Source organism: Homo sapiens, chromosome 4 (genome assembly GCF_000001405.40).
Source record: "Homo sapiens chromosome 4, GRCh38.p14 Primary Assembly".
In the NCBI taxonomy this organism is placed as follows: Eukaryota; Metazoa; Chordata; class Mammalia; order Primates; family Hominidae; genus Homo; species Homo sapiens.
In genome coordinates, this window is record NC_000004.12 from 110,353,460 (window position 1) to 110,415,028 (window position 61,569).

General features: G+C 40.3%; 1 long non-coding RNA gene and 1 pseudogene across 3 annotated transcripts, besides 2 other annotated features; one reads left to right on the top strand and one right to left on the bottom strand.

Annotated features, from left to right (window-relative positions):
- Positions 1-12,119: 12,119 nt before the first annotated feature.
- On the top strand, positions 12,120-19,994 carry LOC105377362 (uncharacterized). 3 transcript variants are annotated; one of them, XR_939069.3, is made up of 4 exons: positions 12,120-12,345; positions 13,521-13,654; positions 15,049-15,181; positions 16,485-17,523. It is a non-coding gene; the product is annotated as an uncharacterized LOC105377362 (long non-coding RNA). The 3 variants fall into 3 exon arrangements; XR_939070.3 differs by lacking the exons at positions 15,049-15,181; positions 16,485-17,523 and adding an exon at positions 19,898-19,994; XR_939068.3 differs by lacking the exon at positions 15,049-15,181.
- Positions 19,995-46,104: 26,110 nt separating this feature from the next.
- Positions 46,105-47,065, bottom strand: RPL7L1P13 (RPL7L1 pseudogene 13; annotated as a pseudogene).
- Positions 57,134-58,048: an enhancer, noted in NCBI's record as "OCT4-NANOG-H3K27ac-H3K4me1 hESC enhancer chr4:111331749-111332663 (GRCh37/hg19 assembly coordinates)". NCBI's record gives its function as "activates a minimal SCP1, AML or CMV promoter by ChIP-STARR-seq in primed H9 embryonic stem cells {active_cell/tissue: H9 hESC(primed)}" and the evidence as "EXISTENCE:reporter gene assay evidence [ECO:0000049][PMID:30033119]".
- Positions 58,049-58,962: an enhancer, noted in NCBI's record as "OCT4-NANOG-H3K27ac-H3K4me1 hESC enhancer chr4:111332664-111333577 (GRCh37/hg19 assembly coordinates)". NCBI's record gives its function as "activates a minimal SCP1, AML or CMV promoter by ChIP-STARR-seq in naive and primed H9 embryonic stem cells {active_cell/tissue: H9 hESC(naive and primed)}" and the evidence as "EXISTENCE:reporter gene assay evidence [ECO:0000049][PMID:30033119]".

Consider the following 61,569-nt stretch of genomic DNA (forward strand, 5'->3'; position numbering starts at 1 on the left):
TGTTCATATTCATTTTCTATGTGGTGCTGCTCTTTTTAAAATTTATCTGATTCCTGTGATTGTGATTTTGGGGATTTTAGACTTTAGGGATTTTGATCTTTTGGGATTTCAACATTTGGGATTGTGGTGTTCAGGATTGTGTCTTTTGAGATTATGATCCAAATCCCATGAAAGGGATGCCCCTCCAGGTGTCAGCCTCCTTTGTGGGTACTTCTCCAGCTCCAGTGCTAGTTTATCTTCTTCTGGCCCCAACATCTGCCCATTTGGTCCCAGTCCACGACTAGTTCTTAAGGATCTCACAGACTCTTCTAAAAAGAAAGAAGACCATTATGTTTCTCTCAAGTCCTAACTGGGTTTATCCATGGCTAAATTTTGATCTAGCAGGGACCAGAGAGAAGACACTAATGATTACAATCCTAGAACAGCCCTCCACACAGGTCAGTGGTGTGGCATGAGGGGCACTGAAATATGCCCCCTCTGAGGGTCCCTCCTCAATTTGCTCATCTCTGAGCTGTAGTTCACTCCTGGCTGACCTCTAATTCCCTTTCCAAATTTGACATCGGGGTTAAATGATAAAGATGTAGATATTGTTTATAAATAGTCCTTATAAAAATGTATGTTGCCTGAGAAGGGACAGAGACTTCAGGAGTACTTACAAGCCAAAAATCGTGGTTCAATAATGTTCCTTTTGAGTCCCTGACACTGTATGAAATAATGACTTAGGGCAGGATTAGCCCAAGGTAATTTTGTCGCAATAAGGGAACATCGTTGGAACTTGCTGTTTTCTTATTGATGTTTTCAGGACTCATTACAAAATATCTTCTAATGCCAGTAAGAATCCTTTTAAAAGCAGGAAGCTGGATGGCTGCAGGCAAGGCAAATCAACTTTCAAGATCAACAGTCAATTCAAGACAGGTCCTAGTGCACAAAAATAACTACCTTAGAACATAGTGATGTTTGGTACTTGAGATTATTGAGTCACGAACTACTTTTCTTGATTCCCTTGTGGGTTCCATTTTTTTCCCTCTCAGCTCTGCTTCCCAGGGACTAATGTCTTCCATCACTATTAAAAGCAGTAGCTCTTCTGCCAGGGGCTACCAAGGCCACGACCTCTAATGCCACTCACTACTTTTGCTCATGGCTGCCATGTCTGAAGCCAAGAACATTGATGTTGGTGTAAGGGTACAACCTTCTGAAGGTGCCAGCGCTCTCTCTGGCCACTGTTCAAACTTCTATCAGCAGTCCAGCAGCTGTGTTGTGCCTTCAGAGTTCGCAAAACAGGACTAATGCTTTCGTTTTTGTACCTCCCTCATGTGACCATTCAGAGAAATCTGTGCAATTCATTCAGTTATTCAACACATACTTACTGAGCACCTGCAATGTACACACTTTGTTCTAGGTTAGGGACATATCAGTGAGCAAAATAGATGAAGTCCTTGCTCTCATAAAACCTACATTCTTCTGTGTGGTGGGGGAGATTATAGTAAACATATGACAAATATTGTACTCAATTTCAATTCCCCTCTCCCTTCAAAAACTTCCTCATTGTTCTTGAATGAAACTTGTGAGTCTTGATGCTTTTTCCTCTAAAGAAAAAAAATGAGTTTTTCTCAGGATGTTCCTGGACCCCTGATATGAATAGACTACTCATGATTGTTCACCCACTCTGAATCCTGGGGTAAACATGATATAAATTAAATTGTGACCCTTGCTATATAATGGACAAAGTGAGGGTTTGAAAGAAAAGAAACTCATGGATTATCTTCTAATTTGTAGAACACACAAACATCACCCAAGATAAAAATACAGATAAACTTGACAATTTAAAGGTGAAACAATTTTAATTTCTCAAATATAATCTATAACCTAGAGAAGACATTGCTGGTTGTTGCTCCAGCGACCTCAACTGTATGGTTTTAGAGCCTTCTTGGGGACATGTGGCAGAATTGCCTTATATGTATAGTTTGAAATGGAGTCTTTCAAAGATATTTCCTGATAGAATATAACTGCTGTATTTAAAAGCCCTAGTTAATGAGACAGCCTCACTTCATGTCACAGACATGTAAGAGAACATCTTCTAAAATAGAACTGTCTGAAGTAGAGCACACTTGTTGACAAGGTCAGCAGAACACAGGAAATAGTCTCTGTGAGATATCTTCAAGCCATCATACTAACCTTTACCAATACTTGCTTAGCTGCCACATACTTGCTCTGCTTGCCCTTGTGAGGGTTCAGAGTGAGATGTCTGCAACAGAGAAGAGTGTCTTGAAGGAACAGGCCTTTTGGTACCTGTTGACAGGGACAGGAGGCAGGGGAATTCTGGGCAGAAGAGGGCAGGTCCCTGGCGAGGACCTCACCCTCAAGCTAGAACCACAGCCCAAAGTGAGAACTTCACATCCCCGCTTTCCCACTTGAATGCTGCCTTTTCCAAAATCACCCATGGCCTACCCTGCCCCCCATTCTGTGCCCATAAAATTCCCAGGCTTTGCTGGCAGAGGGAGAAGAAGAGAAGCAGCTGGATGCCAGAGACTACAGTTGGACCTCAAAGAGAAGCAGCTTGACTTCAAAGGAGCAGTTTGACGGCATTGCTTTGGAGAGGAGTCTGGCTAAGGACGGCTGGACTTTGGGGGAAGATTACCTTCCCACTCTGTCTCCTTTTTAGCTCCCTTTTCCACTGAGAGCCACTTTCATTGGCAATAAAATCCCCTGCATTTACCATCTCCAATTTGTTCGTGTGACCTCTTTCCTCCAGGACGCTGGTCACGAACTCGGGTGCAGGTGCAAAAGGCTGTCACACTGACCCTCCACTGAGCTCTTAACACCTAAACCATCCAAGGATTGCGAAGCTAAAAGAGTACTGACTATAACACTCCTTCTGGGGCTTCAGGGGTCGTGGGCACCCTCCTAGATGCTGCTGCAGATCCAGCATGGAGTTAATTCCTGCTGGTGCCCAAAGCACTCGCCCCGGCTCCTGCACCCGCTCACCTGCATGCTCCCTCCCGCAGAGAGATTGAGTGCAGTGAGTTCGAGTGAATGCAGTTTGCCCCTGATGATGCCTGTGCACTCCAGTTCTTGCCTGCAAATGGGTCAGGGAAAATTTCCTGCTTCACTGTTACCAAAGTCCAGGGACCACCACTCTCTCTCACATCACCTGGTTCAAATTGATCTTTCTGCATTGGCCTCCCAAAGTGTTCTTAGGAGTGAGCCACCATGCCCAGCCTCCTTTGCCAAACACTTTTAATTCCCATTTCTTGATTTGTTTCTTTCTCTAATACACTATACAGACAGTCCCCAAATCTAACAATAGTTACTTACACATGATTTTCTGAATTCATAATGATGCAAAAGCCATGTGCATTCAGTATGCTTCTCAATTTATGATGGGTTTACATCCAAATAAACCCACCTTTAAATTGAAAATGTCATAATTCAACTTATATTATTTTCCACTTACAATGGGTTTATTGGGATGTAGCCCCATCATAAGTCGAGGAGCATGTGTATATTTTACTTTTAAATCTTGTTTATTGTCTGTCTCTCCCAGGGCTTCATGTGATTTTCATGGGCCTTAGGCATATTGCTTCTATGGGACCCTTCCTCTATGTAGAAATGCTAGAATTTTTATTTGAAGACTGTATTCGTATAAAAACAATTCTAGTCCAGGCTGGATTCATTATTTTATATTCTTTTTTTCTTCTGATTTTAAATGAAGTTAAAATTAAAACAATTTTGTGGGACCCTGAAAGTATTATGGGCCCTATGCACTGTGACTAATGAGTAAATCAGCTCCTGAGAGTTCACAACCAGCCTGGGCAACACAGCAAGACCTTGTCTCCACAAAAAATGTTTTAAAAAAATTATCCAGGTGTGGTGGTGCATGCCTATAGTCCCAGCTACTCAGGAAGCTGAGACGGGAGGGTTGCTTGAGCCTGGAGTGTCAAGCCTGCAGTGAGCTGTGATTGTGCCACTACACTGCAATCTAAGTGACAGAGTGAGAACCTGTCTCAAAAAAAGAAAAAGTGTTAGGGGAAGGACAGTTGAAGTTTCAGATAGGATATCTCAGGAGCAAGGTTTCCTGAGCAGGTGACTCCTGAGTAAAGAGCTAGAAGAGGGAGGGATATGCGGTGTTCGAAATGTAGACAGAGATTGTTCTTGTAAGAAGGATCAGCAGGTGCTTAGGCCCTGAGGCAAGAAGGCACTTACTATGTGAATGACAGTGAGGAGGCCAGTGTGACTAGAATGTATGGACAAGGAGACAAACAAAGGGAAGAGTAGTAAGAGATGAGGTCAGAGAGTTGACTGAAGGCCAGACCACTGGGATTGTGTAAGGTTACAGGAAGAACTTTGACTTATATTTTGACCTGATTTATATTTTAAAGAGATCTCTCTAGGTATTGCATTTATTTTGAAGAGAATAAATTGAAGGAGGCACAAGCACAAGGTGAAAGACCAGTTAATAGACCACAGTAACAATCCAAGTGAGTAATAATGGTGACTTGAACCAGTGGAGTTGCAGTGGGAGTGGTGAGAAGTGGATGGATTCTGTAACTATTTTCAATGTAGTGGTAACAGTCTTTGCTGATGGGTTGAATGAGTGTTGTGAGAGAAAAGGAAGGGTCAAAGATGAATACAAGTGTTTTGGCCTGAGCAAAAGAATGGGTGGAGTTACCATTGATTGAGATGGGGGAAGACTGAGGGAGGGAGAGAGGGAGGAGGTAGGTTGGATGAGAAGAGCAAGTTCTCAATTAAAAATGCAGATGCCCATGCTGTAAAAGCAACTGAAGATGTTCTCACTAGAAATATACTTCTGGGAGTCATCAGTTTGATCTCATTCAGTCATCAATTGAATATCATCAGGTGATGGTATTCAGTGCCTTGGGATGGGAAGAGATCACTGAGAGAGTAAGTCCAGAGAGTTGCAATGTCTTTTAAATTTTTGTATGTTCAACAACTAACTCAGTACTTGACTTCCAATACCTATTACTAATTGAATGAAGATGTTTGTACTTGTCCCCCTAGGAGGAAGCTATGCACATAATTTCCAAACTAGTTACTGAGGAAGTGTTAAGCCCCCTTGTTATATACACGTAGCTCCCTGATATTTTTCTTGGGACATTTATTTCAGTTTGCACTTCTATGTTTATCTGGATGATTATTTAAGTTATAGCTCTCCACCTAAGCCTTATGAGGGTAAAGACCATATCCTCTATTCTTCTTCCCACTGACATCCAGCACAGCGTCTAAAATATAATGGTTAACTTGTTGAGCAAAAAAAAAAAAAAAACGGAAAATACTTTTTTATATTAAAGTCATTTTATTTGGACTTATCTATTGAATAAACTTGCTTGGACTCTTAAAGTCTACTTTTTTAAAAAAAACAAAATCTAATGGGGAAAACCACAATAACCTAAATCTTCATTTTCAACTAGTAGCATTAAGTTAATACTCCTTCCTTATCTGCTCATCTGCCCAGACCAATCATCAATAGATAGAGAGTTCACCACATACTCTCCTTACAAAGTCTGTGTATAACCTCACACCCTTCCCAGACACTGTCTCAGTTGCCCACTACCACATCATCTGATTGGTACTCATGACAAAACTCATCTGCTATCCTTTACCTAAATCACATCAGGTGACCTCAAATCAGCTTTATGCCCCCATTGGGCTAAATCTATAAAAATAATATCATATTTATGGATATTATAACTGCAAAGTCAACATGGCTAATTAGCACCCACATCCAGCAACTCCTTGTTGTTCCTGCCGAAAGGAAAGCCTTTGCTATCATTGGGCCAGCTGTCACTTAGTAATAGTTGGTCTATGATGCTACTGCAGCAGATGCTTCCCAGCCCTCCCTCCCCACAAATAAAACCCACTACTTAGTGAAGGGTTCTTTGGTGTCTAGCTTTTATAGTTCAGAATTTCTCTTCAGTCTTAGAATGTTATTACATTTCAAAAAAACCATTCTTTCTGAGATGTCTGTATATTTCTCTGATATCATGATTTCCTATAGCATTAGCTCTCATAAGTTTTTCACCCAAACTAGCAAGGGTATTGCTGGTCCTTTGCAACCCCCAAACTACAGGATCCTTTCTAGCCTCCATTCATTTCAAATGATTCCAGCCCTGAGAAATCAAATAAGAAGACTAGAATTTGGATGAGAGAGTTTGAGTGCTCTACAGTGCAAGGCTTCAAGGGGTTGGGAGAATCTGATTTGAAAAGCATGTCTGGGTGGAGGATGCTAGTGGTGCTTTTGAGGTCTGCTCAAGCAAAAGATGGTATGAGGCCCCAAGTTCTGGAGCAATGTGTGCTTGCTCTTTTTGTTATTTTAATTACTACTGATTGTGCATTTTCTTTGTGCTTAATAATTGTATAGATTTTATTATTCAATTCCTTCACAAATCCTATAATGCAGGTATTATCATTTTTCCCCATTTTACAGATGAGGAAACTGGGCACTAAGTTATATACTTCAAAAAGTCTCATAGCTAGCAGATGGTATAACCAATATTTGAATCTGTATCTCAGAATTTGTCCACTTAACTGTTTCCTTATTTTTGCCTCTTGGTGTTCAGTACCAAAGAGGCTTGCTACTGAAGCCATACCTTAGGGCATAAGGATTGGAAAAGACTTGAAAGATACGCAATTCCTATTTTCCTATTTTTATCTGAGGCTAGGCTTACATCCCCAGATAAAATGGGAAAGAACTGAACTGTCTTGATTACTGCTGTTTCCAATGCCTAGGCAATGTTTGGTGTACAGGTGCTAGACAAATATTAGTGGAAGGAATACATGATTTGGAATGAGAAGTTCAAAGCCATCATCACATAGTCTTTTTTCCTAGCACCAATATTTCCATAAATATTTAAAAACCTCATGAAAGTCCGTAAAGACTTTCATGACGTTTTTAAAAAGAAATGGCATTCAGTGGCTATCTGTGGTTCTCTAATGTCGTGGTGCTCAGGGTGGATCTTTGCAGAGCACACTGTCAGAGGACCCCTGTTTATCAACTTTTTTTTTTTTTTTAGAGACAGGGTCTTGCTCCTGTCACCCAGGCTGGAGTGCAGTTGCATGATCATAACTCACTACACACTCGAACTCCTGGGCTCAAGTGATCCTTCCGCCTAAGCTTCCCAAGTAGCTAGGACTAAAGGAGTGTGCCACCACATGTGGCTTGTTTATTAACTTCTTGAGTGATCCCTGTGATTTTAATTGGAAAAGTTCCCTTTGCTTTCTACTCTAAACTTCAGCACACTACACTGATGATGCTTAAACAGCTGCTAGTTTCCACTCTAGAGGAGTCTACTTTTCAGCGATGAGCAGGAGAATGCCAATAAATAGGGCTGAAGCAGGGTTCCTGGAATAAGGTGTGAGACTCAGCTTATCCTTATGGGATGTGTCAGGTGAATCATAGGGCCGTCATGGAACTCCTTGCTCACCTACGCTCCTGAGAGTTTAGAAGATGTCCTCCATATCATTAGTTACAGGACCTATCTGTATATAATTACTTCCTGGTTTTGACGTAGATGACCCAAATGACCAAAATCTTCTGTCATGATCAGGCCGTCTTCCAGTGTTTTAGTCAGTTTTGCTGATAGGCGATATTTAGATAAGCCTTTTAAAACCAGTCATCTTATCTAAACTTTTAAGCTCTGTGCTACCTAAATATATGTCCAGCCCATCCCTTGTGTTAGTTTACTACTGGGCAAATATTCATAAAACAATGAAAAAGAGTTCTATATTGTACTATTGAAAACCATACTTGAAGCTAACCCCATATCCTTGATTACCCATTCCGCTGTCCTGATGGATCTCTTCCCTATCTTCCCTTTAGTTACCAGAAAAGTCCCCTAGAGTAATGGTTTTCAACTGGAGGGAATTTTGCCATCAGGGGACATTTGGCAATGTCTGGAGACATTTTTGGTTGCCACAACTTGGAGGATGCTATGGGAATCAGAGACCAGAGATGCTGCTAAACATCCTTCAATACACAGGGCAGCCCCACAACAAAAATGATCCTTCTCAAAATGTCGACAGTGCTGCTGTTGAGAAACTTCACTCTAGATTATGGGGGATGTTAATATCATGGGGGATCACAATAAGGACATCTCTTGTTTACACTTATCAAATTTAATTTTATTGACATTAAAATAATAAACCTGGTATTTATAAATAGGTAGAGGAAAACACACTGTCTTAACAGAAATGATAAAGATAAATTATAAAGCACAACTTCGTGCTAGCCACTCTATTCGGTCCTTTATGTGTATCTTCATCTCATCCTTACAATTCTATGAAAGAAGTATTGCTCTTTTCCCCGTTTTACAGGAAGGTAACTGCAGTTCATAGGTGAATAAATGTGCTTAAGTCCACATGGATACAAAGGAGTAGAGCCAGGATTTGGATCCCAGTATGACTACAAAGTCCACGTTCTTTCCCCTATAGCTTCAGAACGATCTTTTTCCATTTGGAAGGAGAGCACAGAAATAAAATGCTCAAAAATTTCAATCTCATCTTCGATGACTTTTCTTATTTCCTTTCAATTAATTCACTTGACCAGAAATTCCTGTTCCACAGCAAGTCAGGCAGAGCAGCCCATCCCCTGACTCATTTCCACAGTTTGCAGCCTGCTGTCTCCAGCTTGCCTCTCAAGCACAATCCTCCCATGCATGGGAAAGCTGTGGTGCACTGGAGACATCACACTGTTCTTGTGGTTTGTGGCCAAACTCCCTCACTGAGCCTCCCTTTTAACTGTTTCCTGGCTCGTTTGTGAATGATTTTGTGGCCTTTTCCCCCAGAAAATATCAAAGACTACCATTTTGATGTTCCCTGGTGAAGGCAGTGGCCTTTTTTTCAATTTTCTCATTTATCTAATATTGCTGGGATAATGTTTAGCCAAGCCCTACCCACCCCATTTCAGAATATCTGCTTAGCTAGGTCTAAATATGTATATAAAACTTTTGAGTCACTTTAATACTGTACCATAAGGATGTATACTCTTTTACACTATTATAAATATTTCTTCTGGTTTTCTCAGTATGAGCAGCCAGGGCTAATACTTCAGGGAGATCCTTCTCTTCTCCTTAAACTGAAATCATGATTCCTGTGCTGTGGGGCCTTGAAGATGATGAAATGAAGTTCATTAAATTATCTAGCTGTGACCTCCTAAGAACAAAAGATTGACTACTTGGCAAAACAATTTAATTGAAATCCTCATCCACATCTCAAAATAAATTTTACTAAGCTCAGTGATGTATAGAAATAAAACATTCTTTTTTTTTTTTTTTTTTGAGATGGAATTTCATTCTTGTTGCCCAGGCTGGAGTGCAATGGTGCAATATTGGCTCACTGAAACCTCCGCCTCCCGGGTTCAAGTCATTCTCTTGTCTCAGTCTCTCTAGTAGCTGGATTACAGGCAGATGCCATGATGCCCAGCTAATTTTTGTATTTTTAATAGAGACAGGGTTTCACCATGTTGGTCAAGGCTGGTTTCCAACTCCTGACCTCAGGTGATCCACCTGCCGAGACCCCCCCAAAGTGCTGGGATTATAGGCGTGAGCCACCACGTCTGGCCAACATTCTTAATACTAGATGAAAATATGGGTGAGTATTCATTTTATCTCTAGATGAAGAAAGACTTTTATGTACAAAAGCAATGAAAATATTCTCAAAGGAATAGAGCAATCAGTTGAAGAACCAAAGCATAGTAGACCTTTCTTTATAAAAATTAGAAATAAAATTAGAAGTCAGCCATGGAGGTAGAGATTGAAAGGGGGAAGGGGAGGTGTCTGGGTCTAGGATGCTGATAGTGCTGTGTTTGTTGATCTGGGTTTGATTGCATGATAGCTACACTTCTCACTGAGCAGTACACTTATTTTATATTCATACATACCTATATAGTCAATAAAAAGTCAAAGGCAAACAGGTAAAAATATATTTCATGGGTGTGACAGATAAATGTAAAATAATAATGAAATTTTAATAATAAAAAAATTGACCATGGACAATATAAATGACTAATAAACACCAAAAGAGTTTAAAATGTAATTATTTCTAAAAATAAAAGCAATGTATGCATATGATTAAAAACTCAACAATACAGAACAACAGAAGGAAAATTAAGTTTACCTCATTCTTCCTTGACTCAGTCTTGCTCTTCTGGAAGAAATCATTATGAACAGGTTCTTCTTCATTCTTCCAGAAAATTTCTATGTATATTAATAATGGAATTATACTATGGTAATGTTCATATTATTATCCTTCCTGAAAATGTCTATGCATATACATATATATTTAAACCAAATGAAATCATACTGTACTGCATATTCAATTACTTTTTTTTTTAGCTGAACAATGTCTTCTGAAGGTTGTTGCTTATTAGCACATGAAATTCTACCTCAATTTTTTTATGGCTTCAGATTATTTCAGTATATCATGATCTAGTTAAATATTTCTCTATTAATGCACATTTTTTAGGCTGGTTTTTGTTTTTGTTTTGTGATTACAAGCAATGTTGCAATTAAAATTTCTACATTTATCTTTGGATATTCATTTTAAAAATTGTCAGAAAAATTCTTAGAAATGGAATTGCTGAGTCAAAGGGAGTTATATGTATATAAACATACACACCTTTTGCATTTTGCAAAATATTTTTCAAATTGCTCTCCATTACAATTATTTGTCCATTAAAAAATTTTAAAAAGACAGGAAAAAATTGTTCTCTAAGGAGTTTGCTCCAAAATTTTGTTCTGCGAAAGTGCTGTCTTACCATACCTTTCCAAACATTAGTTATCTGCAATTTTATTATTTATTTACATATTTTCATTTTTTAGAGACGAGGATCTCACTCTGTCACCCAGGCTAGAGTGCAGGCTAAACTTTTTTTAAAAATTTTTTTGTAGAGACACGGTTTTGCTATATTGATCAGGTTGGTCTGAAACTCCAGGCCAAGGGCAATTCTTCTGACTTAGTCTTTTGAGTTGTTGGGATTACGGGCGTGAGCCACTGTGCCCAGCTCAATTTTATTAATCTTTGACAGTCTAATAGGTTAAAAATGGCTTTTTATTTTAATTTGCATTTTGTAATCACATGCAAAGTTGAGCATTTATGAAGAAATATTTAACCTCAGAACTTGAGCAGAGTGAGGAGGTTGTCCATGATGGAGTGGGCTGGGGAGAGAAGAGGGAGCAGCATTGAATGGAGCCCAGCTGGGTACATCACTGACATATGGGGAGTATTTAAAGCCACAGCAGTGGATGAGAGGACCATGGTGAGAGAAAGAAGAGAGAAAAGGCTGAGGATGGAATCTGCCTTTGGTTTTAACCTGACCACAGCTTCTCTAAAACCAAGATATCCATTTCTTTCTTATCCTCACTAGGACCTCCCATCTCACCTAATTTTCTGACAAATGACCCGCCAATAATGTTTGGGGCTATTTCACAGGTGATGGGGGTCAGTTCATAGGTTTGACTTTTGCTCTAGGAGCAAGGAATTGCTAACATTCTCCTTTCAGGTCCCTAGTGGTTTTGATTCCATTTGATTTCTGGCTCAACAGCTATGGCTTTGTAGAGAGGCCCTCACCTCTCCCCTCATACTTATCTGCATCCCTTTGAATTTTCCCAGCCTCTCAGAGCAGCTCTGCGGCTGAGAAACAAAGCTGGTGGATATTCTCACCAGTTCCACAGCCTGTTGCCAGAGGACTGCTCTAATTTGGTATCTGGCTCCAGCTCACCATCCTCTGACCTTCTTGGATTCAGCTGGGACTCTGATTTCCTTGGTTCTACATTGGCTATTGCTACCACTCTGGCTCTGAGTGGAGCTTCCTCAGTCTGCCTCTCACCCTCCTACTGCTGCCGAAGGATACATTTCTGAAAATGTGCTGCAGATGTGAATATTTTCTGCAAGTGCCTGTGGCTGACCCAGGCTACTGACGCAGTCAGCCTGCTCAGCACTGCTTCTCTGGAACAAACCCTTGACCCCTCTTCCTTTCTCTCAACTTGGACTTTCAGCCCTTTCTATCCCACTTTATCCTGAAGCTCTGCTTGGCTGGCTTAGCTGTTAATTTTTTTTTTTTTTTAATTCCATAGCTTTAACTCTTCTAAGAATTCTGTCATTGTCTCTTTTGATAATTAAGTACTCTCCACCAATGTAGTCCCCTAGGAGGGGAGGGGTTCAGGAGAGAGGAGAAAAAAACAGAAGAGAATTAACATGAATTAAGCAAAGATTCTGGGCCAGGCACCAAAGCTAAGGAGCTTCATACGTTATCTCTTTAATCTCCTCAAAACTTTGAGAATGGATCATTGTTAGCTCATTTTACAAACAGGAAAATGAAAGATTTGAAAGGTAAGATTATTGGACTCTAATCATTCAATAGAAAGAATTGAAATTCAGCTAATATAAATGTAAAGGCTGTTCTATATTTAGTGTGTGAGGAAGCTTCATTTTCCTTAAGTTGGACGATATATTTCTATTATGGCAGACCAAAACCCCAGTGGATGCTTTGGTTTTGTTTGTTTTTGCTTCTGTAACCATGTCAGATTATAAAACTGTTTGGATTTTGTGAAGTCCCTTAAAACATTTTTACATGAGTGGAATCATCCTGAGAGTATTGTTTTTCAGCATTAAGCCTATTGCATTTATTGCTGGCCAATGCCATACATGTTCTTCCACATGGGCATTTGCACAGCTGCCTGTATCCACTCTGTACTCACTGCATTTGGACTTTACGGTTATCTGCATCACAACCATTTTATTAGTTTATGCTCTGATAATTTCTTGTCTTTGGGAATTTTTTTTTAAATTTCAAAAGTTTTAAAATGGCAATATAATTTGCTAAGCAAAAATAGCATTTTAGTATAGTTTCATTTTGGATAGGCTCTAATTATGAATGAGATTAAGCATCTTTTGACTACTACGTAAAAGCCATTTGTAGGTCCCTCTTGTGAATGACACTCATTTTCTTTGTTCATTTTTCTAGTGGATCATTGGTCTATTCTTACTGATTCACAGAAATTCTTCATATATATATTGAGGAAATTAGCGCTTGTGATAAGGGTTGCAAACATTTCTCCCAGTTTGTTGTTTGTGTTTTGAACTTTATATTTTAGGATACACAGAACTTTCAATTTTTATGTTGTCCAATTTATCATTTTTTGAGAGTTTTATAACAGACTTAAAAAGCATTTTCCCTACTTAAAATTGTAAGGAGATCTTTTCATGTTTTCCTCTAGTATTTTTACACATTTCTTTTAAAACTATCATCATTTTGTCATGACTTTGTGATAGACTCTTAATGAATCTCCCTGCCTACAACTTCAGGACCGCCTGAATCCATCTTTCCCCTGGCGGCCACCATGATCTTTAGAATGCAAGTTGGATCCTTCTTACTTTCCTTTTCAAAGTAGTTCATGGTTTTCATTATCCACAGATTAAGACCAGCTCCTTAACATGGTGCACCCAATGATATGATTGTTATTATTTCTTCCCTGTTCTCTCTTACTTCTATGACTATTCACAAGATGCTCCTTTTGTCTGGAAGCTTCAGCTATATGCCATCTCAAGTTCCATCTTCCTGGAAAACCCTTGTAAATCCACCACTGTTAGGCTTAGCCATCATCTCCTTGATGAAGCCTATCCCTGACCTCTGCCCAAGGTAAGTCTTTCCTTGTCTGAGCTCCAGAACTCCGTATGTACTTCTATTGTATGTTCCTCATGTGGTGGCGTTAGCTGGTTTACTTTTCTTCTCTATCATCAGGGCAGGGCTGTGTTTTATTAATATTTGCACTCCCAGTACAGGCACAGATTTTGGAACATAGCAACAGCTCAACGGTGGTTTGCTGGAATGAATGAGGTTCCTTGTTTTGTTTCAGTATTATTCAAAGTAGGATTAGGAAACACTTACATCAGAATAACCTAGGGTACTTATTTTGAAAAATGGAAATTATTGGACCCACCCTAGATACACCACATCAGACTCTCTAGGGAATGAAGCTCAGGAATCCTCATTTTTTTTACTAAACTCCATACATGATTTTTACACATACTGAAGTTCGAAAACTACTCTTACTCCTATGCCTACAAAGGGCTTTTAAACATGACACCTTAGAATGGAGGACCATTTGGAGAGAAGTACTAGGTATTAGGGTGCAAGGGAAGTGAAATAAATTTATGGTATGTCCATAAAATGGAATATTACACATGTGTTAGAATTTATAAGCTAGGTATATTTTCTCTTATGGACGTTCTCCAAGAGCTGTTGTTAATTGAAAAAAAAAAAAGAAGGAAAAAACAGGACCATATGGTTATACATATGCTCAGAAAACCTTCTGGAAGATTACATAGAGAACTGTTAAAAATGCTTATCCCTAGGGAGTGAGATTGGGGTGGCTGGAAAGTTGTAAGCTTGTATTGTTATCTGTGCTATTGTATACTCTTTAAACTTTTTCACGTACCTGCTTCACTTTATTTTTTTTTTTGAGACGGAGTCTCACTCTGTCGCCCAGGCTGGAGTGCAGTGGCACGATCTCGGCTCACTGCAAGCTCCGCCTCCCGGGTTCATGCCATTATCCTGCCTCAGCCTTCTGAGTAGCTGGGACTACAGGCCCACCACCACGCCCGGCTAATTCTTTTTGGATTTTTAGAGAGACGGGGTTTCACCATGTTAGCCAGGATGGTCTCAATCTCTTGACCTCGTGATCCACCTGCCTCGGCCTCCCGAAGTGCTGGGATTACAGGCGTGAGCCACCACACCCGGCCTTCACTTTTATATTATTTAAACTTAAAGTCTTTCTTGTTGTATCACATATTAAAGCAAAAAAGTAAAAAAGTAATAAGGTAATAAGTTGCTTTTCTATATCTACTTTTACAGTGTAATAGAAGATAATAAAATTTTTATGTATCTTCAGAGTTGGCAAACAAGTAATTCAGTGAAAGAAGTTCAGGCTGTGGAAATCCAAAGACCTAGGTTTTTTAAAAAAGATTGACATGAAATTCACGTGACATAAGTGTAACCATTTTATTTTATTTTTATTTTTTTATTTTTTTTAGAGATGGGGGTCTTGCTATGTTGCCTAGGCTGGTGTATAGTGGCTATTTACAGGCACAGTCATAGCCTCAGCCTTCCAAGTAGCTGGTACTACAGGTGCGGCCAACATGCCTCGCTAAGCTGAACCATTTTAAAGTAAGCAATTCAGTTTGTGTTGTGCAACCAACACCTTTATCTAGTTCCAAAATATTTTCATCACCAGTTTCATTATCAGCATTTTTATGGGCAGCTAATAATCTGTGTTCTGTCTCTATCCTGAGTATTCATGTGAATGAAATCATTTAATGTGACCCCTTGTGTCTGGCGTCTTTCACTTAGCATAATGTTTTCGAGGTTCATCCACATTGTAGCATGTCCCAGCACTTTATTCCTTCTTTGATGAGTTATATCTTATTGTACAGTTATAAGACTTGGTTTTGAGACCAGACTCCACTTAGTTCTTGCCTTGAGGTGGGCAAGACACTAACCTTTCTGAGCCTCAATTTCCTGAACTGTAAAATAGGGGTGGTAACAAGAATTTGGATACCTGTATCACAAAATTGTGTGTATGAAATGGAGGACTGCACATGAAAATGCCTGCTACATGATCAGGCCAAACAGAATGTGCTGGACCCAGATCCAGACCCAGACCCACTCCCAGACCCAACCACTGGAGTGGAGCTGGAGGCAAGGGCTGCAGGCAGCAGGCCCGGCTGCAGGCTACAGAAAGAACTCTAGCTAGGAGAAAGTGAAGCGCTGAGGATGGTCATCTATGCAAATTGTCAGCAAGAGGGAAGCTTGCCAAGAGAGAAAGGCAGTGTCTCCTTGATGGCTGGAACTCAGTCTCAGGGCATCTAGGCATCCCCGAAATCTGAGATTTCTGTGAGGAAACAGTTCCTTTTGGGGCTTAGGGACTGGTCTGTTATCTCAGTGAGGACAGGCAGGAGTGGTCATCCAAGTCGGATTTCTGAATCTAAGGAAGCCGACTAGCAACAGGCATCCAGACATGAGGGAATTAAGTGGACCTCAGCAATTAGAATAGGGGTCCCAAGTCAGTCTGGCCCTAAGATTCACTTGTGCTGCATTGTTGAACTAGGGTTTACTTTCTGTCCAGCGATAAGATTGATCCCAAAGACTCCCTCCTTAGGAGGGAAAGGGGAGCCATCAGTGGTGAGGCAAGGGCATACATGAGTGACATTTTGCAGAGATTCAAGTGATATGTGGTCATGGCTTTATTTCTGTTCCTCATAATTCTATATGTGATAGAATTGGTTCATATAACAACCTATATAAGTTGGTACAAAAGTAATTGTGGTTTTTGCATTATTGAAATTTGCCATTTGACACTGGAATACATTCTTAAGTAAATGTGGCTATGTTATACATCATTCTAATGCATATTTCTCATTTTTTTTTGCTAATGACTTATTACTTGCTGTTTATTTTATATTTATTTTAGACTATGGAAATAATGTTAGACAAAAAGCAAATTCAAACGATTTTCTTATTCAAATTCAAAATGGGTCATAAAATAGCAGAGACAACTCGCAACATCAAAAATGCATTTGGCCCAGGAACTGCTAATGAAGAAATGTACAGTGCAGTGGTGGTTCAAGAAGTTTTGCAAAGCAGAAGAGAGCCTTGAAGATGAGGAGCATAGTGGCCAGCCATCAGAAGTTGACAACAACCAACTGAGAGCACTCATGGAAGCTGATCCTCTTACAAACACATGAGAAGTTGCCCAAGAACTCAACGTCAACCATTCTATGGTTGTTCATCATTGAAGCAGATGGAAAGGCAAAGAAGCTCGATAAATGGGTGCCTCACGAGCTCAGCAAACATAAAATAAAACCATCATTTTGAAGTATCATCTCTTAGTCTACACAACAATAACGAACCATTTCTCCATCGGATTGTGCAATGAAAAGTGAATTTTGTATGACAACTGGTGATGACCAGCTCAGTGATTGGATCAAGAAAGAAGCTCCAAAGTCCCAAAGCCAAACTTGTACCAAAAAAGGTCATGGTCACTGGGATCTGCTGCCGGTTATGATCCTCTACAGCTTTCTGAATCCCAGTGAAACCATTACATCTGAGAAGCATGCTCAGCAAATCGATGAGATGCACTGAAAACCGCAATGCCTGCAGCCGGCATTGGTCAACAGAAAGGGCCCAATTCACCACGACAATGCTTGACGGCACATCACACAACCAATGCTTCAAAAGTTGAATGAATTGGGCTACAAAGTTTTGCCTCATCCACCATATTCACTTGATCTCTCGCCAACCAGCTACCACTTCTTCAAGCATCTCAACAACTTTTTGCAGGGATAATGCTTCCACAACCAGCAGGATGCAAAAAATGCTTTCCAAGAGTTTGTCGAATCCCAAAGCTCGAATTTTTATACTGCAGGAATAAACAAACTTATTTCTTGTTGGCAAAAATCTGTTGATTGTAATGGTTCCTATTTTGAGTAATAAAGATGTGTTTGAGCCCAGTTATAACGATTTAAAATTCACGGTCCAAAACTGCAATTACTTTTGCACCAACCTTAGATAGTGACTCCATAACATAACAATAGACAGTTCAGTCATCAAGAGTAGGTCAAACTGGTTATTCAAAAAACAAACTCACTTAAGTATTTTTCCATTTTTCAGCTGGCACTTTTATAAGTACAATCATAGAATAATAATAAAATAATAATTACATAATAATTATAATTAATTAAATAATAATTAAATTAAATTAAAATTATAATTAATTAAATAGTAATAAATAAAAGCCTGTAATTCTTTTAGATCATCTAACAGCTTATGTGATTTGAGAATAGCAATGATTTGTACTGATTCCCCAAAATTCACAAACTCATCATCAGAAGGGGGAGAAGTTGGGTGAAAGGGAGGTACTGACTTGTTTCGAGAATCATGTGATGAATAGCTCCTTTGCTTCCAGGATTACTCTTCTGTCACTGGATGAGATGTCTGCAATGGAATTTGCTGACAAAGGACAACTTTGCTTTTATGTGCCTTTGCTTATGGGATGGTTAATAATCTGTGCCTGCCTCCTCATTCAGCCGTTACAAGACTGCTCAGGGGACTCTGAAACAGAAGGCCTCTGTGCTCCCCTCTGTTTAATTATAGTCTGCATTCCCAGAGAAATGAAGTGAGCCTTCTGACTTAGAACAACCTTGTGACCACAGCCTTGACCCTTTGTCCTACGTGGTGCCACTTCTCCGTTAATCATATTGTGCTTACTCAGCTGTCTGGGGTACAGGTGTTCTTAGCTTAGCTGCATACATAGAGTTGAATTAGAGATGGTCAGCTTAGCTACAGACTCCCCTTCAGTTCACAAGCTTGCTTTTTCAGTTCTAATGTCCAAGATAACTGCATCCTCCACCTCTTAAACCTACTCATTCTCTGACGCCCCCAGCCTCTTGAGATTGAGTTTAATAACGATGACAACTATTGTCAAAACACCTACTGTGGGCTAGATATGTCCATCACAACTGTTATACCTTTTTGACAGCTTCCTATGTGCCAGCCATTATTCTAGACACTTTACATATATTATCTCCTTTGATTTTCCCAACAACTCTATGTGTAGATACTATGATTAGTTCCATATTAAAGATGATAAAACCAGAGACCAGGGAGGTTTAGTAACTTTCCCAAGGTAACATGCCTATTAAGCATTAAATGGGAACTTACATAGTCTGGTTTCAAAAGCTGTACTCTGGACTGCTACCCTATACTTTTTCTGCTTTAGAAGCACTATCTCTAATTATTCTTCATTCATTCAACAAATATGTCTTGAGCATCTACTATGAGCCAGAACAAATCCTTGGTGCTAGAATACAAATGATCAGAATAGAAAGAAATCCTTGTCTACATGGAGCTTCTGTTCTAGTTGTAGAAATAGAAAATAGCAAGCATAAGTAAGTAAAATATATTGTATGTTAGAGTCTTAGTCTGTTCAGGCTGCTATAACAAAATATCATAGACCAAATGGCTTGTAAACAACAGAAATGTATTCCTCATGGTTAAAGAGGCTGGGAGTTTCAAGATCAAGGTGCCAGCAGATTTGTTGTGTGGTGAGAGCCAGCTTTCTGGTTCGCAAATGGTGTTTTCTTGCTGTGTTGTCACATGATGGAAGGGCCGAGGCTTCTCTCTGGGGTTTCTTGTGTAAGGACACTAATCCCATCCATGAGGGCTCATTACATAATCACCTCCCAGAGGCCCCACCTCCTAATGCCATTACATTAGGGGTTAGGGTTTCAACATATGAATTGTGGGGAGGACACACTAGGTTCATTGCAGTTAACTAGTGATAACTGCTAAGAGGAAAAACCAATGCAGAGAAGGTATCTGGGAGAAGGAAAGGTTGAACTTTTTGGCAGAATACGAAAGACAGATCCTAACTAAGAGGGTGATATTTGAGTACAGAAAACCAAACAGAGACCTGGAGAAGAGCACTCCCGGCAGACAGTAGAGTCAGTGCCAAGGTCCTGAAGTAGAAGCGTGCTTGGTGTTTTTGAAACATAGCAAGGAAACCTGTGGAGCTGGTCTGTGGTGAGTGAGGGGAGAGAAGCAGAATAAGAGGTCAGAGACCTAACAAGAGATCAGATCTGGTAGGACTATGGTAGTAAGGACTTGGGCTTTTACTCTAAGTGAGATGGAAGAGCCCCTCTGAATCTCACAGATTGATGCGATCTGACAGGCTGATGGGCAGGAAATAGACTGGAGGGAGAGCAGCAGTGAAGGCAGGGAGAGCATTCAGGAGCTTTGCATTAATCCAGTGAGGGCTGACGGTGGCTTGGGCCACAGTATATAAGATAGTCATCGTTATTATTTTCAGAGGTGTTCTTATTTCAGTTTTACAGGTTAAGAAACTGAGACTCGTCCGGGCACGGTGGCTCACGCCTGCAATCCCAGCACTTTCGGAGGCCGAGGCAGGCGGATCACGAAGTCAGGAGATTGAGACCATCCTGGCTAACACGGTGAAAACCCGTCTCTACTAAAAATACAAAAAATTAGCCAGGTGTGGTGGTGGGCACCTGTAGTCCCAGCTACTCGGGAGGCTGAGGCAGGAGAATGGCGTGAACCCGGGAGGGGGAGCTTGCAGTGAGCCGAGATGGCACCACTGCACGCTCCAGACTGGGCCACAGAGTGAGACTCCATCTCAAAAAAAAAAAAAAAAAGGAACTGAGACTCAAAGAGGTTATGTAACCAGACCAAAGTAAACTAGCCAGTGAGAGCAGCATGGGGAGTCCAATTCTGATTTTCCTGAGTCCATGTTTTTTTCTCTGCTGCACCAAGAATCTTTGAAGTACAGTCCTCAGTTCGAAGTCAAAACTAAATTCTCTCTGGGATGCTGAGGATAAAGATCCCTTGAATTTTGATGAATGATGTCTCCCAATTCATTGACCTATTTATTAATTCATCCATCAACTCACACCTCTAGGGAGAGTTGCTATTGAATGTTTCCTGCATCAACTCAGGACTGGGATGGGAATTGGGAAAGGGCAGTGGATATATGGTGGTGGGATATGAGTAAGCCATGACAGAGGGAATTGGGAAGGCAGGAACTAGAACGTCAGAGAAGACATGACAATATCTTTATGCACATTTCCTAGATTTGGGGGCCTAAGTGTCCAACTTGCCCCCTCACCTCATGTCATCTCATCAAGCAACTTTGAATTAATACTTTCAAAATAAAAACATGTCAATTTTTTTTCTCCTAATGATCAAAGGATTACCTGGGACTGGGCTCAGTATGGTGGATTGAGCCCATCTTCGTGCCTCCCACTCACCCCAGTGACAGATGATGTCTCTAACTAGAAAATGAGAAGGGGTGCTGGTGTGTTCTGTAGACCGGAAGTGGTGAGAAAGTCCTAAAAGATGGGAAACAAATAAGGGAGAACTACAGTCCCAAACTTGCTGCCAAAGATGGGAGTGGCTTTAGCGGGGTCTTAGAAGGAGGGAATACATGGAGCAGGACGGAGCTCTGTTGACATGGTCAGAGGAAGAACTGGGTACCAGAGTGGGAGCAGCTAGGTGCTGTGCCAAGCAGGGGCCAGGACAGGCACCTCCCCAGGAGGAGCTGTATGTGGAAGCCCCAGAGGCAGAGCAGATATCCTGGTGGCTGCCATGCCAGGAGAAACCGGGAGCCCAGAGGCCGACTCCTGAGAGAGTCTGGAAGCGCATTCTGCTTGTCTCTCACCATCTCAGAAGACAGGTTGTGATAAAACCTGAGTTTTTTAAATAGGCTTTTTGGCACCATCTAATTTTTCTAATGTATGTGAAAGTATTACTTGGATAAAAATCAAACTTAAATGTCTATAAATTTTATAAGTAGGGTTAACCACTAGAAAAGACATATGAAATAAAAGAAAGAAGGTTTTATTTACTGAGTAAAAGGATGTGAAGAGAAAATATGAGAAAGCATAGTAGAAAGAAGACAAAATATAATGGTCATAAAGTCCAAAAATATCAATAATCAATAATATTAAAAGACAAACACTTCTAGATTGGAACAATAAAATTTCACCATGAAATAACTCAGAAAAGTATAAAATAAAGAATTGGCAATAGATATATCAGGTGAATGTAACAAAAAAGCAGGTATAAAAATATTTGTATCATACAAAATGAAATCCAAGTTAAGAACGTTAAAAGGGGCTGGGCGCGGTGGCTCACGCCTGTAATCTCAGCACTTTGGGAAGCCGAGGTAGGTGGATCACTTGCAATCAGGAGTTTGAGACCAGCCTGGCCAACATGGTGAAACCTCATCTCTACTAAAAATACAAAAATTAGCCGGAGGTGGCGGTGCCAGTGTGTGGTCCCAGCTACTTGGGAGGCTGAGGTGGGAGGATCACTTGAGCCTGGGAGGTCAAGGCTGCAGTGAGCCATGTTCACACCACTGTACTCCAGCCTGGGTGACAAAGTGAGACCCTGTCTCAAAAAAAAAATAAAAAAATAAAAAAATAAAAATGGGGGTAAAGATCTCAAACCTACTTATTTTGCAGTCTTCCCCCTTAGCAAATAGCAGATCTGACCTTCTCAATGAAGCCGTCTCTGACCACCATATCAAAATCACATACCTTTGCCCAGCCAGGTTGAGTGAATGAGTAGATGGGCAAGGACAATTCCAAGGTTTTTATTTTCACCTACTGGAAAGATAGAATCACCATTTACTGAGTGGGGCAGACTGTGGGAGAAGCAGATTTAGAGCAAGGAGAAGAATAGAGTCCAGCTTTGGACATACTAAGTTTGAGGTTCCTACTAAAAATCCAAATGGAGATGTGTAGGCAGCAGAGTATAGCACGTGAGGTTTGAGGACAGGTTTATGCTGAATATCGTTTTGTTTGTTTGTTTTTATTTTTGTCATTGTTGTTGTTTTTGAGACTGAGTCTCACTCTGTCACCCAGACTGGATGCAGTGGCACAATCGTGGCTCACTGCAAACCTCTGCTTCCCAGGTTCAAGTGATTCTCCTGCCTCAGCTTCCTGTTTTGTTGGAACTACAGGCACGCACCACCACACCTGGCTAATTTTTGCATTTTGTTCTTTAGTAGAGATGGGGGTCTTGCTATATTGGCCAGGCTGGTCTTGAACTCCTGACCTCAAGTGATCTGCCCGCTTCGGCCTCTCAAAGTGCTGGGAGTACAGGCATGAGCCACCGTGCTCGGCCACGCTGAATACATTTTAAAATCATCAGTCTACATGTGGAATTCAAAGCCATGAGAGAGTTGGGATCACCCAGCAAGAGAATGAGAGTAGAGAAAAGAACATTTCCTAGGATTGAACCTTGGAAAGAATAAATGTGGGAAAGAATAAACGTGAGCTAGAATAAAGGAATCGAGTAATCGAAAAATGATAAATCTATCCTGTCCGGAAAGTAAAGAAAGTGTTCCAAGCAGGAAAGAGTGATGTATCATGCCAAATACTACCGATACATCGCCTACTCTGAGCAATGAGAGTTGGCCATTAGATTAGCCACACAGAGATCACTCAAATCCAACAGAGAATCAAAAGAAAATCTTCACACCATAATCAAGTAAAATGTATTGCAGAAAATCAAGAGTGCTTCAACATCAGAAAATCTATTAATGTAATTCCCTACATTCAGACTAAAGGAAAGAAGTCATATAATCATTTCAATATATTATTTCAAATTTTATCAAAATACATTTGATAAAATTTAACACTCATTCCTGATTTTAAAAACACTTAGGAAACTAGGTATTATTTAATTTCTTAAACTTGATGAGGGATATTGGTATGTTAGAGCATAATCTATAGAAGGGGTTGTCAAACCTTTTCTAATAGGGACAAATAGTAAATATTGTAGGCTTTGCAGGCTACTTGCTGTCTCTGTTGCATGTTCTCCTTCCTCCTGTTCCTCCACCTTCTCCTCCTTCTTTCTCCTTCTTTTTCACCGCTGCAATTTCTCTATGACCCTTTAAAAACATAACAGCTGTTCTAGCTCTCAGGTCATACAAAAACAGGTCACTGGCCAAGTGGCCTTTAATTTGTCAATCCTTAATCCACAGTAAGTAATATTCAAATGGTGTAGAATTATTTGTTACATACTATTCAAATGGCTTAGATGTATCTCAATTAAATTTAAGGCAAGGATTCCTACTATTGCTGCCATTACTGTTATGAAAGAAATTGTAGGTAATGTGTTAAGGCAGAAAGTAAAAAAGGAAACAATAATTATACGTATTGAAAAGAGTTACAGATCCAGCATTTATTCACCTCTATTCCTTGCTAATAAGAACCCAAATTTTGTCCATTTTTAGTTGTCATGTTGGATGTGCTATCTGGAGTTGCTGCAGTCATTTTGTAATTGTGAGAAGAAGTAGCCTAAGAAAAACTTATACATTGGAATTGGAAAGATGTAAAAACCTGGATCAGCAATGACATCCTCGAGATGCTGTACTAACCAAGTCTGGAGCATTTGCCTCAGGGATGTACATTATGTACATTGTACATCTCTTTATTGTCTGAGTCTGTGACTATTATTTATAGTCAAAAGCATTCTGATTGGATATTTTTATTTGTAGGCTTTATCATTGCCTATCTAAAAAAAATCCAGAGAATAAACTGACTCAATAGAACTGCTAAAGTTGATGTATTCCAGAAAGTACTCTACCATGGTCAAGTTAGAAAAAATCAATAGCTCTCCTGTGCACACCAGTAACCAGTTAGAATCTATTATAGGAAATAGTTTTGTCTTTAACACAAGTGCCTCAACTTGATTTAACATTTTAATAAGAAGCTTAGACAAATTCAAGTCCTTTTGCTTTTTAAATTTAAATGTAACATAAATTTAAATGATACAAAACTTTTAAAATCTTAATAAAAATAAATTTAAAATGAAAATATCATAAGAAAATGTCTGATTGAATAAGAGAAAAACCATAAACTACATTTCTTTCTTTCTTTATTTTTTTTGAGACAGAGTCTCGCTCTGTTGCCCAGGCTAGAGTGCAGTGGCGTGATCTCGGCTCACTGCAACCTCCTCCTCACTGCAACCTCCTCCTCCTGGGTTCAAGCGATTCTCGTGCCTCAGTCACCCAAGTAGCTGGGATTATAGGTGTACGCCACCATGCCCAGCTAATTTTTGTATTTTTGGTAGAGTTGGGGTTTTGTCATGTTGGCCATGGTCTGGTCTCAAACTCTTGACCTCAAGTAATCTGCCCACCTCAGCCTCCCAAAGTTCAGGTAAGAGCCACCATCCCTGGCCCTGAACTACATTTTAAAAACTAACAATTAATGAATAAGAAACATTCATGTAAAAGTTTACTGAAAGATATAAAAGGAGATCTGAAGAAATAAAAAAGCCTACTAAATTCTGGGAAAAGGAATACTGTTGAAAATTGTCAACCCCCAATTAATAAACCATTCCAATATAATTTTTCATGGAAGTTAACTATCTCATTCTAAAATGAATCTGGAAAGGAAAAATGGATAAAAATAGACAAAGTTATTTTAAATGGAAAGGGAAGGCTTGCCCAGTGAGATATCAAAACTTAGTGTAATAATATCCAAAATAGTATGGTATTTTTGCAGGAATATGTAAACAGATGAAATAAAAACATGGTCACATACAAAAATCGACCCAGGTAGATATAGAAATTTATTTTAACAGTGGCATTTAAACTCAATAGAAACATGATGTCAATTCAATTTTTATTGAATTTATTTTTATAGGGATAATTAACTATCAATGTTTTTTACTTAACTTACAACCACTTACAAAAAATAAATTCCTGAAGGAATAACGACATAAATTTAAAGTCAAAATTATAAAAGTGATAAAATATATCTGTTTTTCTGACATTAGGAGAGACAAGCCCTCTTAAAATATGACCAAATCAAAAGATTGAGGGGCAAGATGGCCAGCTAGATGCTGCCAGGAGGAACAGCTGCCACCAATGGACTGGGGCACCAGAAGGACTGGCAGGACCCCTAGCAGATCTTCAGAGGGAAGGCATTGAGAGCAGATGGAAGAAAGATACAGAAGCGGGGCTGAAGAGGAAGGAAGCTGAGAACCATGTATGGGGCTACCGTGCATACCATGACTTGTTCCTGGTCCCAGTGACTCTGAGGGAATGGGTTAATTGAATAGGCAAGGAACAGCCCGCTCTTGCCACAGGCCTCTGGAATCCCAGCAGAAGGAAAGCCCATGACCACCACAGACACTTGAGCTGGCAACGAGAGCTGCTTAGAGAAATGGTAGGGGCAGAACTCCAGCCAGTGCAGAGCCCAGAGGATTTGGTGCGGGAACATCTGTAGTGGAGCATGAGCAGGAATGCCTGTTCCCCTAGGCTCAACTTGCTCCCAAAGGAGAATTTATGAAGAACTGTCAGACATGAACTCTGCAGGGTGGACCTGCCCGAGAGGGAGCTGGTCTGATCTGAGCATCCTTCAGTCTGCTGGCCTCTCCTGAGGCCCCAGCCTGGATGCACCTGCTTTCAGCGCAGCCCAGAGGGGAGGTACCTCCTGGGGCCTGCATGACAGTGCCTGTGCTGGCAGACAGTGTCTGACCAGCAGAGAGCTCCAGCACAGCGGCCCACATGGACATGTGCCAGGCTGCCCATGCCCTCCCCCCACAAACTTTCAGCATCCCCTGTTTCAGCTGCTTTGCCTATATGCACTTGTCCTCAGCCACCCCCCACATCACTTTGCCAGCATGTGTGTGCATGGGTGGTCCTTGCTTCCCTTTTTCTGCCAACCTGTGGGTCTGCATGCCCCCTTACTCCCTGTCATGCAAGTGCTGCCAGCATGAGTGCACTCTCCCCCTGCCAGTGCCCCATCCATGTGCTGACATTGCCACAGTGCAAAACTAGGCACAGAGAACAGCTGACCCATCCACCAGCACCCCACTCCTGTGCTAACACCACCACTGATGAGAATGTATGCACAGACACTGGGTGAGCGCAACACCCCCATGCTGTGCTGCCACCACTGCAAATGCTGCGAATGCTGCAAATGCTGCAAACACTGCCACCACTGTGAATGCTGTGAATGCTGCCACCACTGCTGCAAATGCTCACATGGAGGCTCTCACCCTGGCACCTGCTAGCACTCTGCCACAGGTGACTAGCACGCACCCTGCCATGCTGCCACTGCCACTGCCACTGGTATGGGCGAATGAGGATGGATTCTGCTGCCACCACCCTATAAAGAGCTTTGGCTGGCAGCACTCATGGGAGTGTTGTGACTAGCAGTGTGGGAGCACCTCAACCTCTCTGGTGCAGCCCATTCTCAAACATAAGGGGTCAGAGAACAATGAGAGGCTGATTCTACTCCCCCAGAGTTAGACCATGCAGTCCAGGGATATTGAGCTGAGCCTTGGCTCCCTAAAATCTTCAAGAAAGGAAACCTGTCAACTGAACCCACCTTATATCATAGTCAAACACCCAAATACAATAAAAGGAAAAAAAACCCAACCCATCTAAAGGACAGCAACTTTAAAGATTGAAGGAATATCAGCCCACAAAGATGAGAAAGAATGAGCACAAAAACTCGGACAATTCGGGAAGGCAGAAAACCTTCTTTCCTCCAAACAACTGCACTAGTTCTCCAGCAAGTGTTCTAAACTGAGCTGAGATGGCTGAAATGACAGAAATAGATTTCAGAATATGGATAGGAATGAAGATCATTGAGATTCAGGAAAACATTGAAACCCAATCCAAGGAAGCTAAGAATCACAGTAAAATGATACAGGAGCTGACAGACAAAATAGCTGGTCTAGAAAACAGTGTAACTGACCTGATAGAGAAGAAAAAAGCACTACAAGAATTTTATAATGCCATCACAGGAGAATAGACCAAGCAGAGGAATCTCAGAGCTTGAAGACTGGATTTCTAAAATAAAACAGTCAGACAAGAATAAAGAAAAAAGAATAAAAAGGAAATAATGAAACCTCTGAGAAATATGAGATTATGTAAAGAGACCAAATCTGTGACTCATTGGCACCCTGAAAGATAGGGACAATAGAAACAACTTGGAAAACATATTTCAAGATACCATGCATGACAACTTCCCCAATCTAGCTAGAGAGGTCAAGATCCAAATTTAGGAAATGCAGAGACCCCCCTGATCTCAACTACACAAAATACTTCACAAGAAGATCATCCCCAAGACACATAATCATCAGATTTTCCAAGGTCAAAATGAAAGACAATGAAAGGCAGCTAGAAAGAAAAGACAGGTTACCTACAAAAGGAAGCCTGTAAAACTAACAGCAGACCTCTCAGCAAAAACCCTGCAAGCCAGAAGAGACTGGGGGCTTATAGTCAACATTCTTCTTTTTTTTTTTTTTTTTTTTTTTTTTTTTTGAGACAGGGTCTCACTCTGTCACCCAGGCTGGAGTGCAGTGAGTGGTACAATCTCAGCTCTCTGCAACCTCTGCCTCCTGGGTTCAAGCAATTCTTCTGCCTCAGCCTCCAGAGTAAGTGAGACTACAGGTGCCCACCACCACGCCCAGCTAATTTTTGTATTTTTAGTAGAGACAAGGTTTCACCATATTGGCCAGGCTGGTCTCAAACTCCTGACCTTATGATCTGCCTGCCTTGGCCTCTGAAAGTGCTGGGATTACAGGCGTGAGCCACTGTGCCTGGCCATAGTCAACATTCTGAAAGAAAAGAATTTTCAACCAAGAGTTTCATATCTGGCCATACTAAGCTTCATAAGCAAAGGAGAAATAAGATCCTTTTCAGACAAGCAAATGTGGAGGGAATTTGTTACCACCCAACCTGCTTTACAAGAGCTCCTGAAGGAAGTGCTAAATATGGAAAGGAAAGACTGTTAGCAGCCACTACAATAACACACTTAAGTACACCAACCAGTGACACTATAAAGCAACAACACAAACAAGTGTGCAAAACAGCCAGCTAACAGCATGATGACAGGATCAATCCACACATATCAATACTAATCCTGAATGTAAATGGGCTAAATGCCCAATTGAAAGGCACAGAGTTGCAAGCTGGGTAAAGAAGAAAGACTCAATGGTATGCTGTTTTCAAGAGACTCATCTCCCATGCAATGACACCCAGAGGCTCAAAATAAAGGGATGAAGAAAAATCTACCAAGAAAATGGAAATCAGAAGAAAAGCAGGGGTTACAATCCTAATTTCAGACAAAACAGACTTTAAACCAACACAGATCACAAGAAAACACAAAGAAGGCCATTACATAGTGGTAAAGGATTCAATTCAACAAGAAGACCTAACTATCCTAAATATATATGCACCCAACACAGAAGCACCCAGTTTCATAAAGCAAGTTCTTAGAGACCTTCAAATAGACTTAGACTCCCAAGCAATAATAGTGAGAGACTTCAACACCCTACTGACAGTATGAGACAGATCATCAAGGCAGAAAATTAGCAAAGATATTCAGGACCTGAACGCAACATTGGACCAATTAGACCTGATTGACATCCACAGAACTCTACAACCATAAGCACCAAAATATACATTCTTCTCACCACCACATGGCACATACTCTAAAGATGACCACACAATTGGACATAAAACAATCCTCAGCAAATGCAAAAGAACTGAAATCACACCAGCCACTCTCTTGGACCACAGTGCAATAAAAATAGAAATGAAGACTAAGAAAATTGCTCAAAACCATACGATTACATGGAAATTAAACAAACTGCTCCTGAATGACTTTTGGGTAAATAATGAAATTAAGGCACAAATCAAGAAGTTCTTTGAAACTAGTGAGAACAATGATACAACATACCAGGATATCTGGGGCACAGCCAAGGCAATATTAAGAGGGAAATTTATAGCACTAAACACTCATATGAAAAAGTTAGAAAGTTCTCAATTTAAAAACCTAACATCACAACAGAAAGAACTAGAGAAGTAAGAGTAAACCAATCCCAAAGCTAGCAGAAGATAAGAAATAACCAAAATGAGAGCTGAACTGAAGGAGATTGAGACATGAAAACTATGCAAAAGATCAATGGACCCAGGAGTTTGTTTTTTTGAAAAAGTTAATAAAACAGATAGACTGCTAGCTAGACTAATGAAGAGAAAAACAAGCAATGGGGAAAGGATTTCTTATTCAGTAAATGGTTCTGGGATTCAATAAATAGTATGCTTGTGCATACACAGAAGAAGATTGAAACTGGATGCCTTCCTTATACCATATACAAAAACCAACTCAAGGTGGATTAAGGACTTAAATGTAAAACCCAAAACTAAAAACCCTGGAAGACAACCTAAGCAGTACCATTTTGGACGTAGAAACTGGTAAATATTTCATGATGAAGACATCAAAAGCAACTTGCAACAAAAGCAAAAATTGACAAATGGAATCTAATTAAACTAAAGAGCTGCTGTGCAGTAAAAGAAACTATTGAATAGGCAAACATTTCATGATGAAGACAGCAAAAGCAATTGCAACAAAAGCAAAAATTGACAAATGGGGTCTAATTGAACTAAAGAGCTGCAGTAAAAGAAACTATCAACAGAGTAAACAGCCAACCTACAGAATGGGAGAGAGTATTTGCAAATTTTACATCTAACAAAGGTATTATACCTAGCATATATAAGGAACTTAAACAAATTTACAAGAAAGAAACAAACAACCCCATTAAAAAAGGTCAAAGGTCATGAACAGTTTTCAGAAGAAATCATACACGCAGCCAACAGCATATGAAAAAATCTTTATATCATTGATCATTAGAGAAATGCAAATCAAAACCACAATGAGATACCATCTCACACCAGTCAGAATGACTGCTACTAAAAAGTGAAAAAAAAAGAACAAACAGATGCTGGTGAGGTTGCAGAGAAAAGGGAACACTTATGCACTGCTGGTGGGAATGTAAATTAGTTCCACCATTGTGGAAAACAATGTGGGGATTCTCAAAGAGCTAAAGACAGAACTACCAGTTGACCCAACAATCCCATTACTGGGTATATACTCAAGTGAGTATAAATCATTCCATTGTAAAGATACATGCAGCCACATGCTCACTGCAACACTTTTCACAATGGTGAAGACATGGAATCAACCTAAATGCCCATCAGACTAGAAGAAGAAAATCTAGTACATATACACCATGGAATACTATGCAACCATAAAAAAGAATGAGATCATGTCCTTTGCAGAAACATGGATGGAGCTGGTGGCCACTATCCTTAGCAAACTAATACAGGAACAAAACAAAATACCATGTTTTTACTTATAAGCGGGAGCTAAAAAATGAGAATACATGGACACATAGAGGGGGAAAATGCACACTGGGTCCTACTTGAGGGGAGAGGGTGGGGAAGGGAGGGAATCAGAAAAAATAATCTATTGTGTATCAGAGCAGTGTATAGAAAATATATACTGTTGGTGTATATATTTGGTGTATATATTGTTGGTGTACACTGTTGGTATAAGCATAAAGTTGTTTTGGTATGCATTGGGCAGTGCCTATGAAAAATTATTAAGAATTTTAATGGCTTTTATACTGACTAAGCAATTCAATTCCCAGATACATGTTTAAAGAACAGCTAGGAAATGTGTGCAAGAAGTCTTATTCAAAAATTTTAATTGTACCAATGTTTTAATTAGGCCAAGTTTGAAAAACAAAACAATGCCAAATACCTGAATTTCTATCAATAAAATAATGGTTACATAATTATAGGGTACAACTATAGTTTTGCATATTATAATTCAGTTAAAAAGAGTAGGTTACGTCTATCTTACACATAAAGACTCCCAGGACACATTGTTAAATAAAACCAGAAAGTAGCTGAGTAATACACACAATATGTTATAATTTAAGGGGAAAAATAGCACCCAGTAAAACTAAACCAGTGTGGTTAAACACGTATAAAAAGATCTAGAAGAATATGCTGTCAATAGTCTTACTTCTGGAAAGGGGACTGGAATTGGAGGTTGGTCAAGAGAGCACAATTACATTATATAGCTTAATATTTAAAATATGAGACTGTATTCACATATTAATTATACAATTAATAAACTCATAAATAAGAGCAATACATACTATAAAAAGACGCAAACAGAAAGTACAGAAGTGTATTAAATAGAAAGTGAACGTTTCCCTGTGAAACCTCTAGAACATAACCACCACAAAACCTTACATATCTTCTCCTAAAAATGTTTGTGCATGTATACAAACAAGTGATTTTTGTTTTTGAGAAATAAGATCATGTTCTAACTCTTAAAATTTTAATATATTATAATATCTGACACCTTTTAACAATAATTCACTCATTTAACAACTGTTTATTGAGCACATGCTCAGCACCAAACACTTTTCTAGGGTTGCCACTATTGTAGGCATGTAGATCTAACTCTTCCCTTTCACAAAATTGTGCAACGTTCTACTAATTGGATTCACTGTGATATTATGTTTTGCCAATACCTGATTTATGGAAATTTAGGTTGTTCCTACTTTTATACATGACACACACTGCCGTGATACACTTCAATGTTCAGAACTTGTACAGACATCTTTGCACACTTGTTTTGATATTTCCCTAGGATAAATTCCCCATAGTGGGATTGCTGGGCTAAAGGGAGTACACAATAAAATATTACTACGCCTTTTCACATTGTCTGTAGAAATCTTGTAAGATCAAGGTATGAGAATTCTTGATCCCAAATGCCTTCAACAATATTAGAAATTGTGTATCTTTTAAGTCTTTGGTGATGTGGAAGTCAAAATTACATCTCTGTTGGTTTTTTTTTCTTTTTTTATTATACTTTAAGTTTTAGGGTACATGTGCACAATGTGCAAGTTTGTTACATATGTATACATGTGCCATGTTGGTGTGCTGCACCCATTAACTCGTCATTTACATTAGGTTTATCTCCTAATGCTATCCCTCCCCCATTCCCCCACCCCACAACAGGCCCCGGTGTGTGATGTTCCCCTTCCTGAGTCCAACTGTTCTCATTGTTCAGTTCCCACCTATGAGTGAGAACATGTGGTGTTTGGTATTTTCTCCTTGCGATAGTTTGCTGAGAATGATGGTTTCCAGCTTCATCCATGTCCCTACAAAGGACATGAGCTCATCCTTTTTATGGCTGCATAGTATTCCATGGTGTATATGTGCCACATTTTCTTAATCCAGTCTATCATTGATGGGCATTTGGGTTGGTTCCAAGTATTTGCTATTGTGAATAGTGCCGCAATAAACATACGTGTGCATGTGTCTTTATAGCAGCATGATTTATAATCCTTTGGGTATATTCCCAGTAATGGGATGGGTGGGTCAAATGGTATTTCTAGTTCTAGATCCCTGAGGAATCGCCACACTGACTTCCACGATGGTTGAACTAGTTTACAGACCCACCAACAGTGTAAAAGTGTTCCTATTTCTCCACATCCTCTCCAGCACCTGTTGTTTCCTGACTTTTTAATGATTGCCATTCTAACTGGTGTGAGATGGTATCTCACTGTGGTTTTGATTTGCATTTCTCTGATGGCCAGTGATGATGAGCATTTTTTCATGTGTCTTTTGGCTGCATAAATGGCTTCTTTTGAGAAGTGTCTGTTCATATCCTTCACCCACTTTTTGATGGGGCTGTTTGTTTTTTTCTTGTAAATTTGTTTGAGTTCTTTGTAGATTCTGAATATTAGTCCTTTATCAGATGAGTAGATTGCAAAAATTTTCTCCCATTCTGTAGGTTGCCTGTTCACTCTGATGGTAGTTTCTTTTGCTGTGCAGAAGCTCTTGAGTTGAATTAGATCCCATTTGTCAATTTTGGCTTTTGTTGCCATTGCTTTTGATGTTTTAGACATGAAGTCCTTGCCCATGCCTATGTCCTGAATGGTATCGCCTAGGTTTTCTTCTAGGGTTTTTATGGTTTTAGGTCTAACATGTAAGTCTTTAATCGATCTTGAATTAATTTTTGTATAAGGTGTAAGGAAGGGATCCAGTTTCAGCTTTCTCCATATGTCTAGCCAGTTTTCCCAGCACCATTTATTAAATAGGGAATCCTTTCCCCATTGCTTGTTTTTGTCAGGTTTGTCAAATATCAGATAGTTGTAGATGTGTGGCATTATTTCTGAGGGCTCTGTTCTGTTCCATTGGTCTATATCTCTGTTTTGATACCAGTACCATGCTGTTTTGGTTACTGTAGCCTTGTAGTATAGTTTGAAGTCAGGTAGTGTGATGCCTCCAGCTTTGTTCTTTTGGCTTAGGATTGACTTGGCGATGCGGGCTCTTTTTTGGTTCCATATGAACTTTGAAGTAGTTTTTTCCAATTCTGTGAAGAAAGTCATTGGTAGCTTGATGGGGATGGCACTGAATGTATAAATTACCTTGGGCAGTATGGCCATTTTCACGATATTGATTCTTCCTACCCATGAGCATGGAATGTTCTTCCATTTGTTTGTATCCTCTTTTATTTTATTGAGCAGTGGTTTATAGTTCTCCTTGAAGAGGTCCTTCACATCCCTTGTAAGTTGGATTCCTAGGTATTTTATTCTCTTTGAAGCAATTGTGAATGGAAGTTCACTCATGATTTGGCTCTCTGTTTGTCTGTTATTGGTGTATAAGAATGCTTGTGATTTTTGCACATTGATTTTGTATCCTGAGACTTTGCTGTAGTTGCTTATCAGCTTAAGGAGATTTTGGGCTGAGGTGATGGGGTTTTCTAGATATACAATCATGTCATCTGCAAACAGGGACAATTTGACTTCCTCTTTTCCTAATTGAATACCCTTTATTTCCTTCTCCTGCCTGATTGCCCTGGCCAGAACTTCCAATACTATGTTGAATAGGAGTGGTGAGAGAGGGCATCCCTGTCTTGTGCCAGTTTTCAAAGGGAATGCTTCCAGTTTTTGCCCATTCAGTATGATATTGGCTGCGGGTTTGTCATACATAGCTCTTATTATTTTGAGATACATCCCATCAATACCTAATTTATTGAGAGTTTTTAGCATGAAGGGTTGTTGAATTTTGTCAAAGGCCTTTTCTGCATCTATTGAGAAAATCATGTGGTTTTGTCATTTGTTCTGTTTATATGCTGGATTACATTTATTGGTTTGCGTATGTTGAACCAGCCTTGCATCCCAGGGATGAAGCCCACTTGATCATGATGGATAAGCTTTTTGATGTGCTGCTGGATTTGGTTTGCCAGTATTTTATTGAGGATTTTTACATCGATGTTAATCAGGAATATTGGTCTAAAATTCTCTTTTTTTTCTTGTGTCTCTGCCAGGCTTTGGTATCAGGATGATGCTGGCCTCATAAAATGAGTTAGGGAGGATTCCCTCTTTTTCTATTGATTGGAATAGTTTCAGAAGGAATGGTACCAGCTCCTCCTTGTACCTCTGGTAGAATTAGGCTGTGAATCCATCTGGTCCTGGAGTTTTTTTGGTTGGTAAGCTATTAATTATTGCCTCAATTTCAGCTCCTGTTATTGGTCTATTCAGAGATTCAACTTCCTCCTGGTTTAGTCTTGGGAGGGTGTATGTGTCGAGGAATTTATCCATTTCTTCTAGATTTTCTAGTTTATTTGCATAGAGGTGTTTATAGTATTCTCTGATGGTAGTTTGTATTTCTGTGGGATCGGTGGTGATATCCCCTTTATCATTTTTTATTGCATCCATTTTATTCTTCTGTCTTTTCTTCTTTATTAGTCTTCCTAGTGGTCTATCTATTTTGTTAATCTTTTCAAAAAACCAGCTCCTGGATTCACTGATTTTTTGAAGGGTTTTTTGTGTCTCTATTTCCTTCAGTTCTGCTCTGATCTTAGTTATTTCTTGCCTTCTGCTAGCTTTTGAATGTGTTTGCTCTTGCTTCTCTAATTCTTTTAATTGTGATGTTAGGGTGTGAATTTTAGATCTTTCCTGCTTTCTCTTGTGGGCATTTAGTGCTATAAACTTCCCTCTACACACTGCTTTAAATGTGTCCCAGAGGTTCTGGTATGTTGTGTCTTTGTTCTCGTTGGTTTCAAAGAACATCTTTATTTCTGCCTTCATTTCGTTATGTACTCAGTAGTCATTCAGGAGCAGGTTGTTCAGTTTCCATGTAGTTGAGCAGTTTTGAGTGAGTTTCTTAATCCTGAATTCTAGTTTGATTGCACTGTGGTCTTAGAGACAGTTTGTTATAATTTCTGTTCTTTTACATTTGTTGAGTAGTGCTTTACTTCCAACTATGTGGTTAATTTTGGAATAAGTGCAGTGTGGTGCTGAGAAGAATGTGTATTCTGTTGATTTGGGGTGGAGAGTTCTGTAGATGTCTATTAGGTCCACTTGGTGCAGAGCTGAGTTCAATTCCTGGATATCCTTGTTAATTTCTGTCTCGTTGATCTGTCTAATGTTGACAGTAGGGTGTTAAAGTCTCCCATTATTATTGTGTGGGAGTCTAAGTCTCTTTGTAGGTCTCTAAGGACTTGCTTTATGAATCTGGGTGCCCCTGTATTGGGTGCATATATATTTAGGATAGTTAGCTCTTCTTGTTGAATTGATCCCTTTACCATTACGTAATGGCCTTCTTTGTCTCTTTTGATCTTTGTTGGTTTAAAGTCTGTTTTTAATTAGAGACTAAGATTGCAATCCCAGCCTTTTTTTGTTTTCCATTTGCTTGGTAGATCTTCCTCCATCCCTTTATTTTGAGTCTATATGTGTCTCTGCATGTGAGATGGGTTTCCTGAATACAGCACACTGATGGGTCTTGACTCTTTAACCAATTTGCCAGTCTGTGTCTTTTAATTGGAGCATTTAGCCCATTTAGATTTAAGATTAATATTGTTATGTGTGAATTTGGTCCTGTCATTATGATGTTAGCTGGTTATTTTGCTCATTAGTTGGTGCAGTTTCTTCCTAGCCTTGAAGGTCTTTACAATTTGGCATGTTTTTGCAGTGACTGGTACCGGTTGTTCCTTTCCATGTTTAGTGCTTCCTTCAGGAGCTCTTGTAAGGGAGGTCTGGTGGTGACAAAATCTCTCAGCATTTGCTTGTCTGTAAAGGATTTTATTTCTCCTTCACTTATGAAGCTTAGTTTGGCTGGATATGAAATTCTGAGTTGAAAATTCTTTTCTTTAAGAATGTTGAATATTGGCCCCACTCTCTTCTAGCTTGTAGAGTTTCTGCCAAGAGATCAGCTGTTAGTCTGATGGGCTTCCCCTTTGTGGGTAACCCAACCTTTCTCTCTGGCTGCCCTTAACATTTTTTCCTTCATTTCAACTTTGGTAAATCTGACAATTATGTGTCTTGGAGTTGCTCTTCTCAAGGAGTAACTTTGTGGCATTCTCTGTATTTCCTGAATTTGAATGTTGGCTTGCCTTGCTAGATTGGGGAAGGTCTCCTGGATAATATCTTGCAGAGTGTTTTCCAACTTGGTTCCATTCTCCCTGTCACTTTCAGGTACACCAATCAGAAGTAGATTTGTTCTTTTCACATAGTCCCATATTTCTTGGAGGTTTTGTTCATTTCTTTTTATTCTTTTTTCTCTAAACTTCTCTTCTCACTTCATTTCATTTATTTGATCCTCCATCATTGATACCCTTTCTTTCAGTTGATTGAATCGGCTACTGAAGCTTGTGCATTCGTCATGTAGTTCTCATGCCATGGTTTTCAGCTCCATCAGGTCCTGTAAGGACTTCTCTGCATTGGTTATCCTAGTTAGCCATTTGTCTAATCTTTTTTCAAGGTTTTTAACTACTTTGCCAAAGGTTCGAACTTCTTCCTTTAGCTCAGAGAAGTTTGATCGTCTGAAGTCTTCTTCTCTCAACTCATCAAAGTCATTCTCCTTCCAGCTTTGTTCCATTGCTGATGAAGAGCTGCATTCCTTTGGAGGAGGAGAGGCACTCAATTTTTAGAATTTTCAGTTTTTCTGCTCTGTTTTTTCCCCCATCTTTGTGGTTTTATCTACCTTTGGTCTTTGACGATGGTGACGTACAGATGGGGTTTTGGTGTGGATGTCCCTTCTCTTTGTTAGTTTTCCCTCTCACAGGCAGGACCCTCAGCTGTAGGTCTGTGGGAGTTTGCTGGAGGTCCACTCCAGACCCTGTTTGCCTGGTTATCAGCAGTGGAGGCTCAGTTGGAAATGTAGAAATCATCCATCTTCTGCCTCACTCATGCTGGGAGTTGTAGACTGGAGCTGTTCCCATTCAGCCATCTTGGAACCGCCCCCACATGTCCATTATTTTAACTTGTATGTCTTTGGTGATAAATGTGGTTAAGCCTATTTCAAAGCTCTATTAACCATTTTTATCTTTTTATGAATTGCCTGTTCACATCTTTTGTTTATTTTCTGCTGTAATATTCATCTTTTTCTTATTCAAGTATTCTAAAGACATTAAACTGATGTTTGCCAAATATTTTCAAAATCTGGTACATTGAAGTCTTGTGCTTCCCTTAAAAACATGCATGGCTGAAGACTGGCTGGGCTAAATAATCGCAAAACTAATTAGTGGTAGGACAGAAATGGACTTTAAGGGACCTGACTCCCGGTATAGGGTTTTATCCCACTTCACCCTGGTGCTTCCAGAAAAGATAAAAGAGTTTTGTAATAATCAGAAGTAAAAATATTAACATATCAGTCACTGTTCTATTAGCTTAAAGCAGCAAAGGGTAAATTATGTTGTTTGCCAATGTTTTACAATACTTCTCATAACAGCTTTAAAGCCACAAATTCTTGGCTAAGTCCTGCTGATTCTACAAATATTAAGGTCCTAGGTATTACAGTTTTGAATTAGTCAGAATTCTTTGGGCTACAAGTTACAGATAACTAACTTGAATCAGTTTAAGGTCAGCAGAGGCATATTGGAAAGATTTTAGGACAAGCCACTATCTGTGGGAAGAGCTGACATGTGATGCCTGCTTTGGGGCTTAGAGTCTTGATCACTAATAACCTTCAAGACTTGCTCTTTTTCACCCCTGGTTTCTCTCCTGTGGCAGAGTGATTTGTCAACATGGAGGTAAAAATGGTGACCAACGGTTCCTGAGCCTCACTCTCCTTGATTATACTTCTACACAATGACTTGATTATATTAGGTTGGTGAAAAACGAATTGCGGTTTTGCCACTAAAAGTAATGGCAAATTAGAAGTAATGGCAATGCCATTAAAAGTAATGACAAAAACTGCATTACTTTTGCACCAACCTAATACTACTACTAGATTATACCCATTTCACTTTGCCTCTGCTATTTTAAAACTCAACACTGATAGTGACACTAATAGTGTTGAGTTTTAAAATAGCAGAAAACAATTATAATTAAGTCACCTTTAGTCTAGTGCCCACTGCTTGCCTATGAGAAAAGCCAGCATCCATTCAAGCCCTGTGTTTGGAGTAGGCAAGGACATTCCCCAGAAGGAACAGGGGAGACATTCTGAAGATGGAAGGGGCACTTGCCACTATCCCAGTCTAGAGGGACCCATGTGCTAACCTGCTCCCCATCTCCCCTCCAATAGTTTTGTATTTCTATGTCACACATACCTATTAATCTAGTTCAGGGAGAGCACATGCTGACTGATTAGTCATGGCTGTCTCATGGGATAATAGGAGACTAGTTCTGATATCTCAGAGAATAGAGTGCTCTTATCAGATAGTTATGTCTGCCATAAATGTGAGAAGGGAGGAGCAGCACTTGTTTTGGGTAATTTCCATTCCTTTTCAAGTTCTTCTGTGTTTCAAATGTAATCAAAAGGTTAAAAAAGGTGCTTCATTTTCTTCCCCCAGTAGAATTGTTGAGAACGAGGATGTGTTCTTCACTATGTCAGTGTTAGTCGCAAACAGTAAGAGATGAGTGAAAGGTGGCTGGGATGTGGCACGGCAGAAGCTGTTTTTTTTTTTTGAGTATGCTAATGTGGGTACTTGTAAAAACTGATACTGCTTAATATTCCAAACTCTGTGATTCTTTCCTTATGTTGCTTACTAAAGTTTTATTCAGCATCCACTCTGTGACAGACACTGTGCTGGGCTCTAGGAATATAAAAGAGAGAAAAAAAATAGCTCTTGTCCTCCAGGAGCTCTTTCTTTATTAGTGGTGAGACCCAAGTAGATGAAGGAGTTTCAAGTGGTCAAGTAGAGTGACTTATTTCTAGAGTTGTGCGGAATAATTTAGAAGCACAGAGGCTGGGCAGCTAAATGAGACAGGTAGGAAAAGAGGGCTTCTCTGAAGGGTAGCACTTGAGCAGTTTGGAAGGACAAGATGAAGATGCTAAAGAATTAAGGAAGAGAATGGAAGGGATTCCAGGGGAATTTTAGAGGGAACGAACTGAAATGTCATGGAGGTAGTAAACAGCATGACATACGTAGGGAGTAATTAGTTGTTCAGTGAGGTTGGAGCAAGGATGTGTATAAGGGTGTGACAGGGATAAGATTAGAGTGACAGGCAAAAGCAAGGACAAAAAGGACCTCAAAGGCTAAGCCAAAGAGACTGGCTTTTATCCTGGAAATTGTAGAGCCATAAAGGATTTTCAACAAGAGAGTAGTGACAAGTTCAGATTTGTAATTTAGAAATATCTCTGGAACTCTACAGGATTTGAATGGGTTGAATGAGTTGAAATTGTGGGCAGAGGGACCCCATCAGAGACTCTTGCTGAAACCTTGTCAGATAAGAGATGACAAGGACTTAACCAGAAAAGTGGCCTGGAAAAGGAAAGTACAGAGCAGGTGCAATTAGTACCAGGAAGGTGGAATCCTCAGGACAAAGTAACTAGCTAGATGGGGGTGGGCATGAGGGAAAAGGAAACAGTCTAGGTTGGTTCTCAGGCTTGTTAACCAAAAATAAAATCCTAAGCCTCCCCACCTACTGAACTGACCCCCTCTTGGTCAAGGGGACCCCAGGAAAACGTGAAAAACTGCATTCCTGTCCATGATGAATAATGAAGTCATACCCTCTCCCTTTTGGGGTTTAGGCACAATTGACCAGCATTAACACTGAAATAGTGAAAGACTGACAAAACAGACTCTTTTTGTCAATAAGATATCAAATTCCAACCTGACTCTGGTATAGCATCACATGACAGATAGCACACCCTGAAGGAAATGAAAATATTTTACCCCTAAATATATTTCTTTGACATATTTTGAAATGTCCTGCAAAGCCATGTCTTGTGGAGGAAACCTGCATCTGTAAAGAATCTTCATTAATGCAGCCAGAACTTCCCTTTCTAGGTCTTTCCTGGATCTAGGAGAGATTAAATGAGAGTCTGACACCTTAAAGTTCTGAAGAGAGACATTTACCATCTATTCTCTCTGAAGGCTGCTATCTGGAGTCTTCATCTATATTATGATCTTATTACAACATTGGTCTCCACAACCCGCCCCTTATCTTAACTCAAACATTTCTTCCTACAGACTTCAGATCTTTAGACAAAGCTTAACTCTTTCAACCAACTGCCAATTAGAAAATCTTTGAATCCACCTATGACCTGTAAGCCCCCTCACCCAACCCCTCACCTCTCCTCCCACCCCCCAACTTCAACATATCTTGCCTCTTTAGGCTGAACCCATGTATACCTTTCATGTATTGATTTATGAATTTACTTATAATTCTTGTCTTCCTAAAATGCATAAAGCAAAATGGTAACCTGACTGCCTTGGTTATACTTTTTCAAGATAGCTTGAGACTGTACCCTGGGGCATGGTCACTCATATTGGCTCAGAGTAAATCTCTTTAAATATTTTACAGAATTTGGTTATTCTGTTAACATGCTTCTGGCTTGGATACCTGGAAGAAGGCTGATGTCTGTTTCCAAGATGGAGAACCCAGAAGGAAGTGTTTGATTGATGGCCAAATGTAAGGAAGGCTTGACTTTTAGAGGGATTTTAAATTTATCTAAACTAATGGCATTAAGGCTTACAAAAGTTAATGATAATCCCATATTATTGATGCAACTGCATTATTTTAATCATCTAAATTTGCATATTATCATATATGAACATATTTAAATTTTTTCAATTCTAAGCATATATTAAATCATTTCAATGACTGCAATTACTGGAAAGATCCCTTTGTTTCCATTTCCCCAGATAACAGGTTACAGAAGGTCATTTAGTAGGCCTGATAATCATTAACTAATACAACTTAATTGAAGTTTCAAATTCTGTGTTGACAGGAATTGAATATTCAAAGGCAATGACATTGATTAACTGTAAGAGATTACTTCTTTTCAGATGATGCAATAACTGATGTTATTTTCAAATGAAAAAGAAAGGGATTTACATGCTAAGTATTTTCCTTGTGTTGCTTTCAATAGGGCCATCTAAAAACAATAAAATCATCAGGTTTTCAGTGCAGCATCAGAACCAAGGTGAAAAAGTTCCCTTTTCTAATAACAAAACTGTTACCCCAATTAATACTCAAAAGAAGTCCAACTAGATGAATAAAGGAGTCCATCATCTCCTGAACTGGAAGCAGACATTCCAGCATCTTCCAGGGTCTTCACTCTTTTATTCTCTGCCTGATATTCTGACCTTCAAAAGACAAAAGTGTGTTGTGTTGCATGTTAGTTGAAACCATCCACACTCCCATGAAGGTCTAGATGTAGGGTTAAGCAGAATCAACAGTGAAGTGTCTGTGCACTCTACCCATGGTAGTTATTCCTTTGGCCGAGACTGCTGGTTGCTTTCCCAGTCTCTCTTCCTTCTCTACCTTAGCAACAGATTGTATTTGGGACAGCCATATACCAAGCTAATGACAGCTATATACCAAGCTAATGACAGCCATATACCAAGCTGCATTTCTGAACTTTCCTTGCATTTATAGGTGGACAATCAATAAAATGTATGAGGAATGTTGTTGGATGGGGCTTCCTGGAAATTCCTTAAAAGGGCCTGATTCAGCTGGGATGAGTTCCTTTTTGCCACCTAACAAAAAACAGCCCTAATTTATAGACCACTATAGTCAGGTCACAATGCAAACAGACAGAAGCAATTCCTCACTGGTAAAAATTACCATAAGCATTGAAAAGTTGTGCTTCAATACTTCTCTGAACCATAAAACAAATCCTCTCATCATCTTTATGTGATACAAGAGGGTAAACACTGCTATTTACATCTGAAGGACCAGTTACAAAAAGTCCTCAGGCCTGAACGTTTTTAAATTCAGTAGGTAAGGGACAGAAAACCCTGCTACGGCTGGATCTGGGCCCTGAGTGAAAAGATCTTTGTTCTTTTCACTGGATCCTTCAGTAACCGAAATAAAGTAATTAGAAAGTCTTTTTAGAAAGTCAGTTTATCTAACAGATTAGTGGTTTATAATTTAATAACATAGCAGTCCATATGTTGTTATGAAGTACCTGTGAGAGAGAGAAGAATGGAGATGTGGTTAAGAGTGGAATCCTAGCTCAATCACTTTCTGACTCTAGGACCCTGAACCAGGTGCTTTAAAAGAAAAAGCTTTATCTAAAATGAGAATGATAGTGGCAACCAACTCAGAGAGTTGTATGAAGATTAAATGAGATAATAGATGTTTGGTTCTTCACACCTGTCTTGGAAACTAATAAATAAGCAGTTCATGTTAGCCATTATTATTTTATGGCCCACAGAAACCAACATTTTAGCTATAATTAGGTTCAGAGATAAGAAATAGAAAGAGCTCAAGTAACTGTAGCTTAGATAAGGTAAAAATAATTGTCATGTAAAAGTCCAGATTTCTGTTTTCTGTGCCTGGAATGGTGGCTCTTCTCCATGAGGTTCTTCCTCCAACTTAAATATTAACTCTGCTATTTAATTTTTCCTAGTCAAACCTTAATTTTTTTATTTGTTTGTTTGAGATGCAGTCTCACTCTTGTTGCCCAGGCTGGAGTACAGTGGCGCGATCTCGGCTCACTGCAACCTCAGCCTCCTGGGTTCAAGTGATTCTCCTGCCTCAGCCTCCTGAGTAGCTGGGATTACAGGTGCCCACCACCACGCCAGGCTAATTTTTGTATTTTTAGTAGAGACGGGGTTTCACCACCTTGGCCAGGCTGGTCTCAAACTCCTGACCTCATGATCCACCCACCTTGGCCTCCCAAAGTGCTGGGATTACAACCGTGAGCCACTGTGCTAGGCCACCTTGATTTCTTTAGAGTATATATTTAGTAACTTTATTTCTTTTTTTGTACCTGCATATTCTGCTTATGTAACTACTAGCTTTAAAAATTCTGAATTCAAAGAACAATGTCCAATTACATAAGCAATTAAGATGATGTCATTAGAGGTGGGTAGAGATTAGAAATCTACTATAGCATCATCGGAATCCAAGTGAGAGGTGAAGGTTCTGGAGTTTGAAGCCTGAGGGAATCAAGTCTGTGAAAAAAAGAGCTGCTAGAGAGAAATGCAGAAAGTTAATTACTGTTTGAAGATATCATTGTTAGAGTGTGAGAAGAAGAAAAGAGATGAGCAAAACAAAACAAAACAAAAAATAAAAACTAAAAAGTGAATATTCTTAATCTAATGGTTTATTTCCAGACACACATGCAAACTTTTTAGGAGCACACACAGATGCAATAGACCCATATATAGAGGGCAGCAAGACTGAATATAAGATTCAGCATAAGGAGAGATTGTGTATAAAGTGGTATGGACAGATTGGACGGAGAGGAGTGTATGTTCATTTGTAGCATGTTTTGGACAAGGCCCTAGATTTTGGTTTGAGTGGTGGTTTCACTGCCACTAAGTTACCATATATTACTTAACAATAACTCTTATACAAAGGTGAACACCAGAAGAGAAATAAACTCTAACAGGCCAATTATTACAAAGAAATCGCTTCCCAAACAGAAAATATGAAGGGAGAAAAGATCACAGTTATAATATGAACAAAAAGGATGAACTCAGAAATTAATGAGAAAGGTACACTCTTAGGGTTTTGGAGACTGGGGGTTTACATGTCAGCTTTAGAAATAGTGCCATTTTTCTGGGCTCCGCATCCTCATCTAGAAATAAGAGAATCAGGTTACACAATTTTAGAATCTCTTTCAGCTTTAATAGGCTGTGTCTATACACACTTCCTTGTTGAAATTTTCAATGAACTTGTCTGTAGCGTAAGTATTTCCGTGACCTTTCATTGCCTCTAGTAAATATCTTGACTAATCATCTAGAACATAAAAACAAAAACATTGTTTTTAAAACCTGAACAGGAAGAAAAATTGTTTAAAGTAGTTATCTTTTTATTTCTCTATTTTGTTTGGGGGAAATAAAGATCTGAGTGCCTGGGATGTGAGATGTCTCCTGATGGTTAGTATGATTTGCAGTGCTATATCCCTTCTGGCTTTATTTTTATGCATATATTTCTGAAATTTTAGTGAGAGGCAAATAATGGAATGTGGTTGTTTTGTATTGGAGAGAATAATACATTTAGGTCAAAAGAACTATGTCTGACTCCAGCTTTGCTGGTTAGTAGTGGTTAGTACCATTTGACCTTACATAAATCAGTTCACTACTAAATAGAAGAGTCCTGATCTATACAATGAGATAGTAATATAACCTCTGCAGGGTTGCTGTGAACATAGAAAGTAGTAGTATAATGTCATTTTATAAAATGTAAAATGTTATGCATACTTCTTAAATTATTTCACTAGCAGATTGCGAAAATTCTATTTTGAAAGTTTCCTATGTATGCATGTCTTGCTTGATCTGAAAAGAAGTACCCTATTGTTTGTGCAGTCAATATTGGCTTGGCTTTGTTGCCTCCAAATTGAGTGCTTTTTCAACATGCTGGAAGACATTTTTAGAGGTAGTGTTTTCCCCCTCTGTCGAATAGATGATTTCATGTATTCAAATGCCTCCTCTGAATTGCACTCCAAGAGTTTTGATAAAGAATGCTGCTTATGGGCAAAATTATACAAAATGGAAAGCCTTCGTTTCTGACAAAGTAATCTCATCTGTCTAGATTTTGCAAACAGTGGGGTCAGGATGGCTGGGATTAGGGGTTCCTTAAACATTGCTTGAGTTTTCAAACTCAAATGCTTCCAGGGGCCAGGGCCATGCGGGTAATGAATGGCAACCCCTAAATGATAATCTTTTACTTTCTTCTTCTTCTTCTTCTTTTTCTTCTTTTGCAGAGACAAGTGAACATTTATTTTTGTGCCTTTCTCCCTACGTGTATTTCAAGTCTTTTTCAAAACAAGGCCCCAGGAATCTCCAGATTCAATTATGTCCCTGGGCTTGGTCGACTACTGCAGGAGTCTTAGGGACTCTTGTACAAAAGCTAGAGTTACTCAGTTACCAACATTAAACCCTGGGATAGAAGATGCAACAAAGCAGATCGCCTTCCTCCATGGAATGTGCTGATTTCAGACGAGGCGGCAGCCAATGTAGAAAACGCTGGCATTTTTCCTTGGAACTGGACTGTGAAGAGAGGTGCTTGCCATGAACATAAGCTACTGTCTTCTTTTTTTTTTTTTTTTCAAGACTGAGTTTCACTCTTGTTGCCAGGGCTGGAATGCAGTGGTGCGATCTCGGCTCACCACAACCTCCACCTCCCGGGTTCAAGCGATTCTCCTGCCTCAGTCTCCCGAGTAGCTAGGATTACAGGCATGCTCCACCACGCCCGGCTAATTTTTGTATTTTTAGTAGAGACAGGGTTTCTCCATGTCGGTCAGGCTAGTCTCGAACTCCCAACCTCAGGTGATCCGCCCGCCTCAGCCTCCCAAAGTGCTGGGATTACAGATGTGAGCCACCACAGCTGGCCATCTATTGTCTTTTCTTTGACCCTTCCTTTCCAGTTTTTGAAGATAAAGCAGGAAATAATCTCTGAAGATACTTGATAAAAATTTCCTCCCAAAACACAAAAACACATGCTTCTACTTCATTGATAAAAATTTACTGCAGTTTGGCACCTGGGTCTAGTTCAGCTGGTGGATGAGCTGATTGATGCATTCACCCTGATAGCCAGGTGTGCCCATCTCCTTGAGGAAGCCCACTCTATTTTGGGTAGCATGATGGGCCACTGAGAGGTGGATAGGGCGCAAGAACCATGAGATCTCCTGGAAATGCTTCCCTGGGAGGGCAGTTTCATGAATGAGGTCTTCCAAACAAATGAGCCAAACTTCCCCAGGTGCTCCTCAATCACTGTGTTGTGTGTCAGAGGGATGGTCTTATTCTTGACCTTGGCTTGTCCATGTTTCAAAGTGAGTTCCCGGACACACTTCAGATTTGGAAATCCCCAGGTCACATAAGGTTCCACTATACACAGCATTTTTAGGTTCTAGGGGGTGACTTTTACAAAGACAACACTAAAAATTTTCTTCAGGCGAAGTCTTGCAATGGTTCTCTGCAGCAGTAAACTCACGCTATCAGTCCTTTCTATGTGTACAGCAAAGGCCAAGGAATGTTTATTTGGCAATTCCAAGATGTGGGGTTTTACTACTAGTCACCTGAGACACACCTCGTCACGTTTCTGCCACCAGGAATCATGTAGGAATGATTCCAGTCGTTTAAATCGGAGCCCTTTTCCTTTCCTCTGCTCCTTCTTTGCCAAACTGCCTGCTTTGCCTGGGTGGCTTTGCGGGCTTGATAAGCCTTCCTCTTTTTCAGGAGATTTTCTAGAACCAAAGGAGTTTTTCTTTGCTCTTGCTCCACCATCTTTCTCGTGTTGCTCTTTTACTTTCTTCTTAATTGAACAGCAACAAAACCAGCATAAGCTTATTGATAAATGTCAAGTGGCACTCTCATGGGGAGAAGAGAGAATGTTGGGGATATTGTAAAATCAACTGCAAATACCCATCTAAAGGGGGTGTCTACTACTCAGTGATAACCAATTATTGCCGATCTGACTTTTCAGGAAGGACTCCATATCTTTTTATGTCTAAAATGCTCATAGATAATTCAAATTTCAAAAATCACTGTGCTGATCAATGCTGTTTATGGGGAGGAAATGTTCTGTGCTGGCTTCCAGTGGCCAGATGATGACCACTAAGTGAGACATGTATTATTGGGGGAAAACATATTTTTGCAATTAATAAGAGTCTCTTGTTCATCCCTTTCCATCCAGAATTCTCTCTCGCATTTTAGGTCTCATAACACTGAATCTATAATTATTTACTAAATGCATTGTTTCTTCTAGTTTTCTCTTGACTAGAAGGTAGATTGGAGAAGGCAAGGAATTAGATTTCTGAGGTCCCCAGGTCAGTGTTTCTTAAACTTGAGTTCAGCAGAAGAGTCTCTTAAGATCTTAGTAGCAGGGATTCTGATTCGTTCAATTGAGGTGAATCCCACATATACACTTTTTTACAAAATACAATTTCAAGATGATTTGGTTGCAGAATAAATCTCACATGACACTTTGAAAAATGTTTCCTTAAAGCAGTGGTTGGGCTCTTCTATTTTTCTCCTTTGTCCAGGACCTATGGACTGTTCAGTTTGCACACATTTCCTTCCCTCCTTCCTTCCTTCCTTCCTTCCTTCCTTCCTTCCTTCCTTCCTTCCTTCTTTTCTTCCTTCCTTCCTTTCATTTCTTTCTTTCCTTCTTTCTTTCTTTTTTGATGGAGTCTCACTCTGTCGCCAGGCTGGAGTGTAGTGGCGTGATCTTGGTTCACTGCAACCTTCACCTCCCAGGTTTGAGCAATTCTCCTGCTTCGGCCTCCCAAGTAGCTGAGACTACAGGCGCGTGCCACTATGCCCAGCCAATTTTTTTGTATTTTTAGTGGAGACGGGGTTTCACCATGTTGGCCAGGATGGTCTTCATCTCTTGACCTCATGATCTGCCTGCCTCGGCCTCCCAAAGTGCTGGGATTACATGTGTGAGCCACCGCACCTGGCCTGCACACATTTTTGTAAATAAATGTGCTCACTCAGTCCAGGTGGATCACAGGTAAAGAAGGCCAGTTTTGTATCATGCTCTTCTCCTCCTGCTTGATGGAGTGGGAACAGAGGTGGGGTAGGGCACAACCAGGCTCCATGACCCACTGCTCTATGTTATCTAGCACAGAGCTGGGTCCCTTTATAGGATACTCTTTACTGTTCTTTGTTTTAAAAATTTACTGTTACACCAATGCATAATTTTAAAATTCTCACTTTTAGGAGAGTGATCAAAAGAAGCCAACTTGCTTTCCTACTTTCCTGGTCAATAGCAAGAATTCATGTACGATTTGAAGCTCCTGCAGCATATTAACCCAAACAAAGCATTGGTAAACCAGAGACGGTGCAACCGTCCAGGTATGATTCTAATTGTTCCAGGAAAAGGCCAGTTCTGTGTGATATGAGTGCTCAAAAAAAATTATTTTTTTGGTAAACCGGTATTGTCTATTCCTTACTTCAGATGGAAAAGTAACACTTATGTAAAGCAGCATTGTAAACAGAGATGTGCTTCCTTCCTTCCTTCCTTCCTTCCTTCCTTCCTTCCTTCCTTCCTTCCTTCCTCCCTTCCCTTCCCTTCCCTTCCCTTCCCTTCCCTTCCCTTCCCTTCCTTTCCTTTCCTTTCCTTTCCTTTCCTTTCCTTTCCTTTCCTTTCCTTTCCTTTCCTTTCCTTTCCCTTCTCTTCCCTTCCTTCCCTCCCTTCCTCCCTCCCTCCCTTCCTTCCTTCTTTCTTTCCTTCCTTTCTTCTTTCTACAGGGTCTCACTGTATCACCCAGGATGGAGTGCAGTGGTGTGATCATAGCCCACTGCAGCCTGGAACTCCGGGGCTCATGCAATCCTCCTGCCTCAGCCTCCCAAGGAGCTGGGACTACAAGTATGCACCACCATGTTTGGCTAATTTTTAAAAATTTTTATAGAGACAGTGTCTCACTCTGTTCCCCAGGCTGGTTTCAAACTCCTGACCTCAAGCAATCCTCCCACCTCATCTCCCAAAGCCAACATGCCCAGCCCTTTTCTTAAATATTCATATAGGAAACTTTGTTACCTTTATTGCCAACAAAGAAGAAGTATTGTCAGGATTAATATACCCATGGAAATCTAATTCTGACCTCTGCCAAGCACAGTAATAAGGGGGAAATGTATTTTGACTATTAAGTATAACTTTCTTTACAAAATCTCTGATTTTAAGTGATTGCCTGACATTCCATCTTGGCACCTTTAGCCAAATTACCAATTTTTCATTGTTTGTTCTGTTTTGTTTTTGAGACCGAGTCTCCCTCTGCTGCCAGGCTGGAGTGCAGTGGCACGATCTCGGCTCACTGCAACCTCCGACTCCCTGGTTCAAGTGATTCTCCTGCCTCAGCCTCCCGAGTAGCTGGGATTACAGGCATGCGCTATTATGCCCAGCTAGTTTTTGTATTTTTAGTAGAGACAGGGTTTCACCATGTTGGCCAAGCTGGTCTCGAACTCCTGACATCGTGATCCACCCGCCTTGGCCTCCCAAAGTGCTGGGATTACAGACATGAGCCACCGCGCCCGGCCTAATTTTTCATTGTTAATGAACCACTTTGACAGGGAAATTCGCAGATTTTCTTTCTAGGTAAGCTAGGAGGCTTTCACATAAATATTCACTTAATTCCATTGACAACCTGGAAAGAGGGCTTTGTTTCTCATTCTACAGGTAAAGATGCTAAGGCTCAGTGAGGCTAATAAAGTTTCTCAAAATCACAAACCAAGTCAGTGCAAGAGCAGACATCAGCCATGCCTTAACTGTATACTACTTTGCAGAGGGCATATCAGTTGAGATTCTTTTTGTTGCAGTTAACAAGAAGCAGCGGGAGTTTTGTAGTAACTGTCAGAGTGGATGGGAGATTAGACAACTGAAGAACCAAGACAAGTCTTAGAACAGCTTCCAGATATCTAGCCAGCAGGATCCTCTCTGGGCTTCTCTTTAGAATGAAAAGCTCAAAAATTGTCTTCCTTGTCTTAATTCAGCTTGCTGGCAATTCAAAGTACCAGGAGAGAAATTCCTATTGTCCCAAATGAAATCACACACTCCTTTGCTGGGGAAAGGCAGCAAAGGTCCTGATCACATTTAGTGCCACCAAGACTGCTTATCCCTGGGAGAAATAATTCCCCTACGTGAAATAAAGCTGCCCTCAGGAAGGGAAAATGGGTGCTGAGATATATCCTTCCTTCCAAAAAGTCCACTAAAGTCCACATGCACTGACGGAGGGAGTTAGTTACATACACAAAAAGGAAAAGTCCATATGCAGTTGTCCTTTAGGACATCAACCTATTGTAATACTAAGAATATTCCCTAATTTCTCTTAATAATCTATTATAGAGCTTTCATACCTGGATTCGCTCAGATCCTTCATGAATGTCTTCTTATATAATGGATCCAAGACCACCAACTCGGATAAAATTTTTGCTGGTAGTTTTTACATAACTACTTTAGGCAAAAAATAGTACAATCGACCCTTGAACAACGTGGGGATTAGGGATGCCAACCCCTGTGCCGTCAAAAGTCTGCGTATAAGTTTTGACTTCCCAAAAACCTAACTATTAGTAGCCTGCTGTTGACTGGAAACCTTATTGATAATATACATAGCCAATTAATACATATTTTATATGGTATATGTATTAAATACTGCATTCTTATAATAAAGTAAGTTAGAGAAAAGAAAATATTATTAAGAAAATCATAAGGAAGAGAAAATACACTTTCTATTCAGTAAGTGGAAGTGGATCATCACAAAGGTCTTCATCCTCATCGTGTTCGTGTTGAGTAGGCTGAGTAGGAGGAAGAGGAGGGGTTGCTCTTGCTGTCTTATGGGTGGCAGAGGTACCACATATAAGTGAACATGCACAGTTCAAACCCATGTTGTTTGAAGGTCACCTCTACTTTGATTTGATCTAAATGACCACCTTTGAGATTCCAAGAATGTCTATATTCAGAACATGATACACAAAGACTTTTACTCACAGACGTCGTGATTTATAAAATGTGATATGCCCTCTCCTGTTCTTGGAAGTTTTGTCACATTTCTGACTCTTTGTATGTATCCCTCAACTGCAACAGGATGAAGCAGTCTAGTCATAGCCCGAGCTAGGTAAGTCCCAACCACTCAGGTGGCAACAGACAGAGCTTGATGTCCAAAGAGTGTGACAAATGATCCTAGACTTCTAAATGAAATTTGTAGAGTGTCCTGATGGAAAAATCTAAGAATGAGAAATACCCTTCATTTCTAGTCTGGTTGAGAGTCAATATCACAAAAGTTTGTCAGTGGTAGTAGGGTTCAGACCACTGAGCTGGAGTTCGGGGGCAAAACTCCAAGTCACTCATTCATGCTCTAAATGCCCCATCAGTCTATGGAGAAGGCTGTCCCAGATAGGTGCCCTTTGTCAGTGGAACTTCTCCAGTCCACCTTGTACTTGGTTCACCAGTTACTTTAATTGTGGCTTTCCTAATTCATTGATCTCCTGCATTTGGACTTTGTACTGTGAAGGGAAAATAAATCTTGGGACCCCAAAATCACTAAGCCAAGGGAAAAGTCAAACTGGGAACTACATCAGGCAAACTTGTCTCCCATTTTAATTCCTAAATAAGATAGCTAAAAATATGAGTTACCTCCCTCACAATTTGCCGACAAGGAAATTCACTGTAGACCTCAAGATCTTTACCCTAAAACAGTTCTGTTGAATTTCACAACTTATCTTCACAGGTACAAATTGTCATCGCTCTGCTCACCTGAGGCAAATGCATATCTGACTGCTTCTTCTGCCCTATTTATGTAAAAATGCAGATTCACTGAGCCAGTGTATTCAGTGAATACACTGTGTATTGTGTATTCAGTGAAAGGCTGATCAAGGACTCAAAAGAACACAGCCTTTTGTTTCTTATCTACCTATGACCTGGAAGGCCCCCACCATTATCCACTTAGAATTGTCCCACCTTACCTGACTGAACCAATGTACACCTTATGCATATTGATTGATGTCTCACATCTCCCTAAAATGTATAAAAGCAAGCTGTATCACAACCACCTTGGGCACATGTCATCAGGACCTCTTGAGGCTGTGGAATGGGTGTGTCCTTAACTTTGGTAAAATAAACTTTCTTTTTTTTTTTTTTTATTATACTTTAAGTTTTAGGGTACATGTGCACATTGTGCAGGTTAGTTACATATGTATACATGTGCCATGCTGGTGCGCTGCACCCACTAACTCGTCATCTAGCATTAGGTATATCTCCCAATGCTATCCCTCCCCCCTCCCCCCACCCCACCACAGTCCCCAGAGTGTGATGTTCCCCTTCCTGTGTCCATGTGATCTCATTGTTCAATTCCCACCTATGAGTGAGAATATGCGGTGTTTGGTTTTTTGTTCTTGCGATAGTTTACTGAGAATGATGATTTCCAATTTCATCCATGTCCCTACAGAGGACATGAACTCATCCTTTTTTATGGCTGCATAGTATTCCATGGTGTATATGTGCCACATTTTCTTAATCCAGTCTATCATTGTTGGACATTTGGGTTGGTTCCAAGTCTTTGCTATTGTGAATAATGCTGCAATAAACATATGTGTGCATGTGTCTTTATAGCAGCATGATTTATAGTCCTTTGGGTATATACTCAGTAATGGGATGGCAGGGTCAAATGGTATTTCTAGTTCTAGATCCCTGAGGAATTGCCACACTGACTTCCACAATGGTTGAACTAGTTTACAGTCCCACCAACAGTGTAAAAGTGTTCCTATTTCTCCACATCCTCTCCAGCAACTGTTGTTTCCAGACTTTTTAATGATTGCCATTCTAACTGGTGTGAGAGGGTATCTCATTGTGGTTTTGATTTGGATTTCTCTGATGGCCAGTGATGATGAGCATTTTTTCATGTGTCTTTTGGCTGCATAAATGGCTTCTTTTGAGAAGTGTCTGTTCATGTCCTTCACCCACTTTTTGATGGGGTTGTTTGTTTTTTTCTTGTAAATTTGTTTGAGTTCATTGTAGATTCCGCACATTAGCCCTTTGTCAGATGAGTAGGTTGCGAAAATTTTCTCCCATTCTGTAGGTTGCCTGTTCACTCTGATGGTAGTTTCTTTTGCTGTGTGGAAGCTCTTTAGTTTAATTAGATCCCATTTGTCAATTTTGGCTTTTGTTGCCATTGCTTTTGGTGTTTTAGACATGAAGTCCTTGCCCATGCCTATGTCCTGAATGGTACTGCCTAGGTTTTCTTCTAGGGTTTTTATGGTTTTAGGTATAACGTTTAAGTCTTTAATCCATCTTGAATTGATTTTTGTATAAGGTGTAAGGAAGGGATCCAGTTTCAGCTTTCTACATATGGCTAGCCAGTTTTCCCAGCACCATTTATTAAATAGGGAATCCTTTCCCCATTGCTTGTTTTTGTCAGGTTTGTCAAAGATCAGATAGTTGTAGATATGCGGCGTTATTTCTGAGGGCTCTGTTCTGTTCCATTGATCTATATCTCTGTTTTGGTACCAGTACCATGCTGTTTTGGTTACTGTAGCCTTGTAGTATAGTTTGAAGTCAGGTAGTGTGATGCCTCCAGCTTTGTTCTTTTGGCTTAGGATTGACTTGGCGATGTGGGCTCTTTTTTGGTTCCATATGAACTTTAAAGTAGTTTTTTCCAATTCTGTGAAGAAAGTCATTGGTAGCTTGATGGGGATGGCATTGAATCTGTAAATTACCTTGGGCAGTATGGCCATTTTCACAATATTGATTCTTCCTACCCATGAGCATGGAATGTTCTTCCATTTGTTTGTATCCTCTTTTATTTCATTGAGCAGTGGTTTGTAGTTCTCCTTGAAGAGGTCCTTCACATCCCTTGTAAGTTGGATTCCTAGGTATTTTATTCTCTTTGAAGCAATTGTGAATGGGAGTTCACTCATGATTTGGCTCTCTGTTTGTCTGTTGTTGGTGTATAAGAATGCTTTTGATTTTTGTACATTGATTTTGTATCCTGAGACTTTGCTGAAGTTGCTTATCAGCTTAAGGAGATTTTGGGCTGAGACAATGGGGTTTTCTAGATATACAATCATGTCGTCTGCAAACAGGGACAATTTGACTTCCTCTTTTCCTAATTGAATACCCTTTATTTTCTTCTCCTGCCTGATTGCCCTGGCCAGAACATCCAACACTACGTTGAATAGGAGTGGTGAGAGAGGGCATCCCTGTCTTGTGCCAGTTTTCAAAGGGAATGCTTCCAGTTTTTGCCCATTCAGTATGATATTGGCCCTGGGTTTGTCATAGATAGCTCTTATTATTTTGAAATACGTCCCATCAATACCTAATTTATTGAGAGTTTTTAGCATGAAGGGTTGTTGAATTTTGTCAAAGGCCTTTTCTGCATCTATTGAGATAATCATGTGGTTTTTGTCTTTGGCTCTGTTTATATGCTGGATTACATTTATTGGTTTGCGTATGTTGAACCAGCCTTGCATCCCAGGGATGAAGCCCACTTGATCATGGTGGATAAGCTTTTTGATGTGCTGCTGGATTCGTTTTGCCAGTATTTTATTGAGGAATTTTGCATCAATGTTCATCAAGGATATTGGTCTAAAATTCTCTTTTTTGGTTGTGTCTCTGCCCGGCTTTGGTATCAGAATGATGCTGGCCTCATAAAATGAGTTAGGGAGGATTCCTTCTTTTTCTATTGATTGGAATAGTTTCAGAAGGAATGGTACCAGTTCCTCCTTGTACCTCTGGTGGAATTCGGCTGTGAATCCATCTGGTCCTGGACTCTTTTTGGTTGGTAAACTATTGATTATTGCCACAATTGCAGATCCTGTTATTGGTCTATTCAGAGATTCAACTTCTTCCGGGTGTAGTCTTGGGAGAGTGTATGTGTTGAGGAATTTATCCATTTCTTCTAGATTTTCTAGTTTATTTGCGTAGAGGTGTTTGTAGTATTCTCTGATGGTAGTTTGTATTTCTGTGGGATCGGTGGTGATATCCCCTTTATCATTTTTTATTGCGTCTATTTGATTCTTCTCTCTTTTTTTCTTTATTAGTCTTGCTAGCGGTCTATCAATTTTGTTGATCCTTTCAAAAAACCAGCTCCTGGATTCATTAATTTTTTGAAGGGTTTTTTGTGTCTCTATTTCCTTCAGTTCTGCTCTGATTTTAGTTATTTCTTGCCTTCTGCTAGCTTTTGAATGTGTTTGCTCTTGCTTTTCTAGTTCTTTTAATTGTGATGTTAGGGTGTCAATTTTCGATCTTTCCTGCTTTCTCTTGTGGGCATTTAGTGCTATAAATTTCCCTCTACACACTGCTTTGAATGCGTCCCAGAGATTCTGGTATGTTGTGTCTTTGTTCTCATTGGTTTCAAAGAACATCTTTATTTCTGCCTCCATTTCATTATGTACCCAGTAGTCATTCAGGAGCAGGTTGTTCAGTTTCCATGTAGTTGAGTGGTTTTGAGTGAGATTCTTAATCCTGAGTTCTAGTTTGATTGCACTGTGGTCTGAGAGATAGTTTGTTATAATTTGTTCTTTTACATTTGCTGAGGAGAGCTTTACTTCCAACTATGTGGTCAATTTTGGAATAGGTGTGGTGTGGTGCTGAAAAAAATGTATATTGTGTTGATTTGGGGTGGAGAGTTCTATAGATGTCTATTAGGTCCACTTGGTGCAGAGCTGAGTTCAATTCCTGGGTATCCTTGTTGACTTTCTGTCTCATTGATCTGTCTAATGTTGACAGTGGGGTGTTAAAGTCTCCCATTATTAATGTGTGGGAGTCTAAGTCTCTTTGTAGGTCACTCAGGACTTGCTTTATGAATCTGGGTGCTCCTGTATTGGGTGCATATATATTTAGGATAGTTAGCTCTTCTTGTTGAATTGATCCTTTTACCATTATGTAATGGCCTTCTTTGTCTCTTTTGATCTTTGTTGGTTTAAAGTCTGTTTTATCAGAGACTAGGATTGCAACCCCTGCCTTTTTTTGTTTTCTGGATATGAAATTCTGGGTTGAAAATTCTTTTCTTTAAGAATGTTGAATATTGGCCCCCACTCTCTTCTGGCTTGTAGGGTTTCTACCAAGAGATCCGCTGTTAGTCTGATGGGTTTCCCTTTGAGGGTAACCCGACCTTTCTCTCTGGCTGCCCTTAACATTTTTTCCTTCATTTCAACTTTGGGGAATCTGACAATTATGTGTCTTGGAGTTGCTCTTCTCGAGGAGTATTTTGTGGTGTTCTCTGTATTTCCTGAATCTGAACGTTGGCCTGCCTTGCTAGATTGGGGAAGTTCTCCTGGATAATATCCTGCAGAGTGTTTTCCAACTTGGTTCCATTCTCCCCATCACTTTCAGGTACACCAATCAGATGTAGATTTGGTCTTTTCACATAGTCCCATATTTCTTGGAGGCTTTGCTCATTTCTTTTTATTCTTTTTTCTCTAAACTTCCCTTCTCGCTTCATTTCATTCATTTCATCTTCCATCGGTAATACCCTTTCTTCCAGTTGATCGCATCAGCTCCTGAGGCTTCTGCATTCTTCACGTAGTTCTCGAGCCTTGGTTTTCAGCTCCATCAGCTCCTTTAAGCACTTCTCTGTATTGGTTATTCTAGTTATACATTCTTCTAAATTTTTTTCAAAGTTTTCAACTTCTTTGCCTTTGGTTTGAATGTCCTCCCGTAGCTCAGAGTAATTTGATCGTCTGAAGCCTTCTTCTCTCAGCTTGTCAAAGTCATTCTCCATCCAGCTTTGTTCCGTTGCTGGTGAGGAACTGCATTCCTTTGGAGGAGGAGAGGCGCTCTGCGTTTTAGAGTTTCCAGTTTTTCTGTTCTGTTTTTCCCCCATCTTTGTGGTTTTATCTACTTTTGGTCTTTGATGATGGTGATGTACAGATGGGTTTTTGGTGTGGATGTCCTTTCTGTTTGTTAGTTTTCCTTCTAACAGACAGGACCCTCAGCTGCAAGTCTGTTGGAATACCCTGCCGTGTGAGGTGTCAGTCTTCCCCTGCTGGGGGGTGCCTCCCAGTTAGGCTGCTCAGGTGTCAGGGGTCAGGGACCCACTTGAGGAGGCAGTCTGCCCGTTCTCAGATCTCCAGCTGCGTGCTGGGAGAACCACTGCTCTCTTCAAAGCTGTCAGACAGGGACATTTAAGTCTGCAGAGGTTACTGCTGTCTTTTTGTTTGTCTGTGCCCTGCCCCCAGAGGTGGAGCCTACAGAGGCAGGCAGGCCTCCTTGAGCTGTGGTGGGCTCCACCCAGTTCGAGCTGCCCGGCTGCTTTGTTTACCTAAGCAAGCCTGGGCAATGGCGGGCGCCCCTCCCCCAGCCTCGCTGCCGCCTTGCAGTTTGATCTCAGACATCTGTGCTAGCAATCAACGAGACTCCGTGGGCGTAGGACCCTCCGAGCCAGGTGTGGGATATAATCTCGTGGTGCGCCGTTTTTTAAGCCAGTCGGAAAAGCGCAGTATTCGGGTGGGAGTGACCCGATTTTCCAGGTGAATCCGTCACCCCTTTCTTTGACTCGGAAAGGGAACTCCCTGACCCCTTGCGCTTCCCAAGTGAGGCAATGCCTCGCCCTGCTTCGGCTCGCGCACGGTGCGCGCACCCACTGACCTGCGCCCACTGTCTGGCACTCCCTAGTGAGATGAACCCGGTACCTCAGATGGAAATGCAGAAATCACCCGTCTTCTGCGTCGCTCACGCTGGGAGCTGTAGACCAGAGCTGTTCCTATTCGGCCATCTTGGCTCCTCCACAGAGCGGTAAAATAAACTTTCTAAATTTACTGAGCCCTGTCTCAGATATTTTGGGTTCACAGTACCTTAGCCCCCTTTGCCTTTGTAACAAGCCTGGCTTGCTTTCTAACAAGCTCCTGGCTTTTGACCTTGGTTGTATGTCTGCTCTCCATCCTCTGTGTCCAGTTCACTGTGGCACTAGACAGGGCACTAAGGGCGCTCTGTTCTGGAGCCTGGCTGGACTCTCCTTCAACTAGGGGAAAATTGGACAAGGAGGAGCTAGGCCATCTGTAGGGATGCTGTATCCCTCCTGTTGACCCTCAGGTTTAGTCCTGGGACAAGCTGTGAGGAAGGGTGGAAAGCAGAGGCTGCAAATTGGCCAAAGCTTAACATTCGCCTGTGAATATCCCCCGCTGGGTTAGCCTTTCAGCCTGGTTGATATTCTATCTGCTCTTCTTAACTTTACGAGCTCCTGAGGAGAGGTAATTGTAAGTTTACGAGCTCCTGAGGAGAGGTAATTGTAAGTCTACATAGGAATTAAGGTGCAGATAAATCATGTTTGTGACCTGGCTAAAAGTTTTGCTCTGAATTTTCCTCACATATATAATAGGCTTATTTAGCCTCAGTAATACAGTGGGATATTTGGGGAGGGAGAATAAATTAGATATAGTACTTCTTAATTCCTATTTTAAGAGTCTCTATTCTTAAAAGATTATCTTGTTTAAACATTCAGATTATATTCCTCTAAAGATATTTTTTAGTCTCTTTTTGGCCTTTCAAAAACTTCTGACAGTAATTTCTACGCACTTGGAAATTAACTCTCACAGGGGGTTGCAAAATGGTGCCCCAGGCTTTTACTGGCCCATCAGGCATGATGTGTTTTGCCATTTACTATGTTTGTATTTCAACAATTGCATTTAAAAAATATTTCCAAGTGGTTCTTCATAATTGCTTGTTCACGCGTCATGTTCCTGACATTATTCCTTATTTTTATAAAGACATTTATTGTGTTTATTTTGAATTCCCATTCTGTCTGTTCTACTGGTTCTGCTTTCTCTTTAGTAGGGTGTTCTGTTTATCATCTGTCTGTTGCAGGCTGTTGTTCTTCAGATGTCACATAATATCCTCCCCTCCCAGCTGTAAATTTATCTTTATTGCTTTGAGACAACAATAGTTCTATGGCAATACTTAGCTGTGGGTTTTTTTTTTTCTTTGAATGTAAAACACTTAGAATAGTGACTGGTGAAGAAAGCACTCAATACTTGCTAGCTAGGGTGTATTTTCTATGGCTACATAACAAATTACCCCAGACAGCGGCTTAAAACTACACGTGTTTATTATGTCATAGTTCTACAGGTTAGAAATCTGCAGGTTCATCTGGGGTCCCTAGCTCAGGGAGTCCGTGTCAGGCTGGCCTCCTACATCTGGAGGCTCTGGGAAAGAATCCACTTCCAGGCTCATTCAGGTTGTTGGCAGAATTGCTTCTTGCAGTTGTTAGATGGATTTAGTCTTTTCTTGTCTTCAGTTGGATCACTGTTACCTTTTAGAAGCTTCCCTCTGTTACTTGCCATGGGGCCCCTCCATTTCAGAGCCCCTGTACTGCCTCATCAACTCCTTCTCATGGTTGGAATAGCTCTGACTTTCTCTTTGGCTACTCTTTTAAATAAGTTTAAATGGCACATGTGATTAGATTGTGCCCACCTGGGAAAACCTCCCTTTTGCTTAATTCAAAGTCAGCTGTCTACTGCAATAATTTGCTAGTGTGCCATCACAAAACACTGGAAACTGGGTGGTTTAAACAACAGAAATGTATTGTCTCAACAGTTCTGGAGGCTGAAAGTCTGAAATGGAGGCATCTGGTGGGTTGGAAACTTCTGAGGACTGTGAGGGAGAATTCATTCCATGCCTCTCTCCTAGATTCTCCCAGCCTTATGCATTCGTTGGCTTGTAGACGGCCTTCTCCCTACTAGTAAGGGGAAGACATTACTAGTATCTGTCTGTATACAAATTCCTTGGCTTGTAGATGGCCTTCTCCCTTACTAGTATCTGTCTGTATACAAATTTCTCCACCTTTTAAAAATCTAGACATAAGTCATAATGGTTTAGGGCCCACCCTAATGACCTACCTCATTTTAACTTGAACATCTGTAAAGCCCCTATTTTTCTTTCTTTCTTTTTTCTTTTTTTTTTTTGAGACAGAGTCTCGCTCTGTCACCCAAGCTGGGGCACAATGGTGCCATTACGGCTCACTGCAGAGGTTCCAGGGTTCAAACGATTCTCCTGCCTCAGCCTCCCGAGTAGCAGGGATTACAGATGCATGCCACCACACCCAGCTAATTTTTGTATTTTTAGTAGAGATGGGGTTTTACCATGTTGGTCAGGCTGGTCTTGAACTCCTGACCTCAAGTGATCCACCCGCCTAGGCCTTCCAAAGTGCTGGGATTATAGGCATGAGCCATCGTGCCTGGTCCATCTTTCTAAATAAGGTCATGTTCTCAGGGACTGGGAGTTAGGAGTTCAGCATCCTTTAAAACCCATAAGAATTAGTAACCTGAATTAATCTGCAAAATAAATGAGGGAACAGAGGCCAAAGAGGGTAAACCACTATCAGATGGACTAGAACCCAGGCACGAGGACTCATTACTTCAGCCTTTCATCCTCTGTGTGTGTTCACAGTCCCCATTTAAATATGTATGTTGTATCAAGGACTACAATAGTAATTTGGAGTTTGGGAAAATTGCATATCCTGCGCTGATGGACTGGAAGATGAGATGTGCTTTAGGCAGAGCCTGTTTATCAATAGGTGAGTGGCTATGAAATGGGGGTAGGAACCCATAGGGAAGAAACTAGATGATCTGCTGAAAATGAGAAGAAAAATGAGCTGCTGGACCTGCCAGCTGGCACCACTGCTCAAGTGGATTATGAACTGAATATAGAAAATATGAGGGAACAAAGAGCTGTATGAGTGTTCACAGCTGTTCTCCTCACATGCATGACCCCTTCTCAAACATATTTTCTGAACGAATCACTCTCAGCAGGAAAGTGGTCTCTCTACTAGGAATAACAAACAAGACAGTCTCTACAACTACTTGGGCAAAGAGAAGCTTTGCCATGGAGAGGTCTGCTCTTACCTGTGTTTCGCAGAATGCTCTGCAGAGAAACACTCACTTTGTTCATGATTTGTCTAATTCCTGGAAAACATCAGCACTGCAATTTAGTTTTAGAGTCTGTTGAAAAGATGTGCTGGCATTAAAAAAAATTAAGAAACTATGCTGTGAACTGCAGACTTTCTGAGAAATCTGGAATAGTTTGGCCCACACATTTCCTCTCAATTGAGAACACAAGGTTTGGAATCAGGCCAGGTGACCTAGGTTATAGCTCTGGCTCTAACTACATGACCTTGTCCAAGTTACTTAATGTTCATAAACCTCCATTTATCTATCAATAAACAGGACTAATAATACATACATACCTCATGGGGATGCTGTGAAGATGAGATGAAATCCATCATCAAGGAATGTTAGCCAGAATCAGAATCCTTATCACCACTACATTCTCAAAGTCTCCTTAGATCCAAATTGAACATTTTTAGGAATAATTTT